The 61175-nt window shown below is 40.0% G+C and overlaps 4 protein-coding genes and 1 long non-coding RNA gene across 6 annotated transcripts; 2 read left to right on the forward strand and 3 right to left on the reverse strand.

Annotated features, from left to right (window-relative positions):
* Positions 1-13532: 13532 nt before the first annotated feature.
* LOC149393143 (uncharacterized) lies at positions 13533-14391 on the forward strand. Its single transcript, XM_089617398.1, has one exon. It carries the CDS (start codon positions 13867-13869, stop codon positions 14248-14250), a length of 384 nt encoding a protein of 127 aa, XP_089473524.1. The 5' UTR covers positions 13533-13866; the 3' UTR covers positions 14251-14391.
* Positions 14392-38220: 23829 nt separating this feature from the next.
* On the forward strand, positions 38221-39635 carry LOC149393144 (C-8 sterol isomerase). The gene is made up of 3 exons (XM_089617448.1): positions 38221-38956; positions 39055-39204; positions 39274-39635. Exons 1-3 carry the CDS (start codon positions 38342-38344, stop codon positions 39559-39561), a joined length of 1053 nt encoding a protein of 350 aa, XP_089473574.1. The 5' UTR covers positions 38221-38341; the 3' UTR covers positions 39562-39635.
* A 93-nt stretch (positions 39636-39728) lies between these two features.
* LOC149393145 (Pentatricopeptide repeat (PPR) superfamily protein) lies at positions 39729-42278 on the reverse strand. Its single transcript, XM_089618448.1, has 2 exons — positions 41723-42278; positions 39729-41430 (listed from the first exon to the last, which is right to left on the reverse strand). The coding sequence occupies exons 1-2, from the start codon at positions 42253-42255 to the stop codon at positions 39834-39836; spliced, it is 2130 nt and encodes a 709-aa protein (XP_089474574.1). The 5' UTR covers positions 42256-42278; the 3' UTR covers positions 39729-39833.
* A 5140-nt stretch (positions 42279-47418) lies between these two features.
* Positions 47419-49613, reverse strand: LOC149393146 (uncharacterized). 2 transcript variants are annotated; one of them, XR_016299681.1, is made up of 5 exons: positions 49306-49613; positions 48452-48649; positions 48305-48361; positions 48146-48221; positions 47419-47556 (listed from the first exon to the last, which is right to left on the reverse strand). It is a non-coding gene; the product is annotated as an uncharacterized LOC149393146 (long non-coding RNA). The 2 variants fall into 2 exon arrangements; XR_016299680.1 differs by having other exon boundaries at positions 47488-47556; positions 48028-48221.
* A 3416-nt stretch (positions 49614-53029) lies between these two features.
* On the reverse strand, positions 53030-56552 carry LOC149393147 (uncharacterized). Its single transcript, XM_089617920.1, has 6 exons — positions 55985-56552; positions 55817-55909; positions 55298-55711; positions 54186-55084; positions 53306-53420; positions 53030-53253 (listed from the first exon to the last, which is right to left on the reverse strand). The coding sequence occupies exons 1-6, from the start codon at positions 56550-56552 to the stop codon at positions 53030-53032; spliced, it is 2313 nt and encodes a 770-aa protein (XP_089474046.1).
* Between the last annotated feature and the right edge of the window lie 4623 nt (positions 56553-61175).

Consider the following 61175-nt stretch of genomic DNA (forward strand, 5'->3'; position numbering starts at 1 on the left):
TGGCCCTGACCCAAGCCCAACGAAGCCCGGTTCAGAACCGTCCAACTCTACTGCTGAGGACAAGGAAAAGAAATGGGATAAGAGGCGGGGAAATGAGAAGGGATCGGAGAGGCGAGATGAGAACGACGCTCACCGGACTAAGAATAGTGGTCCGGCTCCAATGGAGACTGAGCCGAGTGGGCCCCGGGGTAGGGCGCCGAATGGAAGTGCTCCGGCGACGAATATCTCGGCAGAGAAGGCTGGGGTAGTAGGGCCAGCTGAGAAGTCGAGCGAGGACGACGAGGACGCGAACCAAACGGCGGAATCGACTCTCTCGGAAGAGACGAACCAGAAGAGGATGATGACCGAGCCAGAGGTAGCGATTCCGATGGCGGGGGAAGCGAACCAATCGGCTGAATCGATTCTCCCAGAAGAGGCGGACCGGAAGAGGACGACGACCCAGGCGGAGACGCTGACAACGAACCATACGGAGGCGGCCGCGGCGCTGAGGCAGATTCAACCGGAGGAGGCGCTGGCGAGTGGGACCACAACCGTGCCTCTGAATTTTAGACCGTTGGGATGGGACTCTCCTTCCCCGATTTGGCGGAGCAAGGTTTCTGCGGCTCCGGGTCCTGAGGACAGTATGGCTTCTGTGGGAGTTCTAAGAGTTGCAGAGAGTGGTTTTGCTTTTCAGAATAAAATTAAACAAAGAAATGGCAAAAGTAACGTGGGTGTGGGGCGCGAGGATAAGGGAGAAAAAGGGGCTTCACTGCTAGGTCACCCTGATGCGGCGGGGCCCACGCCCACTACCTCTACAAAGCCTAATATGGGCCATGGGAAAAAATGGGCTTGGCTTACAGGGAGGGATTCCCAATTTTGGGCCTAGCCGTAACCAACCTAGAGCGAATTTGGGCCCAGTTTCCTTCAGCCAAGCTAAGGCCAACTTAAAGGCTGAAGGAATTGTTGCGACTGGACCTATTTTCACTGATGGGAGTGGGACGGCCGTCTCAGCAAGATATTGAGGCAGTGATCGAGGGTATCCAACCTAGGATCTCGGAGGAGATGAACCATGAGCTTGAGTGTCCGTTTGAGGCTTCGGAGGTGAGGAGTGTGCTCTCCTCGATGGACCCCATCAAAGCCCCGGGAAATGATGGATTCTCGGCGATCTTCTATCAGAAATATTGGAATGTGGTTGGGGAGTCGGTTACGGAGACCTGCCTTGGTATCCTCAACGAAGGGAAGGAAGTGGGGAGCATCAATGAAACCATCATCACGCTTATCCCTAAAATTGAGGAACCTAGGAGAGTTAGTGAGTTTCGGCCCATCAGTCTGTGTAACGTCGTCTACAAGATCGTTGCTAAGTGTCTTGTGAACCGACTAAAAGGCACTATGCATTCGGCCATTTCAGAAAATCAGAGCGCGTTCGTGGGCGGTAGGCTTATCTTTGACAATGTTATGGTGGGCTTTGAGGCGCTTCACACGATGAAAAGAGGCAGGTTTGGGAATGGGAGGTGGGCGTCCCTTAAGCTTGACATGGCGAAGGCTTATGATCGGGTTGAGTGGAACTACCTGGAGGCGGTGACGCTGAGGCTCGGGTACTCGGCCCGGTGGGTGGAAAAAGTTATGAGTTGTGTCTCTTCGGTTCGGTTTGCCTTCAACATTAATGGGACCAATCGGGGCCATGTGGTTCCTCAGAGAGGTCTCCGCCAAGGCGACCCGCTATCTCCGTTCCTCTTCCTTTTCTGCTCTGAAGGCCTTTCGAATCTCTTCAGAGCGGGAGAGCGAACGGGAGCTATTAGTGGGGTCCGCTTTGGAAACCTTCGTGTGTCCCACCTCTTGTTTGCCGATGATAGTCTGATGTTCTTCAAGGCGTGCCCTGAGGAGTGCGCGGCTGTGGCGGAGATCCTCCGGGTTTACTCTACGGCCTCGGGGCAGCTGGTCAATTTTCAGAAATCCGATGTCTGTTTTGGTAAAGACGTCGGGACGGAGGCCGAGGAGGAAGCCTTTGCCCAGACCCTTGGAGTCCGAAGGACGGAATGCCATAAACGTTATCTAGGCCTCCATGCGTTCACAGGACGGAGAAAGAAAGAGCTCTTCGAATACATGAGAGAAAGCATCTGGGAGAAGATTAAGGGTTGGAAGGGCCTTTTCTTCTCGCAGGCCGGTAGAGAGATGCTTATTAAGTCCATCCTTCAGGCTATCCCGTGCTATGTAGCCTCTTGCCTCAAGCTTCCGAAGACCCTGATCTCGGAGATTCACTCGGCTATAGCCAAGTTTTGGTGGGGGAGTTGCAACGGGGCTAATAAGACGCACTGGGTTGCTTGGGAGGTCCTCGTGCGGAACAAGTTGAAGGGTGGTCTGGGCTTCAGAGACTTGGAAAAATTCAACCAAGCTCTGATTGCTAAGAACGTGTGGAGATTCCTCAGACGACCTGACAGCTTAGTGGGAAAGGTTTTCAGCGATAGTTACTATCCAGATGGGGACATCTTGAGTGGTCATTGCGGGTCGAACAGCTCCTTCATGTGGCGCAGTTTGGTTTGGGGGAGGGAGATCATCCTAGCTGGCACGAGATGGAACATTGGGGATGACGAGTTGGTCATGGTTATGGGAGATAAGTGGATTCCTAGACCGAGATCTTTCTCGTGGGTTGACCCCCATCTGATCCCCCCGGATATGAGAGTTGCGGAGCTGATGAGGTTGGACGGGGAGTTGGACGTTTTGCTCATTCGGGCCATGTTTGTAGAGGAAAACGCCAGAGCTATTCTGAGTATCCCGTGCGGCGGTGAAGGGGTCCCTGATCGGCGCCACTGGCACTACACAGAGGATGGAGAGTACACGGTCAAGAGTGGGTACCGGGTGGCTACGGAGCCCATCTTTGAAGCCAGTTCATCCGACCAGTCACTGATAGAGGAATGGTGGAGAAAATTCTGGAAACTACGAGTTCCTCCTAAGGTGAAGCTCTTTATTTGGAGAGTCTGCAAGGGACGGATCCCGACTCGCTCCGTTTTGGTTAAGAGGAAGGTTATCAGTGATGATCGCTGCCCTATCTGTGCCGGAATGGCTGAGATGGTTCACCATGCGCTCTGGGGCTGCAAATGGAGTAGGAAGGTCTGGAAGGAGGCAGGTTTTGGCGGGATTTTCTCGGCGCACGGGGAGGGCGAGGCTTTTGACAACATTCTCAGAGCGGCGGACTCTCTCCAGGTGAGTAATTTTGAATTCTATATCACTATCACCTGGGAATTGTGGAACCACGTGAACAATGTCGTCTCGGAGAAGAAAGCTTGGAATCAGTCAGAGCTAGTTCAGTGGACTGGGAGTTTCCTTGAAGAGTTCAGAGACGCGAACAAGACTACTGTTCGGGGAGAGGATAAGAGAACGACCAAGCCTAGGTGGATCCCTCCGACGCAAGGAACAAGCTCGGTGACTGTGGATGCTGCGCTAGATCGGGACCAGGGAGGGTTCGGTGTGGGGTGCATTGCCCATTACCACACCGGAAGGGTGTTAGCCTCGCAAATGTTTTCCCAAGCTAGGGGATTTCCCCCCAGCTTGCGGAGGCGTTTGCGGTTCTCCAAGGCGTAGTTTTGGCTAGTAGCATCGGCGGGTCGAGATTGGAGCTTCATTCGGATTGCTCGGGGGTAGTCAAGGCGGTGGCCGGGGGGGGGGGGGGGGGGGGGGGGGCAGATTCCCGCGACTGAGCTCGGGACGATTTTACATCACATCAAGAGAGAGGTAAGTAAGTTGATTGAGTTTAAAATTATGCATATTCATCGTCTCTATAATATCGCGGCACATAATTTAGCCCGTTTTGTTGTTACTCAAAGCTCTAACTCGAGATGGTTGGGGCTTGTCCCTCCTTGCTTGGAAGAGGCTATTAGAGCCGATGACAGAGAGATTCAAACCCACATGTCGGGATAGGATTTTAGTGTTTGGTTTCTTGAGTTGGTTGCGTGGCTGTGTGTTTGTTTATTATCTCTTGTAACCACGGTTTTCCTCCGTCATACGTGAGGGCTTTTATGAAATCTCTGTGGCAGCGTCCACGTTTCTTCAAAATATATATATATGAGATTTTTTTTTTAATGAGTATAGCATTGAGGTATCGGATCGGCTAGGGGTAAATTACAAAAGCAAAGCTAATGAATTATGTTTACCAGTATTTACAGGTTACATAAATTACTTTAGGACATTAAATAAGAACAAATTTTACTGAATTATCAAACGCCCTTGATTAGTGATTCTAGCCATCAATAACACGTCATGAAAAATAATGCATACGGGGCTGGAAAATAACTTTGTGATTGGACAAAATTCTTAAACATGTTCTCATTTTCTTTTTCCCGTGATGGAGACAAAACGTAATATACGAAATGTGCAAAAAAATCACATCAAGATTCGTTCTCTGTGGAAAAATTTGGTCTCCTTCTCCTATTTTATTACTATACAGAAAAGTTGTTTGCATTATTGAAGTGAAACACGGTTTTGTGATCAAGTTGACCATAGTCTTCTTGTCTATTTATTGCTATCTAGATGATGTCATCACATGTACTATTTGTAAATTGTTCATGAACAAAATAAATATTTGCAAATTGTACATTTATATTCTTCAAACGAAGACTCACTCGTTTGCTGTTATGTAGCTGACACTTGGTTAAAATTAGGATACAAATAAAATCAGGGAAATGATTGTTTTCCTAATCAACATTATTGAAGTGAATTCACAAACCAAAATTGAAAAATAACGATGTATTTTCGGTGTTAACAAATTCATTAAACTTGTTTTCGTATAGTTTCTCACGATATAATTCTCTTCGTTAATTCAATAATAATTGTTAATGCCGAAAAATAGATCAACACTTTAATCGGTCCGCGCGGTGGTCGAAGGGGGAAGTTGTCTCAACACTTATCACCTCTGTCGTGCTGGAAAGAGGTTTTCGGGGGGTTTTTCACCTGAAAAATAGAGAAATGTGAGCTAAAGAGGTGCGGATGGATTTCGTCCGGTGGGCACTCCGACGTTCAACATTAGTCCAAGTGACATGCTTCAGATTCTAGAGAGAGAGAGAGTCTCAGATAAGAGAGAAGCAGATGTTTTTTTTTAAGTTACGAGAAACTTACCTCCAAATGAGGAGATTGGAAGTATTTATAGAGATGTGATAAGTCTGGGTAAAATCGTCATTCGCTCGGGTCCTCCCTTCAAATATGGGGTAGAGGTCAACCCATGTTACCATGAGGACAGAGGTCGACCCTTGTCACCGAGACAGAATAATGGTAAAGGTCGACCATTGTCGTCGAGACGGAATGAGGGTAGAAGTCGATCCCTATCGTTGAGGCAGGATGATGGTAGAGATCGACCCATGTTGCCCTGATGGGTTGAGGGTGGAGGTTAATTCCCTGTCGCCGAGACGGGACGAGGGTAGAGGTCGACTACCCCTGTTGCACATATGGACTGAGGGTGGAGGTCGACCCCTATCGTTGAGACGGGACGAGGGTAGAGGTCGGCCCCTGTTGCACAGATGGATTGAGGGTGGATGTCGACCCATGTCGCCGAAACGAGACGGGGGTAGAGGTAGACCCCTCTGTCGCCCAGATGGAACGAGGGTAAATGTCGACCCCCTATTTTCTAGATGGAAGAACAAGGGTGGAGGTCGACCCCTGTCGTCCAGATGGAACGAGGGTGGAGGTCGACCCATGTCGTCCAAATGGAATGAGGGTAGAGGTCGACCCTTGTCGCCAAGGTGGAACGGGGGTAGAGATCGACCCCTGTCGCCGTGGTGGAATAAGGGTAGAGGTCGACCCCGGTCGTCTAGATGGAATGGGGGTAGAGATCGACCCTTGTCTCCGAGAGATAGAATAGGGGTAGAGGTCGACCCATGTTGCCTAGATGGAATACAGATATAGGTCAACCTCTGTCACCAAGAAGGAATGATGGTAGAGGTCGATCCTTGTCGCCAAGAAGGAAGGAATGAGGGTGAAGGCGAGCCTAGTTTGTTGAGGTGGAAAAAGCATTGCCTTTTGCAGGCTGAAGGCGAGCCTTGCACCCTCCTCCAACCCTTCGGTAAGTCTTTAAGCTTTGCACTTTGTTTCTTGGGCTGAGCTTACCATCCAAGGCATTCCAGTCGAGAAGGGTGCCGTCGTCGGGCGATTATGTCGAATGAATGACCCAGTCGGGGGAGAGACATTGTCGCTGGGCGGTCTTGCCGAATGGGCGACCTAATCGAGGGTGGCTGATGTTCCCGGGCAGTTTTGTTGAATGGACGACTTCGTCGGGGGGAAGCACTGTCGTCGAGTGATCGTGTCGAAGGGACGACCGAATCTGAGGAGAGGCTTCGTCATCGGGCGGTCCTGTCGAATGAACAACCCCGTCAGGGGAGAAGCTTCGTCTCTAGGTGGTCTTGCCAAAGGGGCGACCTAATCGAGGGGGGCCGACATCGTCGGGTAGCCCTGTCAAATGGACGGCCCCTTCGGGGGGAAGGGGGAGGCATCGTCGCCAGGCGGTCTTGCCAAAGGTAAAACCCTGTCGATGAGGGGGCGTCGTCATCGGTCGGTCGATGAATGGATGACCTCGTCAAGGGGAGGGGCGTTGTTTGCCAAGCGGTCTTGCTGAATGGACGATCCCATCGAGGAGGGAGACGTCGTGCGGTTTTGTCGAATGGAAGACTCTGTCGAGGGGGGACGACATCGCCGGGTGGTCCTGTCGAAGGGATGACCTCGATGAGGGAGGGCGACGTCGTCGGATGATCATGTCGAAGGCACGGCCTGTTGGAATAGATCTAGGATTAAGAAAAGTTTAACGCTTCTTCAAGCGGCGGAATTTAAAAATTTCTTTAAACAAGTAAAAACAATTTTTACTAACCTAGACAAAGAACAAGCACATGTTATTTTAAATTAAAACTATCTAAGAGCAATTACTCGTTTACTAACCTTTACGTAGCTTAATCGTTGAGAAGCTTGTGGAGGTTGAATCATTCTTCTCCCCACGCAGCTCGCCTTTCTTCGTTCTTCGGGAATTCGAGTAATCACGAAAGTTTCTATCATATGAATCACTTGAGGTAAGACGGATTTAGTGTGTGGGCACTTTTAAACAAAACGACTCAAGAACAAGTCTTAGAGTCGAAGAGCTAAAATAAAACGCTAGGTCAAATGTGGACCTAGGTGCCAAAAACAAAAGAACAAGAAGGGTTAGAGAGAAAGAGAGAGAGGGGCAGCCACAAAGTCTAGAGAGAGAAGCTCTCAATCTCTAAAATTGTGTGTTGTGAGTTGTGAATGAGGTGGGGTATTTATAAGAGGAGAATTACCTTCAAAAGGTAGTTTCCTCTTTTCTATAGAATATCACATATTCATGAGCAAATCTTCATTTCCTCTTCCTTACCTCATGGACGGCCAACTCTTCCTTCTAGAAGGAAATTTGTTTCCTCTTTTGCTTACTCTCTTGCCTTGGCCGAAATCCTATTTCCTTGTAGAGGAAATTTGTTTCCTCTCTTTCTTTTGATAAGTATCTTCATACATCAATGCACAAAATAAACTCTCTTATTCTCTCTTATTTGGACGAGCAAGGGCCTTCTAGAAGGAGCTTCTAGATGTTTCTTCATTTATTCATGACAATATAAGAAAAGCCCATTTAGAATTTTCAAGTAAAATTCCATAAAATGAAATTAATCCTCAAGGCCCAATTATTCATCATGGCCGAGTGAACTAAATTCCTTGTCATCATATGACAATGTAAAAAAAATATATTTATTGACATTCATTTCATCCTATGTCCAAAAAGACAAAATTACCCTTTTGACAATTTTCGTAAAACTTGTCTAGTTCTTGTTTTGACTTAGCTTATAGTTTAACTAATCCTACTCGAAATGACTTGTGACAGTGACCTCATGGATCCAAATGAACAAAGATTGAGCTAATAATCTTGGACTCAAAAGTTCACAAACCTTTTCCAAGTTTAGCTTAATGTCAAATGACTCCACTAAATAGTTGACACTGAAAATCTCTCGGTTCAAATGAATTTATTTTCTACTCAAGAATTCAACCTAATTATGATGAGCGGATCCACTGAATATTATCTATGTTTACCCTTCATGAATGTCATCAGCTGGTCGGGATTTACTAAATTACCATTTTACCCTTCTAGATGTTATTTCCTCAACTCCTTTGTCGCTTGTGAATAAGTTAGAAACAATGTATTGACGAGGAGCTAACAAGTCACATTGTTTCATCCAAAAGAGTCAGGACTCAATTTGGACACTGGCCAGTTCATTTATTCACACTCCAAGGAACAAAGCATGAGGTGACATACATTGCATTTCAGCAATCTTGTACATGAATTCCATATCTATGAGATCTTCACAAAGTTACTCATGACATCTTCACGACTTAGTACTTCACCAATGGGTCCTGTTCAGAATCACATAGTGAGTCTGAACTCTGACTTTCTCAAATGAGAATACGTAAGCATGATGCAATTCATACGTAATGACTTCGAGACATAAGAGGTTAAATGGTTTGCTCTTATTCTGTCTCTAGAAGTGCACTGGTCAATTCAGTGCCTTCAGAAGATACCTAGAAGAACTATAGAGTCTCCAACTCTCTATGCCCCATAACCAGACATCATAGATTCTCCTAACAATCGTACTGAGATCAATAGTCCTTTGATCCTTAGATTGCGAATATATTGTTTTAAGCAAATCATGAAGAGTTTGTTCATGAAAATCTACATTTGTCTCTTCATATGTTGTTAGGTTTGTTTAAGGACTAAAGACTATAGTTTATCATAAAGCTTCAAACAGACAAGGAAGAATGAATGAACGTTTCAACTTTTATTAATAATTCAGCAGTTACAAGCAAGAGTCTTCGTGAGACTTTATTACATCAAATGTACATAAGTAAAGACTACTACTTTTCTTGTGGGCACCATTGACAACACGACCAGTTGGGAGGGGGAACTCTATCGTCGAGCAGTCCTGTTGGTGAATAGTCACGACGAGGGTAGGTCATGTCCTCATTCTCTCTCCGAATTTTCCTTCGGACATGCTCCCTTAAGATGTCTGAACTCTTACTAGTCCGGGCTCAATGATCTTTTTTTTTTTTTCGGTTGGGCCTTCACTTTTTTGGGTAAGAAAAAAATCCATCATCATAATAATAATTATAATAATAATAATAATAAATATATAGTCATATTTACATGTGTGGTTTACTATTTAGTCAACTTTTAGTAAATATTGTAAATAGTGATAAAACAATATTTACCAAATGTTATTTACGAAATCAGAATGGCAAACCTGAGAACCGTAAATCAATTATATGTTATCACGTAATCATTTGTGACTATTTACAAAATATTTACTAAAAATTAGCTATATTACAATTTAAAAGTATAAAGATGACTAATAACAAAAGCATCCATCAATCATAAAAAATAAAAAAAAATCATGTGATCCCATCATTTACTCTTACCTGAAAAGTAAAAAAAAAAGGAAATGATAAATTAAAATGAAATCTAAAAAGAATTTAAGAAAAGTAGTTACAATTCCTTAAAATAGTCAATTAAAACGTTTGAAATTGTTATATAATCAACGTTTCGTAAATTTTAGGTTAATAGCCATAAAAATGATGTGGCCTAATAAATGGAAGTGACTATTTACTTAAGATTTACGTCTGTAAATATATGAAAATGGCTATTTAGCATTGTCAAACTGTAAATGTGTCTATTTACCTAATGAATCCTTCTATTATAAACTATAAATTAAGGGGCAATTAATCCAATAGTCCAATAGCTCACCCTCCTAATAAAAAATAGCTCAAGTTTCATTTTATTAAGAAAATAGTTCATCACACCGAAGTAAATTTATTAACTGGTTAGGTTAATTTAGTTTACTTTGAAATGTAGTCATTCAGGCCAAAATAAATTAATTAACTTGGTTAACTTAATTAATTTACTTCGACCTGATGGATTATTTTCTTAATAAAATGAAATTTGGGCTAAATCTTTAAAATGAGGTAGATGATTAATTAGTTGCAACAAATACTTGAAAAATTAATAGCTAATTGTTTTTTTTTTCTTGGAACAAAAATGTTAACGTCGAGTACTTACATATTAAAAAACACATATCAAAACAAAAATTTCTTAAACTTCATACATATGCGTTTGTTACTACATATCATTTTTTGCTATTATGATAAAATAAATAAATAAATGTTCAATAGCAAAATTAGGCATTTGTGCATGTATTTCTCTCCCGTACATGATTATATGTTTTTTGTTTTGGTGGAAAATTAATGGTTTTTTTTTTAATTATATAAAACGGTTCAAAACGGTTCAAACGGTCCAAAACGGTCTAGAACGGTCCGGTCTAAACGGTTCAAACTGTTCAAAATGTTTTAAGCCGGACCGGACCGTTCAAAACGGTCCAATCCGGTCCGCTTTTTAACGTTTTTTGGTCCGATCCGATTTGGATTTTTTTGGATCGTTTTGAGTGGTCCGGACCGTGCACAGCTCTCTTGGATGTGCAATGAGCAGTGTGTGTGTATATATATATATATATATACATCCTCTTGGATGCGCTATGAGCAGCTGCAGAATGAAGTATGAACCCAAAATCTAGCTACCAATAATAATAATAGAATTTCCAAATAAAAATGCCCATTTGGATAAATCATTGGCTGTTCAACTACCCAATGCAGATTCCAGAGGGGGAAATAAAACTACCCAATGCATACAGATATAGGTCAATAAAGCAAGGTTTGTGACGTTGACCATAATATAATAGTAAACTCTAATATTCATAAAAGTCAAGTGGTCAATAAGTTCATGGAACTATGATAACCAAACAAGAAGCCGATTATATTTTATTCGCAATAAAAAAAAAGCCTATTTTATATTAAATAATCCAAGCCATCGCATAAGATTTGAGTTATAAGCCACTCATAGCCAAGCCAAATGATCAATTTTATTCGCCAAGCCGTTAGCCAGAGCAAGATAGATTTGTTAATATTTACACTTACAATTCAACCGAAAGTAACTGCTATACAAACCATGATGTCACAAAATAAAAAGAATCATGTTAATTTTTCCAATATATTGACTCCGTTTCGCTTTGCTGTATTTTTTTTTTTTTAAAGTTGTTATATACTATTGAAAAAAAAGGCTTTGTTTTCAAAATCAGATAAGTGTTTAGTAATGTGTTATAAATTTGTTATAGTTGTTAGCAGTAATAAATTTAATGGTTAATAAAATATGTATTAATATATGTAATTAATAATTATTTATATAAAATTTAATAAATAAAAAATATATGGGTGTTTATAGATTGTAAAAAATTACGTATGATTTTTGTGACTTCAAAAAAATTATTTAATAAAAGAATATAAAGATAATTAAAATAAAAAGTTAAAGTAAGTTAATAAAAGAGTTTAAGAAAGAAAAAATATAAGTCAAAAGCAAATGCTACATACAAAAAGTTTTAAATTATAGCTTTTAGGTTTGATGATGTGCGCATGAGCTATGCTATGTGTTCATGTGAAGTGATAGGTGATGTATGGATAACATGTTTTGATGTATAATGTTATGTATAATGTTATAGTATAATGTTATGTGTTATGGTTATTTATGTCACATGTCATTTTTATATGTCACCAAAATAATAAAGTGAGAATAAAAGTAAGAGAGTCGTACCGTCTCAAACTACGGAGGTCTTCAGGAAAAATTTTCGAGCCAACTTACGGTCCCAAATGGAAAAATTTCTCATATGTTATAAGTTTAAAAGATGGAGCGAAGCACGGGACATTCCAACCCCATATCCTCGTCTCCAATGTTCGCACTGAAAATTGGTACGACTACTTTAGGGGAGCCTCGGATAAAATACGATTAGAGTTAGGATACGAAAGACTATGACACCGTTATTACTAAAACACTAATAATCGGTTCATGCATTGCATTACTCATCTTGTTTTGTGAGTTTTATGTTGTTCTCGTTGAGCGTTAGCTCATTTTCACGAAAATGTTATGGCTGTAGGTAAACTTATAGCTTAGTGATGAGAGTGAACCAGCAGTGTCGATAGCAAGAAGGTTGAATTTCGGTTGTCACTACGTAAGAAAAGACTTCCGTTGCGCATAAGATAATTAATTTTAATATGTTTTTAAAATGAATATTTTTATCGAATTTAATTTAGTATGATAAATTTATGTTATTATCAAGATTAGGTTTGATTAGTTTTGAATATGATTTTTTAACTTAACTTCGTAATAACTTGTTTCCTTTTTAGTTATTATGAAAATATAGTTTTTATGTTAATGTCAAAATAACTTTAAGATAAATTTCAAAAATGTTTTGATCAAATATATTTGATAAGTATTAGTACGTATTATTTATTTTTATTATGGTAATCAAGATGTTTTTTGTTTTCAAAAGTATTAGTTATTGTTAAGGTAGATCTTTCTAAATTATAGTTTCTTTAATCATTATATAATGTGTTTTTTAAAAAAATGATAGTAAGAATCATAACTAAGATAAGATAAGATAAGATAAGATAAGTACGATGGTACGGAAAGTCGGATCGTTACAAGAGAAAAGAAAGATAAATGAACAATAATTTTTTAAAAAAATAACCAACTTTAAATTCATTTTAATATATATGGGTAATTTAGCAAAATAGTCAACTTAAACGTTGAGAATTGCTAAATAGCCAAGGTTTAGTAAATATTAGGTAAATAACCAATTTTGTATATTTACAAACGTAAATATTAAGTAAATAATCACTGTCATATTAAGCCATATCATCGTTTATGGCTATTTACCTAATATTTATCAAACCATGGCTATTTAGCAATATCAAACGTTTCTAATTTTTTGTTTTAATGTTCGTACGCCATATATGAGAGTGTAATCCCCCGAAGTAGTAATTTGTCTTTATTTTTTGAAGTTTTAAAAAAAATTAGCCTGAGATTAAATGTTTCATGTAATATGGTATATACTGTATCTGAATGCGTGAATGAATAATAGTTTTAAAAAAACAACTTGTCAATTATAGGATTTGAATGATAGATTAATTTGAACTATAGGATGAATTGGAACGAATTGGATTGATTTTGTGGTGTATCTTTTCAAATGAAGAATGCCTCCGAGTTCTTTAATTGACTCAGATGTCAAATACCATCGTTCATCTCTCCCTTCAAATTAAACTTGACATAAAAAAAGGAAGAAATAAAAACCCACAAAAATAGAAAAGAAGACAAGAAAAATAAGACCAAACAAAGGATGTATAACATAATGACCTGAGATAAAGGGAACTTACCAAACGGCGAGCAAACATAATTTTATGAAAAAAAAAATAAAAAATGGACTCAAAACTTCTTTTTTAGGAGCGTTTCTAGGCGGTTGCAAAGAAAACAGAAACAATTTCAGCAATGTTTAGAAGCATTAGGTTTGCAATAACATTTTCACAAAAATGGTATAATAAGGGCCAGCCTTGTGGCCCCTCATGACCAACCTTCGTCTCATTTTCCAGTGCCCCATGTCCCTTATAACATGGAGGAAATTATGGCAGTTTTCCTCTCTCTCTTTCTCTCTCTCTCTCTCTCTCTCTCTCAAAATACATATATGATATATCTCACAATTATTATACAACCAATAATCCCCAAGGATAAAGAAAAATAACCCAACACCTCCTATTTTTATCAAAATAAATAATCACCAAACCATCAACACCATATATAAAGTGAGAAAAACCACATAGGAGTAGTGGAAACAAAGAAAAGAAAAAGTACCCACACAAAAAAAAAAACCCCCATCATTGCTAATCAAATCCAACACACGAGAGGAAGGAAAAAAAAAATCAAGAGCTATAATTCTCAAATCTTCTCCACAAAAACACTTAATCCAATCCAAACCACAAAGCATGGATAGTATAATTGAGCTGGTGAAGTGTGAGTGTTGTGGGCTGAAAGAGGAGTGCACTGAGGATTACATCACCGCCGTGAAGGCCAAGTTTGAGGGCAAATGGCTTTGCGGGCTTTGCTCGGAGGCGGTGAGGGACGAGGTCGGAAAAGGTAAAAAGCCCTTCGGACTACAAGACGCCGTGAAAGCCCACATGTCCTTTTGCCGCAAGTTTAAGTCTAACCCGGCCGTGAGAGTCGCCGACGGAATGAGACAGATGCTCCGCCGGAGATCCGGTGACTTGTCGACGTCGACGTCCTCGTCGTCTTCTCCCGCGAAGAAGTACTCGAGATCATCCACTAGCACGTCACAAGTTGGCAAAGCCTCTTCTTACTCATTTTACTAGTTTTTTTTTAGTAACAAAAAAAAAAAAAAATCCTTTCTTGATAAGGTTTTTGTTATAATAATGATGATAATGGTATGTCTCATATATATATATGCTATTGTACAGAATAATTTATTTCAGTTGAGACTTTTTTTCTTAGCAGTTCGGATTCTAGTAGTGTTTTGCATTTATCTTTTTTATTTTATTTTTGAAACCAAGTCATAGTCTTTTGGGTGTAAATATATCGTCTGATTGTGGCACGCTTCATATCAATATTTCTTTTCCAACTGTTATTAAATGTTTTATTTACAAAATTGGTAAAAAAAAAAAAAACATAAAACTCATTTTTACCCATTTAAAAGTTTGATTTTTTTTTCAGATTTATCCTACTAATTTATTCAATATGGTTTATATATTTAAATTAATTATTTTTATTTCTTATTTATAGATATAGTCTTGGTTAAATTATAAGCACTGTCTGAAGTATTTTATTTCTTATTGATATACATAGTCTTGGTGAAATTATAAGCACTGTCTTAAAAGTTTGATTTTCCATTCTCTTGTTTTTGCAGATTTTTTTTTCCCAAGTCTTTTTTATTTTTTATGAAAATGGCAAAAATTATTTTACAAATCAGTAACTAGTGAACAGGGTTTTGCGTTTATAAAGTATTACTACATGTATTATTATCTTTCTTGATGCAAAAGATATTTCCCCAGTACATGTCTTAACTTTGCTGATTAAAAAGAAACAAAGTGGACAACATACATTAGGCATCTCCAATGAAGACCTTTATTTTGAGAGGCCCTATCTTCAAAATGAGGGTTTAAGGGTCCTCTAATCCAATAAAAGCCTTACATATTAATCCTCAATGTTTAATAATACTATTATTATTATACTTCCATACATAATATTAACACATACCCTACATAAAATCAAATTTTAATTAAACGTAAATTATAGTTTGTGCTTAAACCCTCATTAATTTATAGTTTTATCTTTATGTACCAAAAACTAACAGATTTTACTAAATTTTGTAAAATGATGGCATTTTTAACAAGTTATATAAAGAATATGACTAATAAATAATTTAGCAATGTCACCCCCCGGGAAAGTAGGGTGTGATTATTGAATAAAATTAAACACTAACAAATTTTACATAACTATCCCACGGTGCATACTCAGTTATTTACTTTACAAGTCCAAAGATAAAAGAAAGAAAACGAAAATAAAACAAACCTTCAACACTTGGTAGTCTATCCAGTGAAAACCTTCAAACTCTCGACCACACTTAACCCCGAGGTCTTTCTAACCCTTCTCTTTTTCACTTCCTGATTATAAGAAAAATTTGAAGAAATAGGGATGAGCCTGAGGCCCAGTAGGTGCTATAGTAATGGTTTGATTTTAAAAAAAAAATCGAAAATAATACTTACTATATAATAATAATATTCTTGTCACGTGTAAATCACCATACACGTACAATATACCTTGCAAAAATGTAAATTGCAGAAATTTAAATTGTGTCTCTAGATACATCTAAACGTGTACTATCTCCTGAGCCGCCTGTCAACTTAACCCGTGACAGTCCTCTGATCAGAGCAAGGTGCACTCTCCGCACCATAAACATGTGTGTGTGAAACCGGCTTATCCAGGATATACGAAACTTTCTTTCGTAAATACGGGGTATATGTATAATATCGAAAATATTCTCAACTTCAAAATCGAATATCCCGAGTTGAAGTTCCGTCACATTTTGAAAACGATTCTAGGTTTCGTGGCACGTTCACAAACATTTTCATTTCGAAAATAATATATACTTGAGGCCAAACCATAAAATCAGGAGAGAAGGGTTAGAATAACCTACCTCGAGAATAAGCGTCTATGTTGCTCATCCACGAGACGTTCGCTCATCCTGTGAACTCGAACGTTCACTAAAACCGAGAATCCAAACGTTCACTTACTCTGTGAACCCTTTAAACGACTTTCAGCCTTGAGTCCTATCACGATAATCAAACCGACTCTGAATCAGAACTCTACGAGTAATTCACGATACTCAAACTCAAACGTACGATTTAATAATCGTAGGACCCAAAGACATTTCTAAATATAAATTCCAAAACTCGCATTCCTTGAACGAGTCTAATTTCATTTTCATAATGAAATTTGAAAATAATTCTAGCGAAACAAGTATCATTCTTTTCTTTTCCAAATTCAGAACCGTCAATAACTTATCTCAAGTATCTCAAATCATCCTTTTATAAAAAAAAAACCGAGAATACTCTATTTACTCATTAAGTCCTCCGGTTTTATCACCGACTCATTCCGACCCCCAAGCTCCAAGTTTCTTTCAAACGAGCCCAGAAAACATTACAACCACGTCCTTGTCACAAAATTTTGTGACTAAAACCGTAACCGATCAAACTTTTAATTAAACGATTCGAACCGAGAATTTTCTCGTCCTTTTGATGAACTTAATTTACAACATTAATCTTAAAATTTCGAGTCGCTACAAGCAATAACTTTTTAGGATCCAAATAGTGCACCCTCAAATATGAGGGTGCACTTTAAAAATCCCATAATGAGAGTTTAGAGTTCCCCATTGGAGGTCCAAAAACCCTCAAAATGAGGGTTTAAGGGCCTCCATTGGAGATGCTCTAAATGCCTTACATTCCAATGGAGACCCTTATTTTGAGGATTCTCAAACTCAAAAATTTATTTATATTATATATTAGTCCTGAATATTCATTAATATTGTACATTATTATACCTTCATAAATAATGATAAAACATTCACAATATATAGTTACATTTTAATAAAAATATAGATGAAAACATAAAATTACACATAAATTTAGAGTTACATTTTAACAAAAATAGATGAAAATATAAAATTACACACAAGCAATAAAAAAAATATACTTTAATAAAATTACTCAAATAAAATAAAATATACATTACTCGACCGGATTATTTCCGTAATGCTCTCATATATGGCAAATTGATGCTTTTTGAAGTGATATAGGAGTCCATTTATCTTTGATTTGAGGATTTCGAGCAAGAAATTGTCAGTTAGTTTTAGTGACATTGAAAGTTCGGGGTCGGATTTATAAGAACATCAGTTAGCTTTTTTTTTTTTTTTAAGTGAAGTTGTATTTTGTATGTTTGAGTATGTATGTAATTTTATTTTGTTATTTTTGTTATTGATGCATTTACTCTTTATTTTGTATTAATTTTAAATTTAATATTAATTGCATTTTTATGTTTTTATTTATTCATCCACTAGTAAATACATCAAATTATTAAATTATAAGGATTTAATTGCAATTTATTTGTTTTTATATACCAAAAAAATAAAATATTTGATGCAATTTTAGAAAATGAGGTATGTTTTAACAATTTATACAAAATAAAATACTAAAATATAATTACACAACAATTTTTTAGGGTATGAATTGTGGACTTTCAAATTTAAAGGTCAAATGTTCAAACCCTCAAAATGATAGTTTAAGGGTTACCATTGGAGTATCAAAAACCCTAAATGCCCTATTTAAGAAGCTCTATGTCTTTCATCAGTATTTAAATAAATCAGGACTAGTACACTTGCACTACCTGGTCAACTTTTCTTACTCCACCAAAAAAGGGAGTAATTACGCATGATGTACCATTAGCCTCAATAATTCACCTAAAATGTGACTTTTGTTTCCCACCATAGTTAGTGGTTGAAGAATGACCTTGAATTAATTACCTTACTTACGGTTTACATAAAATATATAGAGAAAATGGTGGCATAAATGCCCAAAATTTGAACATATTTGCATTTTCTTACCAATTGTTTAAAACCTGCGGGTAAAATACCTAAGGTTATATTTCATCAACTCCGTTACTACCTGTGGCGTTATGTTGGATGGGAATTACAGATGTCATCATCTGGGATTTATTTGAAAATTAAGTAATGAGAATTGAATGAAAAAACAAATTAAATAATAATGTAATCCGAATAAAAGAGCATGTGTTGGTCGAAATCCCCAAATTAATGACCTAGGTTTTTTCTTCTTCTTCTTTTCTTCGACATCTTCATCGAGTCTTCAACTCCATCGCCATCTTTTGGTCTCATCTCATCATCGAAACTCCAGCAACCTAGCGATGTCGTCATCTTCATCGTATAATGGCTATCGAGGTGTGCGTAGGAGTTCGTCGGTGAAGCACGATGGATTTCGTCCAACTGAGACTTGTTATTGTGGTGTTCAATGGACTTAGGTTTCTCCGTCTTCGCCATGTAATCTTCGTCTTCGCCAGGATTCTTCGACGATTCAGGGTCCTCCATCGCAGCTGTCGTTCGAACGGGAAATTAGGTTTCGTTTGTTTTTCTTTTTCTTTTTTTATTCGTTCGTTTTTAATCAAATGTATTTAATTTGTTTTTATTTTTTTTAATTAGTTCTATTAATGTTTTTTCATTCAATTCTCATTACTTAATTTTCAAATAAATCCCAGATGATGACATCTGTAATTCTCATCCAACATAACGCCACATGTAGTGACGGAGTTGATGAAATATAACCTTAAGTATTTTGCCCGCAGGTTTTAAACAATTGGTAAGAAAATGCAAATATGTTCAAACTTTGGGTATTTATGCCACCATTTTCTCAAATATATATATAATCTAGTTCCTTGACCTTGGACGTTCTTGTTTTGTGCTGTTTAAGGAGATTGTTGTTATGTTATGTGCTTTTGCTTATTTTTTACTGCAAGTTGTTAAAGAAATATGTCGGTCACCATGCTTCAAGATAAGTAGAGACATATTTCTCTTTGTGCGCAGACAGTATTTCTGGCAAGTTTCTTGTTTTGTCGAATCGTATCGCTGAAGACTTTCCTTGATGATCTTCACGCGTTTATGGGTAAGGAAACCCTAGATTGACTTCTAGATTTGTATGACTGCTATAAAAGCTGAGTGCTACCCCTTTAGCAGTTCCTGACGCTTTATCAAAATATTTGGGTTCTAGACGTGCACGATTGGCGGACTGAGAGACTATTTGTTTTGTTAAGAGCGGTGTAATTCTATAAACACTCTTCCAAAAGTCTGAGTGTTTGTGAGATTGGATCTTGTGATTGCGTGATTGAAGTCTTCGCGTGCGTTTTGACATTGAAGTTGATCAAGCATCGGAGCGTGCTTGAAAAGTGGAATTGAGAGGAGTCTCAAATTCAGGGGGAGTCCCTGTTTTGGTAATCACTTGTAGTAATAGCTTCTAGGGCATTGATATTTGTGTTGTTCATCTAAGTCCTTGTTTGTACTATTGACTACTTGATAGTAAAATCCTTTCTATTGACTGTGAGCCCCCAGACGTAGGTGATGTTGCACCGAACTGGGTAACCATATTGTATGTCTTTACTTTTACGCACTGCTTTGTTCATTATCCATTATATGTGTTAAAGCAAGTTGCCGGACATATTGCTGCTACATTGTGTGCGACATCTTGCATTTCACTCTAAACAGAATATCAGTCGCATTTTCCATCATATATTGGAAAAGAAGAAGTCCATCAACTGCTATATATAAGACTTTTAACAGCATTCAAAATGAACATCGTAAATTGTTTAAAATTCTCTAAATTTAATTTCATAACCTAAATGAACATTTAAATTTCACAACCTAAATGTATAATTTTAAATTCACAGACAAAACTTAGCAAACATCTAAATTAAAACTAGATCCAAACTCAAAACAATGACCCAGAACATATTAATAATCAAGACCTAAAAATTAAAATAATATCAAGATCTTAAAAATACATGAAATTGGACTTTTGGCCATTTTTTGGACAAAAATGCTCCTGCATGTAAAAAAAAAACATATTTTACCTTTTTTTCTCTCCCGTTCATCCTCACTATTTCTCTCTCGCCGAAGATAATATGGTGTTTAAATTACTTTCTAGGGTATTTTTGTCCAAAACAGACAAAAATCCAGTTTAATATATTTTTTACATAAGAGGTTCGACCAGGATATTTTGCTAGTTTTGAGGTCTAGAAAATGAAATATCACCATATTTTCTAATATTGAGAATTTTCAAAATCAAAACAAATAAAAAGCAAAGAAAAACTCATTGTAATGCTCAAAGGAGAAACTCGAGTGAAAAATAGTTGGAGGAGGCGATTTAACCCAAAATAATCCAAGCTAACACTTTAACAACGCGACAAAACAACAATATATTTACTATATAAAGAAAACAAAAAATAAACAATTTTTTTTAAGTTAGATAGGAAAAAAAAGTGAAACCCTAACCAAGAGCGTTGGGCGCTGCAAGTTTGACATCTGGCGACCAACTCAGAGAACTCTATGACTAGGAGAAACGATGAACAACAGCGAGACGACAAGTTTAAATGGAAGAGTTCGCGAGAGGATATAGAAGAGAAGAAGACGGAAGAACGAAGAAGAGGAAAGTGCTATGGACTCAAGTGCGAGCAAGGATGGAGCTACGTAAGCTGAGGGGAGGCTCAAGCCACTTCGACGTTTTTAAATAGAGCACCGTGTACACATGACGCTTTAATTTTACTCAAATGTGAAAATATTTCCATTAGGACAATATGGAGCTTAAGAATCTCTAAAAAAAAGACAATATGGAGCTTTAGACGTGACAAAAATCGTGTCTAAAGCTCCCAAAGTCGCGTCTATTTAAGTAACAGACGCTTCATCAGACACGACTACTGTCGCGTCTATATGTTCGTGTCTGTTGGCAAATAGACGTGAGAAGTCACGTCTAATATTAGACACGACGTACAGACGCAATAAATCGTGTCTATATCTCTATATTATGTTCCCTAAAAAACTTCCCGCCTTTTTGCGGGAGATATACAGACGCGACTTCTCGGGTCTGTAGATTTTTGTGAAATTCGACAGACACGACAAGTCGCGTCTAAAAGTGTTCCCGCCAGAAAGCGGGAATTGTTTTAGACGCAAGTAATTGCGTCAAAATCACTATTTTTATTTTTAAATAATTTGTATATATTAATTTTTTGAATTAATTTAAACTATTCAAAAATACATATAAATTAATAAATATGATATCATAAAAGTCGTAAATATCTCATAAAAACTAATATAAACGTCATACATATATCATGCGATATTCATTTGATATACATAACAAAATAATACAAAATATCATAGTCTATAAGATGCGCATCTACGTCTCGGATCCTCCCGGTCGCCTCCTCCAAGTCCCGCTCCTTTCCGTGCTCCTGATCCTTTGCCCTTCGAGCTCCCTTTTGTTGTTGTTTTCCCTTTACCCTTCTGAGCGGACGTGTCACTGATGGTGGATCAGGAGTAGTCTGAGTCGGACGTGTCACTGATGGCTCAGGAATCGTCTGAGAATATGTCTACGGTGAATGCATCCTTGCCTGCGTAGGAGTCTACTCTGAGGCAGCGCTACTCCCTGGTTGAGTCGACGAACAGAACTAAGATACCATATGCACTACGTCGGGAGGTAAGACTGGAATCCGCACACCAGAAATGCTTGCAGCTTGAAGGTTTTCAAGGAGCTCTCTTAAGAAACTCGACATCGATATCAATACTCTTGACGGTCCTTGTGAAGCAGAAGAAGAAGCTTGACTATCGTCGATTCGTTACGCATTGATAGCCGCTCCTCTTGGGACAACCGAGCCAATCCCCGAAAGATGATCAAACCTGGTCCCGAGAACCTCATGCATGGCATATCTCTCCCACGCCTCCAAGTCTTTTGGTAAACCTTGGTCAGTGGCCTACCGCCTTTGTTCGTCAACGAGCGCTTGCATCCTACCCCGTTAAAAATATAAAATTAAATTGTGAAATAATGTTATTGTGGGGGTATAAAAACTCAAATATTAAAATATCATTTCAAATGGGCTTAGGCTCAATTGAAGCCCACGATCCATTTGAAGAACGGCCCGCGATATCAATTATGGACCTGGGTCGCTCTCGACAGATCGACACAAGCCCAACAAGCATTTCCCGGCTCGATGAAGGACTCCAGTTCGACCACGTCTTCCTGATCAGAAGGATCAGTCAAAGAGTAGACCGCGCCGCGAAGACCGGATCTCGGACGACTACGACCTCGGCGGCGAGGAGTGTGGATCGAGGAACACGTGTCTTCGGCCACAAGGTTCCATCTCGCCTATAAATAGAAGGGGAGAGGACGATTTTCGCACATTCAAGCTCCATATCTCATTTTCCACTGAATTCAATTTTGTACTCTTTTATTTACAGTCTTGAGCTCGACCTGTTGAGTTCGCCACCTCGTCTATTTGTAATCTTCTCCCAAATAATAAAAGTAATTAATATTCGTATATTATTATATAATTCTTTATTATTAACTTGTTTCTTATACGACGTCTTTCTAAACCCTTCTTAAATACTTGTCGTTTCATTCTTTATTTGTGATTATTGATCGATCTGAAAATCGACATCAACAATTTGGCGCCGTCTGTGGGAAAATTCAGAAAGACCAATCTCGGAAGGAGCAGTTCGTAAAAAAAAATTATCATGTCTTCCACTCCGACTCATTACGAATCCGGAGAGGAGATCCCCTCGGGGATCAGGGCAATCCTGGATATGCTGACCAAAAAAGATAGATGAGCAAGCCGAGACCAACCGCGCTCTTAATGACGGGTTGAATACTCTATCGCTCCTTGAAACATCTCAGATCCTCAAGTGGGATCCGGAGATATGACCGCCTCTGAGTCAGCTCGCCAAGCAACCTCGGTTGCGCAAACAAGCCGAGCTATCCCTCCCGGAGTCCGTCTGGATTTCTCTGGGATACAGGTCGCCCGAGGAGCAGACCAGTCTCCCATCACAAGCTTTCAGCTTGGGGGAACTGCTGGCGAGGTCGCGACAGAAGTCACGATCGATCCTTTCGGACTCCATCCGCCTCCGCTCGGGGGAGCACCGTCCGGGTCTTTCCCGACTGATGCGGGACCTCGCCCTCAAGCGATCTATCAAACATTCACTCTCCAGCATTTTGGCGAGGTGAATCAGACCTGTCAGGGCCCGGCAAGTGTAACTGCGGCCAGTCCGGCACAATCGAGACCTCGCCTCTTTCGTGGTGGCGAACCCAGTATGACCGAACTGGATAGGTTCAAGGAATCTATAACGGCCGAGCTGAGAGCTGTTCGTTCAGAATTTCATTCTGCGACCAGTTCGGCTCCCGAGATAGATCGTCTCGTAGAAGAAACGAGGCGAACTCCTTTCGCCAGAAACATCACTGAAGTGCAACAGGGAGATACCGGAAACGTTTGCCTCCCACGGTACAACGACACCTCAAGTCCGAAGGCTTTCATATTGTCCTTCAGAGTCGCAATGGGACGGGTTATGCTCTTTGAGAGAGAATTAGAGGCAGGATACTGCCAACTATTCGCCGAGAGCTTGTTTGGACCCGCCTTGGAATGGTTCTCCAAACTCGAACCAAACTCCATTGATGGTTTCGATAAGCTATCGGCTGCATTCCTGAAACATTATTCGATGTTCGTGGAGGACGACCTGACCATAGCAGACTTATGGGGGATCCAACAGAGAGAGAGCGAATCTTTGAAGGATTTCATGATCCGTTACAAGGACGTACTCTCAAAAATCTCTAACGTATGCCACGAGTCTGTCATAACCTCTCTGAGGAAGGGGTTAAGGCACGATTCAAAGCTGAAACTGGAGATGACTGTTAACCGCCCCCTCACGCTAGAGGATGCAATTCATAAGGCCGCGAATTATGCAAAGGCCGAAGAAGAATTTGCTTCCTACGAGAGGCAAAGCGCGGCCGAAAAGAAACCACACTCCAACACTTGGGTGAGGCCCGTAAACGCTGGGAATAACCCTCGCAGGACTAATCCCCACGACGCCGTACCTCACGCAAAAAAGCAACACGCCCCTCCTAATTATATGCTCAATGTCAGTGATGACATTAAGGAGGGAGGCCCCCAGGCTAAGAAATGGACACGGGACCCCAATGCGTATTGCAGTTTCCACAAGGCTAACGGCCACGACACCAATGCATTGATCTAGGACCCCCGCCAAAGAAGAAAATCTTCAATAGCAACAACAGGGGAAGGGGCAACCCCTCCCCCAAGAGAGCAAGACCCGAGGAGGAAGGGGAACCAAACTCCCCACCGACTGTCGCAAAACACAGAGTTGACTTCATAATGGGCGGCTCAAAGTTTTGCAACGAAACAGTTAACTCCGTCAAAACACATCAAAGACGATTGAGTAACCAAGCAACCAAAATCAGATTAGAACAAGATGTTCAAATCTCGTTCTCCGAAAAAGAAGCAATTGGGACAACCGAACCACACGACGACGCGCTCGTGATCACGATCGACGTGTCTAATTGTGAGGTTGCGAGAGTTCTAATCGATGGAGGCAGCTCTGTAGATCTTATTTTCAAGGATACCCTGGCAAGGATGGGAATCGATGAAGACGAGATTGAAAGAGAACGAACCCATTTAACAGGTTTCAATGGGTCCACTACTCCATCCTTGGGAACAATCAGGTTGCCCGTAAAAACACATTGAATCAACAAAATAGTAGAGTTTCAAGTACTAGACTGTCTCTCCCCCTACAACATTATCTTGGGAAGACCATGGATACATATAATGAGGGTTGTGCCTTCAACCTTTCATCAATGTATTCGTTTCCCTACGCCTAAGGGAATAGGAGAGATCCGAGGTAATCAGGCAACCTCCCGCAGTTGCTATCTCACTAGCCACAAACATTGTGCCAAGACAATTAAAGAAGAGCAATAGCAATTAATGAACGTGGAGTCAGCCAAGAACGTTTCCGCACTAGAGGACCCCGACTCCCTTGATGCGCCAAGCACTGAGTTAACGGTCCAAGTACAGCTCGATGGCTCCGATCCTTCCAAGTGTGTATGAATCGGAACTAAGCTTAAAGGTGGCATCAGGCGAGAACTCATCTGTTTCTTAAAGCGAAACAAATCCACCTTCGCCTGGTCAACCGAAGCTATGCCACAAATAAGCATCGATGTCACGTTTCACCAACTTAACGTCGATCCCAGTTTTAAACCGATAAAACAAAAAAGACGAAAGCTCGGTCCCGACAGGGCACGGGTAGTCAACGACGAAGTCGAAAGACTGCTCAGTGCAGATTCAATCCGCGAAGTGAAATACCCGGATTGGCTGGCAAACACTGTCGTCGTAAAGAAAAAAAATGGGAAATGGAGAGTATGCGTCGATTTCACCGATCTGAATAAAGCATGCCCCAAAGACAGCTTCCCGTTGCCGCACATCAACCAGCTAGTCGAAGCGACCGCGGGGCATACAATACTCTCATTCATGGACGCATTCTCAGGATATAACCAAATCCTGATGCATCCGGATGACCAAGAAAAAACAGCTTTCATCACCGACCGTGGCACGTATTGCTATAAGGTCATGCCCTTTGGACTAAAGAACGCTGGCGCCACCTATCAAAGGTTAGTCAACGAAATGTTCAAGGAAAAGATAGGGAAGACGATGGAAGTGTATATCGACGATATGCTAGTAAAATCCCTAAGGGAGAACGACCACGTAGGGCATTTGGAGGAATGTTTCGAGGTATTGAATAAATATAAAATGAAACTCAATCCCACCAAATGTTCGTTCGGAGTATCATCCGGCAAGTTCCTGGGGTATTTAGTTACCCAACGAGGAATTGAGGCTAATCCGGATCAATTACACGCCTTACGAGAGATGCCTTCGTCCCGTAATAGGCGTGAAGTTCAAAGGTTGACGGGACGCATCGCTGCCCTCAATCGCTTCATCTCTCGGTCAACAGATAAATGTCTCCCTTTCTATCGGCTCCTTAAAGGAAATAAGAAGCTTGAATGGGACGAAAAATACGAAGAGGCGTTCAAAAAATTGAAAGAGTATCTATCGACACCCCCAATCCTGGCAAAACCCGTTGCGGGGGAGCCACTCTATCTATACGTCACAGTATCTCAAGCAGCAGTTAGTGGAGTACTCGTCAGGGGACCAACGACCAATCTTTTATACAAGCAAGTCGTTAGTCGATGCTGAAACTCGATACCCTATTATGGTAAAACTGGCCTTGGCCGTCGTTTCCGCTGCGCGAAAACTTCGACCATACTTCCAATCTCACACCATAATAGTAATGACATCACATCCGCTCAGAAGTTTCCTACATAGCCCTAACCAATCGGGAAGGTTAACCAAGTGGGCCGTGGAGCTGAGCGAATACGATATCGAGTACCGAGTGAAGAAATCCGCAAAATCGCAAGTTTTAGCGGATTTCATCATCGAACTCCCGAGGAAAAGTCCCACCGTGACCGAAGTCGAAGACACCTGGACACTTAAAGTGGACGGGGCATCATCGAAGCAAGGGGCTGGAGTAGGAATACACCTAACCTCCCCCCACGGTGAGACTATAGAACAGTCATTTAGGCTCGACTTCGTCGCATCAAACAACGAAGCCGAGTACGAAGCACTAGTCACCGGACTTAGGTTGGCCACTGCAGTTGGATCAAAGAAAGTGGAAGCTTTCTGCGACTCCCAACTCGTAGCAAACCAATACTCCGGGGAATACGAGACTAGGGATGAGCGGATGGAAGCTTACCTAAAAGTCGTAAAAGAACTAACAAAAAACTTCGAAGAATTCTCCCTGGCAAGGATCCCTCGAGGCGAGAATACTTCGGCCGACGCATTGGCTGCCCTGGCATCCACCTCGGATCCGGGCCTCAAAAGGGTTATACCAGTCGAAACAATCAAACAACCTTCTATTGCCACGACCGTCGCCGCGGTCATAACAATAGAAGGGGGGATTGGAGAGATGAAATACTACATTACATCACGACTGGTACAGTCCCATCCGATAAGATGGCAAAACGCAAGCTCGTGCTACGAAGCGCGAGATTTTGCATCATAGATGGAAGCCTGTTTAAAAGAAGCTTCGCAGGACCCTACCTCAAGTGCATCGGGACAGAGGAGTCTAAACGAATCCTGGAAGACGTACACGAAGGGGAATGCGGAAATCACGCAGGCGGACGAGCGCTTGCCATCAAAATAAAGAGGCAAGGTTACTTTTGGCCGACCATGCTGGCAGACTGCGAGGCGCACTCGCGCCGCTGCGATCAATGTCAACGCCATGCCCCCAACATAAAAAGACCCGCGGAAGAATTGTCATCTATCTCGACGCCATACCCATTCATGAAATGGTCTATGGACATTGTTGGACCAATGCCGGTCGCCCCTGGCGGGTTGAGATTTCTGTTAATCTTAACAGATTATTTTTCTAAGTGGGTGGAAGCTGGCGCCTTCGTCTTGATAAAAAGACGTCGACGTCACAGCATTCATCTGGAAAAATATAATCTGTCGGCATGGAACTCCCCACGAGATCATAACAGACAACGGATCACAATTCATATCGAAAAAGTTTAGAAAGTTTTGCTTCCATAACAACATTGAGGTAAGAATATCAACACCACGATATCCTCAAGGAAATGGGCACGCGGAAGCAACAAATAAGACCATAGTCGACTCCATAAGGAAAAGGCTCGATGCCAAGAAGGGGCGGTGGGCAGAAGAACTGCCAGGCGTGCTGTGGGCATACCGAACCAGCCCGCGAAGGCCGACGGGGGAAACTCCGTTTTCCCTCGTCCATGGAGTCGAATCTGTCATCCCAATCGAGCATCAGGTGCAAACCCTTAGGGTAAAATACGCACCTGAGGATGAGCCAAAAAATAACGAGGCTCTATGCGATGCCTTAGACCTAGTGGAGGAAAAGCGAGATTCAGCCCTATCACGGTTATCCCGATATAGGCAATCCATCGCTAGATTCTACAACAAAGACGTCAACACAAGAAGATTCGATGTAGGGGACTTGGTCCTCTGAAAAATCTTTAAACGCCGGAAAACTCGGGGCAAAATGGGAAGGCCCCTATAGGGTCACCGGAGTAACCTATCCCAGCGTTTATGAACTTGAAACACTCAACGGAATCCCAATTTTAAGATCATGGAACATCTCGAACCTCAAAAAATATTACTGTTAAAGCCAGTAAAAATTGAACTACGTCCGACTTGATCCCTACATAAGGGTACGTAGGCAGCCTCTTACTACAAAGGCACAGTCCCCCTACCCTCTTGAGCCACGGAGCTCGCACCTCGGATTTGGCTAGCAGTGCAAACGCCTCGACTCTGGCGAGAACCGACATCTCGCAGCGTCATCGGAGATCGTACCCACGAAGGTCGATCTCGTCCGAAAATATTAAGGGAAACTTTTTAGGTCCCCGACGATCTAAAAGACTTAAAATTTCACCAAATTTAATTACGGACTTCGGCTTTAAATCTAAAGGGAAACGCTTCGGACCAGCAATATTCCGGACAACTAAACAGATTTTGAATGACGAACCAATTCCAAACCTCAAGGGAAACCTTTTAGTTCCATGACGATCTAAATAACTTAGCGAAATCATCTGATATCTTTAAGGGAAACGTTTTGGGCCAAATACAGGCGACTAAAAGACTTAACAGATTATACTGATCCGAGCTGCCTCAGGAGCAAACAAAATAATGACACCCAGATCGGCCGGACGGACTGAATAAAAGAATAAACATCCATGCATTCACAATAGATTTTGGCGAGCTAAAAAAACTTGGCAAAATTAAAACCGGGAATTGCATGAAATAATAACAATGATTCAAATATAAAATAGAGGTACCGAATCCCCCTATGATTGTATCAAAAACGATAAAAACTTCGCCCAAAACATACAGGCCCCAAAAATAAAATAAACATCCTTATTAAAAAGGGTAATTTAGCAAAATAGCCAAATCAAACCTTTAACATTGCTAAATAGCCAAGGTTTGGTAAATACTAAGTAAATAGCCAGATATCATTTAAGACACTTCTACATTTACTAAAAAGCCCAGGCATTTCCCGCCCATAAGCACACGGTTTACATAATAAAAATAATAAAAAAAGAAAAAAAAAGAGGTAACATGTAAACTAGAATCAAGGAAGTAATAAATGCAAATTACTTACCGATTATCTCTCCACCAATATTCAATCTGCCATTAAGAAAAAATCTCTGTTAATGTATCTTGATGCGTAGTAAAATGTAATCATGTTTCAGTGTTAATGTATGGGAAAAACCATTGTGAATGCGTTTAGAATTTTGGGTGTTTGGATGTTAGAATGAAAAAATAGGTGTTGACATATTTTGCAGTAAATCTGAGTAAATATTGGGCAGTTTAAATTTGTGTCGTGTGTAAATCTTTATTTACAGATATTTACACCGAGTATGTCAATCCTTGGATTTTACAACAATGTATGGTTGTTAATATCTGTAGTAAATGTGTGTAAATATTAAGTACTATTATATTTGATTATCTGGAAGTGTTTATTTACGCATATTTACTGCATAAGTTGTCATAACCTTAACTTATTTACATATATTTAAATAATAAACAATACAATATATTTCTGGCCGAAAATATCAAAAATAATCTATAAAAAGAAACAAATAAATTACAACTTCCACGTCCATTTAGTTCCTAAAATAAAGGGAATCATAAATTGACTAAATCATGTTCACACTTATATCAGGAAAACAATTCAAAAAATTTCGGGAAAAAATTTAAACCGAAAATTCAAATATGTAATTCAAAATTCAAACGCACTTGGGCAATTTTCGGAAATAAAAAAACCTATTACTGGACCACGTCATCGGCATGGCTATTTACTTAGTATTTATAAAACCTTGGCTAAATAGCAAATCATAAGGTTTGATTTGGCTATTTTGCTAATTTTTTGAAATAAAAATAAAACAAAATGAAAGCTGGAGAAGACTTAAGCTTGATCGCGGGGCTCGACTTCGACATCTCGGCGCTGCGGAGTGGGCGTGAACGCCGCCACCTCTTCGTTCCCCTCCGGAATGGAGTTGAGGACCTCCTCAGTACGATCGAGCATCTAGCCATGCTCGTTGATGGCGGCAGTCTCGACTTCGGTCACGGAGACGTCAGCAGGAGATCGGTCCGAAGATGGGGTGAACGGGATGTCTTCGACCTCAGGAACGGCGACGGCCGCGTAGTCGGCCTCATACTGGGCAATGTCATCCTCAATATCTTTCATCTCGGCCGCCCAATCTGAGACCTCGCCCTTCAAGACCTCCGAGATCAACTCCTTATTCCCCCGGCATTGCTCGAGTTTCTTTAAGATTAGGGTGGCCTCATCCATCTTCACTTTTTGCGGGCGATGTTTGAGTATCTACTCTCGATACTTAAGCGAAGTCGCCTTCTTTGCCGCATGAACGGCCCGATCCCGCTCCGCCTTCGCCGCCCTCTTCGACCTAGCGAGCTCATCAAGAGCGTCTTTCAGCTCTTTGTCCCGAGCCGCCAGGTCGACCGCCAACCTCTTGCTTTCTTTTTCGAAGTCATTGGAACGGACCGCCCATCCCTTGATCTTCTCCTTCTTATCATCGACGTCGACGGATAAGAACTGAACTTTGCCACGAAGGCGTTCAATCTTACCGTTCGACCTCTCCAAGAGAGCATCCTTGGCCAGAAGGTCGTCCTGGAGGGTAGCGATCTTGTCATTCATCCCCTGGAGCTCGGCCTGTAGAGACTCCGTCCACTTCTGAACCTCGGCGAGCTTCTCCTGCTCGACCTTGGTGTCATGAAGGCGCTTTTCATAGCGAAAAACACCTCGGTTCAGTTGGGTGGACAACTGAAATCAACCCAACTCTCATTAGTTCGACCATAAAAGAAAATAGTCATTTTTCACAAGTATAACATATCGGCTATATAAAAAAAAAACTTACCCCAGTTATGGCCGAGGCCATCATCCTGTACCAGTCCGCCTCAGCGAGGTCAGGAACCTTTGGGAGCTCCATCCCGGAACACGTCACTTGACGAAGAAGCCCCGCCGAGGAGTAAATGTCGTCACACAACAGGTGATCCCGAGCGTAGTGGAAGTTGACGGCGTGTTTCTTCTTCCGGGACGCGGATGGGGCGGAGTCACCTTGGCCCCCAGACTTCGACTTCGAGGAAGACTTACTTCCTTCAGCGGCGGCTTTGCCTTTGTCCGCCCTAGTCGCTACGGACACGGGTGCCTCAGGGGTGGGTTCTTCCCCATCCCGGCCGACGAGGTCAGGAGTCGGCTCTTTCCTCTTCTTCTTCCTTTCTACAGGAACGCCCCCCTCAGGGACTCGGTTCACCGGCGTCTTCCTTTTTTTGGCCGCGCCAGCGACCTCGGCCCTCTCGGGGACCCGAACTCTCTCGCCCCCCTCAGGGGAGTCATCCTCAATCCCGGGGGCTTGATCTTCCTCGGCCTCAGGAACCCCGGTTTCCTGAACGCCTGTTGGAGCGTCCTCGGCCATCTCGGTTACCTCGTCGGAAGGCACCAAGACGACCGGGATGTCGGATACGAGACGAACCCCGGTCACTTCGACCTCGGGAGTATCCGCCTGAAGAGGAATCGGGGCCGAAGTCGAGGCAGCACCCCCATTCCTCTGTTTCCTCGCATCCCGGGCACTGATCAGAGTGTTCATATTGTCTCCAACGACTAAAAGAATAATAAATAATAATAATCAAAATCAATAACAGAAAAGATAATGTCGAAATCGTCGAACTAACCTTCCTGGTGCTCTGAGAAATTTGGTGGGAATGGCCAAACTTTGGCCGAGATAAATCTGAAAGGAGTGAAGCTCGACCACTCTACTTCGCCCAACTGCAGTAACGATAATTTCTCAGCGAACTCCACTCCTTGAGATGGCGCCTTGATTTTCTCTAAAAAAAAACAGAACCGATAAATGTTAGTTTACCTCGCCTACCTACAAAATATAAGTAGAAAGAAATAGAATAAATTTTATGCATACTCGGCGAGCTCGCCCACTTCGAGGAGAAAAAAAGAGCTCGGTCCCCGAGCGAATACTCGTTTATAGCGAAGTAAAATTATCGCCCTTCCCCAAAACTTATCCTTCGAAGGCAGGCCCGAGATTATTCCCTTGCCTGCAGCCCTCGAAAGGTAGAAACACTTCGGATCGTGTTTCGAATTTGCTTTAACTACACAAAGACGGACTAAATCCATTAAAGAGAGTTCGACTTTTTCCTCATGGGCCACAACTATCAGACCCATTACCATCCTAACAAAATTCGGACACATCTGGGGAAGGGTCAACCCTAGAGTCTGGGCGAAGTCGAATAGGAGAGGATGGATGGGAATCTTAAACCACATTTCTCTAGCCATATTTCATATATACAACAATAACCCTCCACTACGGTGTCAGCTGTAGCCCCAGGAGGAGGAAGAAGGATGTTAATTTCAGGGGAGATCTGGTATTTTTCACGAATCCTCCTAAGGTCGGTCGAAGTCACGGCTGAGGGCAATAAGATATCCTCATTCCCGAAAGGTTGAGACCCCGACGGAAGAAGTTCTGAGTTCGACATCTAGTTCTAAGGTGTTCTACGTACGGAGTGTTTAAATCTATGAACTCGCTTGAGTTCGCTAGTCGAACTGAGAGTCGATAATAGCCGAAGTGCAAGTAACCTAAAGAACTTAGAGAGAGAACTCGAAATCAGAAAGAGCGAGAAAGTAAGAAAGAGAGAATTACCTTTTAACTGCGGACGATGAGAATATAAATGAAAAAAGCGACTCTTCGGTCTACATATTTATATGTTTCATTATTAACCAAAATCCCGAAAAAATCTAATGATTTCGGAAAATGAATCGAATCAAATAAAAAATATTTCCTCGATATCTGCAAAGATAACAGATTCTCCGACTCTTCGACTTCGACCCACGAAATACGGTTACGTCACGACACGTGAGAAGAGGACGCGCTCTCATACGATGCCACGTGGTTCCAAATCTTCGATCTCCTCCCTCTTATTCGGAATAATTCGAATTCCCCGCGTTAAATATTTTCAAAATATTCGAAATATTTTCAAAATATTTGGGGGCTAATTGTGGGGGTATAAAAACTCAAATATTAAAATATCATTTCAAATGGGCTTAGGCCCAATTGAAGCCCACGATCCATTTGAAGAACGGCCCGCGATATCAATTATGGACTTGGGTCGCTCTCGACAGATCGGCACAAGCCCAACAAGCATTTCCCGGCTCGATGAAGGACAGTTCGACCACGTCTTCCTGATCAGAAGGATCAGTCAAAGAGTAGACCGCGCCGCGAAGACCAGATCGAGGAACACGTGTCTTCGGCCAGAAGGTTCCATCTCGCCTATAAATAGAAGGGGAGAGGACGATTTTCGCACATTCAAGCTCCATATCTCATTTTCCACTGAATTCAATTTTGTACTCTTTTATTTACAGTCTTGAGCTCAACCTGTTGAGTTCGCCACCTCGTCTATTTGTAATCTTCTCCCAAATAATAAAAGTAATTAATATTCGTAAATTATTATATAATTCTTTATTATTAACTTGTTTCTTATACGACGTCTTTCTAAACCCTTCTTAAATACTTGTCGTTTCATTCTTTATTTGTGATTGTTGATCGATCTGAAAATCGACATCAACAGTTATTAAGTAAACAAGTTATTTTAAAACTTACATATGCCATTTCGCTCTCCACGAGGTCCACGCACCTTTCTTGGTATAGACCTTTTGATAGTTTCCAAGCAAGGTGTCCGGATTGCCGTCCTATACCTATACTACTCTTCTTTTTTTGTTTGTAGTTGCACACAAGTAATAAATAAATAAATACATAATTTAATCAATTTTTCTTAATAGCCTAACTTGTGTTCCAATCCGAGAAATTGAACTTGTAACTATCCTCATCAGCAAACCCAACACTGGACAAAGTGAGTGAGAGAGACTCACCAGAGTGGTGGAACAGTGGAGGATTTCTGGGCGACGAAACGATTGGCGGATTTCTCAAGCGGCGGAACGATTGGCGGACCCTTTGGTGAACCTGAGAATTCTGGGAATCGTGCACTCAGTCATTCTGAGACAAAGTGAGGGAGTGAGCGACGCAGATAGAAGGAGAGAGATCGACTCACCTCAACGAGCAGCGGAGCGGCGGCCAGAATCACGCGGACCTGGGTTAGGAATGAAACCTGGGTTCAGAATGAGGGCGTGAGAGATTGACAGAGTTTGAGAAAACGAACGTGAGAGACACTCACCAAGGCGTAGCGGAGATGCCGTCAATTTCTGGGGAAATTCATCGCACGGTTCAAGCGGAAGAGGGAGGTTAAAATTTGGGTTTTGAGTTTGTATTTTTATAAAGCCTAAACTCATTCTTTTTATTCTCGAATTAGCCGAAAATTCATTAATCAGTTGTGTCTATTTCTTTTTACACCTACAGACACGACTATACCCTACAGACGCGATAGCTCATGTCTAAATCTTTAGTGCAAAAAAATATGCAGTCAAATATTTACCTTTCATTTTCCCAATTCTATTTAGACGCAACTTTTTTTGTTTCTGACGCGAGAAGTCGCGTCTGTAACCAAACAAAATTAATAAAAAGTGGGATAAGTGTCGCAGACAAAAAATTGGTGAAATTTTGTATTAGATGCGACTTCTCGCGACTGAAATGATAAAAGTAGCGTCTATATAGACGCAGCGTGTCGCGTCTGAAACATTTCGTGTCTGAAGCTTCAGTTTGTAGTAATGAATTCGGCCTTATTTATTTAAAAAACAAGTTTTACGCTCTTAACGGCTCATTTTGCAGTGTTGTTAGTATTGCATATTTTAGTATTGCATATTTTAGTATAATTGAATACTACGTAATTACATTATTAATAAAGTGGCCCACTCTTATAAAAAAAAATTGCATAGCAACGAATGTGACAAATGTTGAAAACCTGAAATATGTAATGTCTACACCGTTATTATGAGGATACTTAACTTATCTTCGTGTATTATTCGTCCATTTCACTTGGCATATTAAAGATTCAACACGTTCTAATCTGAATACAGAATATCTATTATTATTGGCATAGGGAATCCAATTCTGTTTATTCTTAAGCCATGCAAATTCCCAGGGAAAAAAGAAAGGACAGTCATGTTTGCATGGATAATAAAAGAAGTAAAAAAAACAATACAAATAATATTAATACCACATGTTTCAGCCACAGCCATCAACTTCTTAATTGCCCCGCCATTGAGGGTATTCTTTCACAGCTTGAAACGCGTCCCATTAATAATATGTCTGAGACCCAAAAAACACCAAATGAATCAAATAAGTTTGCAATTGCAAATCTATGGACGGGACACAAAAAGGAGTCCACATCTCCAAGGCAGTATCATGTTTTTTTTATTTCCTGTATACCTTGGGAATGATTGACTTCTAAACAATTTACATCTTAAATTATAAGCGAGTTAACTGTGTATATATATATATATATATATATATATATATATATATATATATATATGTGTGTGTGACGTGTGTGTGTGTGTGACTACCTTCTACCTTCTGCATGCATGCATGATTTCTTTTTAGCTGAGGGTATCAATTTAATCCCCAAAAATGATAAATGTCTTCAATATTAAAATTTAAAAGATTTTTTTCATAACATAAATTTAAATGTTCAATATAATCAATTATATGTGTGTGTGTGTGAAATTTGTTGTAACTAGCCAAGTTTGTCACTCTTATTGGGACGAATAGCCCAAATTTCATTTTATTAAGTAAATTAGCCCATATTTTCGACTCAGACCATAACGCCCTTGGTAAATTCGCGAATAGGTTAATTTAATTAACTTACTGGAGTGAGTTAGGTTAATTAATTAACTTATTGGTTGAATATTAGTTTAGGTTCTGATTTTTTTGTGAGTAAAGTTAATTTACTAAATGATTGAATTCGGAATTAGGTTAATTAATTGAATGCTTTGAATATCAATTGACTTAAGTTATGATTTTTGTAAATTTTTTGTGAATTTCAAATCCTTCACGAATCAGTTAATTAATTAACCTAACTCACTCCAGTAGGTTAATTAAATTAATCGATTCGCGAATTTACAAAATGCCTCTCCTCAATCCCCTCTCCGCCGCCGATTCCTCTCCCCCCGCCGATTTTCGAGTCAATCTGAGCTGTTGATTCTCCGAGCATCGCCGCCGCCGGAGCTCGACGGAATCGACGCCGTCTATTGCGGATCTTGACGGCGTCTATGGCGGATCTCGCCGGCGACGTTAGGGATCAACAACGAGGATGGACGACGATTGGCGACGACGCGGCGGCGTGAAGTGGATCGGTGGCGTGAAAAGGACGAAGATGAGAACGAGTTTAGGTTTAGGTTTTGAGAAAATTGAGTTGTGCTCTTATATATGAGGGTAATTTAGGTAGTTAAATATTAATAGGACTATTCACTTAATTTATTCAAACTTGAGTTATTCTCCTAATACTTGGTAAGTCTTATTCCCCTAAATAAGTGGATAGGTTGGAATCACCGTAAAAAAAAATTATATATAATATATATAAATATATATATATATATATATATATATATATATGTATATATATAATATTGTCAACGGGCAAATTACACTGGCAATGCTACAAGAATCTTACTTGACCTATAATTTTAGACATTATAAAAAAAAAAAAAAAATAATCAGATAGTAAAAAAAAAATATTGAAATTTTGCACTTCTACATTTTGGCTATTTCAGGCTAGTTTACAAATTTTATAATTTCAGTTGGTTATTTAGGTAGTAAGGGATTTTGATTTATTTTAATATTATGGTACAAGAAGTCTATTTTTAATACAGTTTACATCAAGGATTAAAATTTCGAGGTATTGTGGGGAATTTTCGTCGAAATTGCACTATATTTAGGATTCCGGCACAAAAATGACATTTTGATCGTTTCGCCACTTTATGTCGTCGTTTTGTCGTGAAAATTTTGTCGCAATTTCCATGTCATTTCGCTCTGAATGTCGTTTGAAAATCTTATCTTTGCAAATCTGCGACTTATCCTCGTCATTTCAACCGTGCCCACATTATTTCGACGCCGTCTGTGCAAAATCAACAATATTTCCCTCATTTCTTAGTAATTTCGGCGACATTCCCGTGTTATTCCCACTATTTTATGCCGACAGTTTGAGTTTGTGATGAAATCGAATTGTTTTGATTTTTTGGAAAAATCTTGCTGAATGAAATATGTGAATTTATGTTGTGTGGTTCGTATATGTTTCTCTCAATTTTTTAAAATAGAATCCAAATTTATTTGATGTTTCAGACTTTAGATTTCAAAATTAGAATTTATTGTTGTTTTTGATAGAACACGAATTTATTTCATGTTTAAGATATAGATTTCAAAGTTAGAATTTCTTGTTGTTTTGATATAATCCGAATTTATTTTAATGGGCTGACTATTGTGATCTGCAAACACGAATCAGAGGTTACTATCAACCCCACCGCCACCAGCCTACTATTGAGTCTGTTTATCTATGTTGAACTTAGTATGTGTTTTAAACTTATCTTTGTTTTTGAACCTATTAAGTGTTTTGGACTTTTTGTTTATGTTTTTTTTTATGATGTGTGAACTTATTACGTGTGTTGGAGACTTGAATTTGGAGTTTAAACTTATTATGTGTGTTTGAAACTAATTTTGTTACCTGTCTGAAGTATGGATTTTATTTGTTATATTAAAAATTATTCAACATTATTTCCGTCGGTATTTCCGTGTTTGATCGAAATTTCCGTCAGTACCGCAATTTCTATCGGCACAATTTTTTCAAATTTCCACATTTTTTCCGTCGCAATTCCCATTGACCACTGCAATTTCCAGTTCTTTTTTTATCATCGGCACGAAATCGACCATCGGCATTTCAATCCTTGGTTTACACAGTGAATCTCTTAATAAATTTAGACCAAGTAAGATGTCCTAGTCATGAAATTTCAACATATATGTAAATATTGACGATATTGACGATATAATCTCAAGACAAATATACGGGTGCGTCCACAAAGAGAAAGCCAAGGCTATTTGAGTCATTTCCTTCGCTATCCCTCCACCCTTTACTCCAAATACGACCGTTATATTCAAATTTCAAAACCCTTCCAAAACGCAAACCGTATAACAAAACAAAACAAATCCTAATCCCTCTCAAGAGTCTTTAAAGTTTCAGCCAACCGAAAAACCAGCACAACGACTCTCACTCCAATCCCAACACTAATCAGCTATGAGAAACACCACCGGCGGCGCCGCCGGAACAAAATCTCCGGCGGTGGAGGGGGATCTGGAGAGCACGAGCAGCTACTACCCCGGTTGCCAAAAAGACGCGAACTGCTCGTGTAAGATTTGCATCGAAAGCTTCAACGCCACAATCGATCTCAGACTCTTCAGCGTTCAGAAGAGCTCTCTCACCAGACTCTCTTCCACCGCCGAAGTCACTCCGGTCTCTTTCGGCTCTCTCTCCACCCCGACCTCTCGATCCACCCGGATTCCCGCTCCTCCTCCGACTCCGCCGCCGTCTCCTCCGCCGGAGATCGATCCCAGTTCTCCGCTTTCCGACCAATCACCGACGATCAAGGCGGCTCCGGCGAGGTCCGGGGTTCTTCTGGTCTTTTTAGCGATCCTCTTTGCGGCGGAGTTTGGGGGCTTCTTGACCGCCGGGGTTTCGAAGCCGGTTTTCTCGAGAGGCTCGGTGAGGAGAGTCGGAGAGAGGGCTTGGAATGTGAAGGGGTTGGATGGGAAGTTGAGGTTCTTGGAGAGATCTTTGGAGGGTCTTAACCCGTTTGATGGGAATAGGGTTTCTAATTGTAGCCTGGCTCGTTCCAGATGGGAAATCAATCAGGTTTTTCGCTCTTCTTCTTTTTTGTAAAATGCCTATTTGTTTGTTTGAGATTAGGGGCTTGAATTTGAGCTAAAGATAGAAACTTTATGCATTTTTAGGATGGTCTGCTTTTGAATTCTCACTGCAAATTGTACGAGTCTTTGACGGAGGAGATCAGAATTTGGGGATGGCCTTTACAGACGGCCGGTCTGCTTTTGACCGGGTTTTCTTCGCGGTCCTTCACAGTCATATCTGGCAGAGTCACCGAGGTAAAATTAAATTAAATAAAATCGAACCCCAAAACTCATTTGATGTTCTTTTTGCTGGTTTTGGGACAGTGGTCTGATGGCAAGATTGGGTTTGTAACCCGGAAGTCAAACTCTTCGTGGACACACCCGAAATGGGGTTCCTCGGCTGTCCAATTAGACCCCGACACGTGGATATTGGAGTACCGACGGAGCCCGATTCTCGAGAGTCCGAGACTGGTGTCGGCGACCGCGGGAGTCTTGAAACGACGGGTGTCGAGAGTTCTAGGGAAAATGACACGAGATTTTTTTGTCTTTTTTTCTTTGGAGAATGCTCAGTATAGTGTTGGCGCAGAGAGTTCTGTACAGGTTCCAACATAAAAAAAGTAATCTTTTTTTGATCTCTCAAGCAAATTATCCAATTCTCATTTCTTGTGAGAAACAGGGTTTTTTTTTTTTTTTTTTCATGTTGAAACTTGAGACTTGGAAATCATGTTTATGCAGAAATCATTACATATTGCGTATGATCTTTTCATTTCACATTATGTCTTATTCGATTAGTGTATCAAATTGTATGTTTATGCTAGTAAGGAACTGATAAGAGTTTACAATTGAGCAGAATCTACATAGAATATGAGAATTACAATGTACAATCACCAATAGTCTTTACAAGAACACAAACCGTGTTTGAAATGGTGAAACCTAGTCCTATCCCTGACAACAATCTCTTTCCCATACACCTCTGAACACATTTTCATGAAAGTGTGACAGTCTTCACAGATTCTAAGGTTCTTCACTATCCGAACGCACCGATCTCCGCTCCGACTAATCAAACCGAACGAGAGCGCCAACTTCTCGCTGTGCCACAGAACCATCTCCTCCTTCTCTTCCTCGTCGAGATCCACCAAAACCCGTCGAGTGTCTGGAATGTAACCCATGAGCTTAAGCTCCGAGACCATCGTCTCCAAATTCTCGTAAATCTCGTCGCTCCGTTCGTGCCTCCGATCGGCCATCAAGAACTCGTCCGACCCGATCCTGCTGAAGCCCTTCTCCTTCGAAACCCCGCTCCTCTTCATCGCGCTCCTGATCTCCGCCACGCTTTCCCATCTCCGCTCTTTCGCGTACGCGTTCGAAAGAGCCACGAGAGCTCCGTCGTGGCTCGGCTCGAGCTCGAGAACCCTTTTGGCAGCGAGCTCTCCGAGCTCGGCCTCTCCGTGGACAGAGCAAGCTGACATCAGCGAGCCCCAAACGACTGCGTTCGGAGCCACTTGCATCGTCTCGATCACCATGAGAGCCTCTTTTAAAAGACCGGCCCGACAGAAGAGGTCGACCATACAGCCATAGTGCTTGTGCCTCGGTGCTATTCCATGCTCGGCGGTCATCGAGGCGAAGATTTTCCGACCCTTTTCGACAAGACCCGCGTGACTACAGGCGTAGAGAAGTCCCACGAAAGTGACGCCGTTGGGCTTGACTCTCTCGGTTCTCATCCGATCGAACAGACTCAGAGCCTCCACGGCCTCCGCGTGGACAGCACAGGCGTTGATCATGCTCGTCCACGATATCACGTTCCTCCTCTTCGAGCCCATCTTCTCGAAAACCTCTCGCGCTCTCTCCAAGCTCCCGCATTTCGCGTACATGTCGATCATCGCGTTGTTGACCGCCACGTTGTGACCGAACCCGTTTCGATCGACGTAAACGCGGATCGATTCCGCCTCTTCCAAGGACCCGAGATGAGCGCACGCCGAGAGGACGCTCAGCATCGTGATTGCGTCCGGTTTCATCCCCGAAGACCTCATCTCGTCGAACAACCCGAGGGACTCTCGGGGCCGATCGCTCTCGGCGTAGCCAGAGACCATCGCGCTCCACAAGATCAAGTCCTTCTCGGCCATCCGGTCGAAGATCTCCCGAGCCTCGTCGAGCCGGCCGAGCTTCGAGTATCCGGTGATCATGGCGGTCGAGACGATCGGGTTCTCCCGTGGAATCTTGTCGAAGAGCTCCCGAGCCTCGTCCATGGCACCACAGCTCGCGTACATTCTGACGAGAGCACTCGACAAGCGGGAATTGTGGGAGAGACTACCGGCGCCAGCAGCGACGATGTTTCTGTGGATCGCTCTCCCGAAATTCAGATTCCTGGCCCGGCCACAGGCGGTGAGGACTGTCGAAAGAATCACCTCATCAGGCTTTGCGTCAGAGTTCTTCATCTCTCCGTAGAGTCGAAAAACATCATCGAAGCGCCCACAACGTGAGTACCTATTTATACAGTCAGCGCACATGTTACCAAGAGATTTCTTTATGTTGTTTACTTGTAAAGCTTTTTTTTTTTTTTTTTTTTTTTTACCTGATAAAATTATTACTTATTTCATTATTTACCTAATAAATTTAGAAGCTGATCGCTCTAAATACCTCTGTATAACAGAAACATACTAAAATTCTATACAAAAGAAATACTTTCAACTCATTTTAAGTTTAAATTTTTTGCCCCCTCCTTAATTTATGATCATATTCAAAGCTGTGATCAGAAAACATAAGGTCAGAGGCAAACCCATCAATCATAATCCCCCAAGAGACAACATCTCGGTCAGTCATTTTATCGAACACCAAGCGGGCATCAGCGATCCTCCCGCACCCACCGTACATCCTAGCCAACCCGGCGGCCACAAACGAGTCCTCAACGAATCCCATCTTCACAGCCAATCCGTGGACTTCCTTTCCCTCGGTCAACGCCCCGAGCTTGGCCGCGGCGCCTAGGACCGCGGGGAAACTGAACACGGCCACAGACGATCCTTCCCTTCTCATCCCGGCGTAAACTCTGAGGGCTCGATCGGCCTCGCCGCGGCGAGAGAGGCCGCGGAGGAGGTCGTTGGAGAGGGCCGGATCGGGCGGGCCCGGGAGGGACTCAAAGACGGCGAGGGCGTGGGCTGGGGATGGAGAACGGAGGGCGAGGCGGAGGAGGAGCTCCGGCGCGGCGGAGGGGTCGCCGGTGCGGAGGATTCTGGCGTGGAGTTGCCGGAGATTGGAGGTGGTGGGAGAGGGAATAGGTGGGAAGGTGTTGGGCTGAGAGAGAAGGGTTGTCATGGTTTTTTGTCTGTTTGTTTGGAGGGGTCAGCGATTCGGAGGGAAAGTGAGATATTTATATATATCTTTGAATATTTAGAAAGAGTTGTATCTAATAGCAATATTACAGATCACATGAAGATCAATAAATAAAAAATGTGGGTTGAACTTATTTAAAAAAAAAAAAAAAAGGATAATTTACAAGAATCCCCCTGAATTCGTACTCGATTATCAAAGTGCACCCTCAATTACGATTTTTCACAAAAATTACCCTGAACTCTTGTTCTGTTAACGCGTTGCCCCTTCTGTTACTTTTTTTCCGTTAACATCCAATTTTTGAGCACGTGATCTCACATAATTACTAGTTTGAGGGCACACTAGTAATCTTATTAAATGAATATATTTAAAACAAATGAAAAAAAAAATTAAAAATAATTTTTTTTTAACAAATGAAAAATATAAATTAAATTTTTTTTTTTTTTACTCTGTCTTCTTCTTCTAAATGTCTTGCAAATGGTCGGGGATTTCCTGAAGTCGTTCGTCAACCCGCTTCCGCCGCCGTGTACCCGATTAGGACGAAAAAGATGCCATGCCTACAAATGGTCGGGAATCTCTTGCGCAACATCTCCGGCAGTGCCGATCCCCGCGACGTCGGGATCACCGTGGCCAGAGAAACCTCCGCGGCTACATCTCGTCAGTGATCCACGAGGAGCGCCCAGATTCATTGTTTCATTTTTATTTATATATAATAAATTTGAAAAAAGAATTAAAAGAAACGGTTCTTTTTTTTTCCTTCTACTCTACTGAACCCCCCACCAGATCTCTACAAAAAAAAAAAAAAAAACTTCTTCTTTCTTCTACCTTGCCGAAGACTCCGGGGCCTTTCACTGGACTTGCGGCGACCTCAAGGGATTGATATTCAGATTCAAGGCGAAGCTTGACCACTCGGAGGAGATCAATGAAAAATTAATTTCTCCAAACGATCTTGATTGGGTCTTCTCCCAAACGAGTCTGCAAATCCTCATCTCCGGCCGGTATATTTTGGTGGTTTAGGGTGTAATAAATATTGATGAGGCCTCATACTCATCCTCCATGGATTTCTATGTTTGGAGAAACAATTACCTTTTCTGTAATTATTTTTCTATTATTTAGCTATGGTTTTTTTCAGATCGATGAGAACCCTCGGAACTTTTCTTTCTTCTTCTTCTTCTAATTCCAACACTCCTCAGTTCATTGATTTCCAACGCAAAAAGAAAGACTATGTGGAGATTCATACGCATAACCCCAAATCGACTTCTTGTTCTTCTTCTTCCTCCAATTCCAAGGCATGGCATCACCAATTATGTCTCTGCTCACAGCTTTTGCTCATCGAAAACTCTCGACCATGTTCAGCGAATCACCGGTATCGTCAACCACAATAGTAATTGGTTGTCTCTTATGGAGTCCTCGGACATTCCGAGCATCCTCAACCCAGGTGTCGTGTGGTCCGTAATCAGCCATTACTGCGCTTCCAAGCCCAAAAAGCTCATCAACTTCTTCCTCTGGTCCCAAACCAAAATGGGTAACAATCTCAAAGACCTCGACTTGTTTTCCTTTCTCGTCGTTTCTCTTTGCAATTCGGGCTCTCTGACTGACGCTCGCAGTGTCATTCTAGTTTACATAAAATTATATTTTCTTTTTAGTTTTTTTTTATTTTATTTTTTTATATATAAAATTGTTTATATAATCATTTTGATAAGATTACTAATTTGTCCTCAAACTAGTCAATATATGAGAGTCATATGCAAAAAAAATTGGATGTTAACGGAAAAAAAGTAACAGAAGGGGCAACGCGTTAACAGAACAAGAGTTCAGGGTAATTTTTTGTGGAAAATCGTAGTTGAGGGTGCACTTTGATAATCGAGTACGAGTTCAGGGGGGATTCTTGTAAATTATCCTAAAAAAAATGCTTGACCTAAAATATTAGATATGCATTTACTCGTATTATTATTATATTGGAAATTTAGTCTTCTATCTTTTTTATTATTAGTAGTAGCTCAGGTACGATTTTTTTTTCCTTCATAAAAATGATTCTTAAATAAATTATTTATTTTCGTTTGCAATAAAAGAAATTAAATTAAGATAGCATAGAGAGTTAAGTAATTATATTTTTGTAACCAATAAATTGCTTCTCTAACCAAGTCCTAAGTGTGGAAATAAAACTTTATTCGATAATGAAAAACCTGGTATGAAATGGTCATAATTTGAAATGATCACAAAAAAATAAAGAAGTAGTTACTGTTGAAATATTTCAGTTATGCTCTTCTAGCTTCATTAACCAATTCGTTTGCAACTCGTACGAATTTCGGTGTAAATATCGGTGTAAACCACGTTCTCAGTTAAATTTCAGGTTCATGTTTAATCATACTGAGAAACTCAATTACCCAAAATAAGTTGGCACTTGCCACAAGTTTTCTTTCCTACGGGAACTTGAAATTAGTGATCTCATTCACATCACATTATTTTGGTGTTTCTCATTTTATGATCTCTTGCATTTTCTTATTCAAAAAATTGGCTGCGTAAGCCACGTAACGTCTAGCAATTTAAAATTGGCCAACGTTTTGTTAATAATCCATAAATAGCCTAGATGATTACGTGGCAGCTCATTTAAGAAGGTTTTTTTTACTTATTTGCCCTTGTCTGACCGATTTTGTTAATTTTATTTTAGGCAGTTTTTTTGTTTGAATTTTGAAAAAAATTTCGGCAAGTTTTAATTATTCAATATTCAAAATGGCGAAATTTTTGAAGACGTGGATGCAGTTATTTCGATCGTGGATGAAGCAGTTATTATGAACGCATAATTTTGATAACGTGGATGCAGTTATTATGAACGCATCATTTTAGGTAATTTGTTTCTAATTTTGTAACAAAAAATATACTGGATATCTGTTAATAGTAATTATATTTATTGAAAATATATTCAGTTATTATTTGTGAACGCTTATTCAAAAAATTTGGCCGCCAATACTCGTTCAACTTTTTATTTTCCAGGTTTCAACGTTTGAAAAAAAATTTGTCCCTGAAAATAAATCGTCCCAAAACATGGATGAATGGTCGTCTTTTTCTCTAATTGATTCAGGTATGTGTCTTTGATATTTTTATGCAGTTTTGGTAATTGATTTCTCATGCAAGTTTACCCTTTTTTCAGTGAATTTATTTGAGCAACAATGCCATGAATCGTCGAAAGCTTTATTGCCTATTTCTAGTCATGAAGAACCTCCGGTAGAAATTATTTTGTATGATGAACCGGATTTGAGGAATTTTCCTATGAATTTTGAAATTAATGTTAATAACGTTTTTAGACGCAAAGATGTACTTCAAATGGCTATTGGCATGACTGCAGTGCGCAACAATTTTGAATTCAAGGTGTTGAGATCCAGTAAAACGCGTTATAGTATTGGTTGTTCGGATATGCAGTGTGCCTGGAAGTTAAATGCGTCAGTTTGCAAGAATTCTGGATTATGGGTCATAAGGTCATATGTTAAAGATCATACCTGTTATGGTAAATCTATTGTGCACAAGAATAAACATGCATCGTCTTTTCTTATTAGCAAATGCGTCAAAGATGATTTTCGCGGGTCATTGGCAAATCAAATTACGCCTTCCGGCGTGGCTAAAATTATGAGGACTCGATTTAATGTGAAGGTAACATATTTTCGTGCATGGAAGGGTCGTAAAGAAGCTTTGAGGGATCTTCGTGGTGATTTTGAAGAGTCATATAGTCATTTACCACTAGTTGGTGAAATGATCAAAGAGAAAAATCCAGGTTTTTATTTACAGCTTATTTACTATAAATGTTGTCTGTAAATACTATATACATTTACAATATGGATTCGACTTTTTCTGGTTATTTAATGAACTTGCTGTAAATCAATGACTTATTTACAGACTTTGAAATGTTACGTATTGTAGGGTCTTATACTGTGACCGAGATTGAACCTGATGGGACGTTTAGGTATTTCTTTTTGGCATTTGGTGCTTCTGTTCAAGGATTTCAATTTTGCCGCCCAGTAATATCTGTAGATGGTACTTTCTTGAAAGGCAAATCCTATGGTACATTACTTTTGGCCACTGCTCTAGATGGTGATAATCATTTGTTTCCATTAGCCTTTAGTATTGTGGATTATGAAAATGACAAATCTTGGTCTTGGTTTATGAATCATCTTCGAAATGTGTATGGTGTTCGAAAAGACTTGGTTTTTGTTTCGGATAGGCACAAGTCAATTTACAAGGCAGTTGACAATGTTTTCCCGGAGGCGAAATTCGCTATATGCATGCAACATCTTTGGTGTAATGTGAAGGCAAATTTTGGTAAAACATACATTCAGCCACTTTTCTATAGATGTGCTAAAGCCTACTCTGTAAGAGAGTTTGAATATTGGCTTAATATACTCTCCAACAACAAAGTAAAAATGAAAAAGTATCTTCTCAAAGCCGATCCAGAGCTGTGGGCTAGGAGCAAGTTTCCGGGGAAGAGGTTTGATGTTATGACCACAAACATCTCTGAGTGTTTGAATCACTAGTACAAAAAAGACCTTTGGGTGCGACTTTTTTCGCACCCAAAAGTCAATTTCCGCACCCAAAGATACCTTTGGGCAGACTTTGGGTGCGACTTTTCCGCACCTGAAAGTTTGCACCTAAAGGCCTTGGGTGCGAGAAGTCGCACCCAAAAGTCATGACTTTCGGGTGCGACTTTAGGGTCGCACCCAAAAGTCATGACTTTCGGGTGCGACTTTTCGCACCTAAAGTCGCACCTAAATTGTCATAAAAATCCATTGAAAAGGCGGGTAAAAGAGCATTGGGTGCGACAAAGTCGCACCCGATAGTCAAAAGTCGCACCCGATAGTCAGTTTTGGGGAAAAAAATAGTACTTTAGACGTCGCTCTATTATAAAGTGACTTTAAATCTTTGAAAAATGTAATTGTTAACTGTGATTTAGTTGTCATCTGATTTGAAAGTGACTTTGATTCTTAATTTATTTATAAAATAAAAAGCAATTAAATGACATTACTTGATTTAATTTAATGAAACCTATTATAAGCAATTAAAAATAAAAGGCTGAATGAAACTTGTTATATTGAATTGCTTAATTGAAAAATAAAAATTATACCTAAATGGTCCATAATACACATAATACACAGAATAAAAAAATTGTTATAGCAATTCACAAGTTCAAGCGATTGGTCTCAATAAACGGATTTTGACAGTTGGCTCCTCAATCCCTTCCAGCTCCAGAGACCCTCCTGCCGTCGCCACCAGGTACGGCCTTATTTCTTCTAGTACCTGAAATCATTATCACCGCCACCAACAAAACTTATCAACTTATTACCGTGTCTTTTTTTTTATATATACAATTATTTGATCTGGGCTTCGCAATTCTGATCCCACGTGCCTGTCTTTGCAGAAGCTGAATTCCAAATAAATTAAGTTGTGCTTGCATTGTTGTATTGGTTAGAAACGGAAGAAACAAACAACGAATTCGGCTGAATGATAATCAAGTACAGTTTTATGCCATATTAACACGAGTGTATAGGTGTCCAAAGTTTGTCATATCAAAACTATCAAGACTTGGATTTCATAGCAAATGAATAAGCCTCTGCCTAGGAGAATTACAGCGAATGGCTTCACACTGAATCCTATATTCCCTAGATCCTAACTACCTCACACCACCAAATAGCCCAGTCATATTTTTCGTTTCAGTTACAATCCTAAACAAGCAATCAGGATAAAGAAGTTGCGAGTGTGAAACGTTACCTTCTCTATGTTCTCTTCGTAAAGCTCCAATCCCGTCTTTTCGTCTGCGATGGGCTCCACGGCAACTATTTCTGGGATTTTTTCCATCAGACAGGCCCGATTGAATCCGCTCGATCACCTGAGAGAAGTATAGTGAAGCTATGAAGACTGAGTAGAACTCCGGCGACGCACTCAAGTGGAATCCTCGTCACAATCTTAACAGCCAAAAACAAAGTTCAGCCGAGATTTGAGAAAAATAAAATAAAAATCGAAAAAAAATTGAAACCCATGAACCAACCCAAATCCGAGGATGAGCGAGGAAGTGGTGAAACTTGCGAGATTCAGACGCCACAATCTTGACATACAAAAATAAATTTCAGTCGATATAAGCAAAAAAAAAAAACAAAATCAGAAAAATTAAGACCCAAATTCGAGGGAGACCAACCTGCAGAGCGGAGGTAGCGACGGAGGGATCGGCGACGGTCTTTGAAGGTAGGGATGCGACGGAGGGATCTGTCGGACCGTCCACGACTTCCTCACACTCCACGCCTACAACCACATCGTCCAACACCACCCCAACTCCTCCAAGCTCTGATCACTCACTTCTCTTTCTACTTTAATACTCCATCCACTGCTTCTCTTGCTGCTTCATTTCATTTCCACAATAATAAGTTTCTCGTTTGTTTTTCTACAGTTTTGCTTATTCCTTATTCCTTGCATATCACACTATATATATATATATATATATATATTATAATCCCTAAGAGGAGTATCATTACCAAAACAGGAACTAAAGTAACAACGATCAACATGTAAAGAAACAACCTTAATACTGTGAATGACAAATAATTCTTGCAAAAAAAAATATATATTTGATACTTTACAAAGACTAGTATCAAAGACGAAAATATTGAGTTAAACAAATTAGGATAGCAAAACAATATTTAATTCTTTTTTTATTATTAAGAATGAATACCAATACTCATTATGTTAACACGTACAAAACTATTTTCACTCTTTCTACATGAGGCATAGAATTCAGAATCGAGTTAAAGAGTGCAAGAATAAAAGCACACTCACAACATCGAAGTACCACTCTTGTTAACCGAAGGAGGGTAAGACAATCGCCGATGGCTTGAACACTTCACATATATGATTGTGGAGGGTATATATCACAATCAAGCTCAATCAATCATCAAAACTCAATCAATTCCAGAAATCATCCAAGAAATTCAAAAATCCCAAAACAAACTAAGAACCCTAATCTCGGATTCAAATTTGGGGGAAACAAATCCTCACCTTTATGGCTGTGAATCAACCCTCCGGTGCTCTCAGCCTCGTTTTCCGGCGTCTCCTCTCGGTCCGGCGTCCTCGGCGGCTCACGGCGTCCTCGTCTTCTCGGCTTAGACGCGCGCGCTCGAGATGGTTTCGGGTCTCGGTGGCTTGCTGTTGGTCGAGCTTCCTCCTCCTCCGTGAGCTCACCCCCGTCGCTCACTCCCTCGCTCTCTTCCTCTCTCTCCTTCTCTCGGCTCTCTCTCTCCTTCTCTCGGTCTCTCTCTTTCCCTTTCTCTCTTCTTTCTTTTCTTTATTTCTTTTCTTTTCGCAAGATTTAGAAGTGAAATTTTAGAAGTGAAATAAGAGAGGGAACAAAATCCCGCTAATTTTTTAGACGAAATGTTTTGGACTTTTGGGTGCGACTTTGTCGCACCCAAAGATATGATGAACTTTTGGGTGCGACTTTTCGCACCCAAATGTAAAAAAAATTAGCGAAATTTTTTGGTTACTTCAGTGACTTTTGGGTGCGAAAAGTCGCACCCGAAAGTAATTTTGGTGCGACTTTTAGGTACGAAAAGTCGCACCCAAAAGTTATCCGCACCGAAACACTGTATTTGTAGTAGTGAATGCTGTTTTGCGAGAAGCAAGAGGCTGGCCGGTTGCATGTCTTGTTTTGAGTTATAGAAGTTTAATTCAAAATTGGATCCACAAGAAGAGGGAGCTAATTCCAAAGATGCAATCAGGACTTACAGGAACTGGGTTCAAGATACTTTTTGATTCGCATTGTGACGACCCGACTTTTCGGACTGTCGTACTAAGCTTAATTCTCTTACTTTAAAAAAGCAGTGGATAATTTTTTTTTTAAAGCATCGTTTCATAAATTTATAAAGTTTAGATTTTAAAATAAAAACAACTTTGAAAATAACCAACATTTGAAATCTTACGAAAACATTATTTGAAAATATGAGAAACATTTAATTCGGAATTCCAAACTAAAGTAGGTGGTTGGAATATTCAACGGAAATAAAACCATAAAAATTCAACTTCAGTTTTGCACAACTAAATAAACTTGGAAAGTATCTTAAGCATAAAAATCTCAAACTGAGTGTTTATAAAATTTCGTAGCGGAAGTCTTTTAAATAAGCGAGCGGAACCACAACCCAACCCCTTAGCCATCGAACGCCGCTGATCCACCCTCCTCACTTATTTATTTGTTGCTTACCTACAATACGGACGAATACACATAATATGAGCTAACGCATAGCGAGAATAACAATAACTCACAAAAAGATGAGTAATGCAATGCATGATCCGGTTATTAGTGTTTTAAATTCTAATAGTGTCATGGTCTTTCGTATCATAAGTCTTATCATATTTTATTCGGGGTGCCCCTAGAGTAGTCGTACCAATTTCAGTGTACACTTTGGAAACGAACTACGGGGCTGCGACCTCCCATAGTTCGCACCATCTAATAACATATCATATGAGAAAACTCCCTTTATGAGCCCGTAGGTCGGCTCGAGAGAATTCTCTTAATACCTCCGTAGCTCGAGGCGGTACGACTCTCTTACTTATCTTATCACTTGGTTATTTGCGTTACATACAAAGATGACATATGACATAAACATAAATGAAACATGCTAATAAATAGAACATGTTATGCCAAAATTGTACTAAACTCATACATAAACTCATCATAACGAGTCACAACATAATAATCACAATTCACTCAATAACATATACATGCACATAAGAGATATCACACAATCAATCATATAACACATATAAACCAATTCAGATCACACACTCATCGTAATTTAGTTATAAACTAATCCGTATTGTAGTGAGATTATTCTCACTTTGTTTCGAGAACGTGCGACTTTAAACTATCGGACGATCGGAAAACGTATTTGGCTCGGGACCTAAACGAAAGAAAAAAATGAATAAAGCTTATCACTAACTATCTCTAGTACTCTTAAAAAAAACATACAAGGCTGCTGGAAAGAGAATTCCAGAACTGAAAATTGGACATGAAAAGACCAAAATACCCTTAATCCTAAAGTATCGGGGAAAAACGTTTTCTGGAAAAAAATTCTGAAAACATTACAGAAGCTAGAGAATAAAAAACTGAACGTTTTCATCTTCAGTGGTGTTACCAAAATCGGATCCCAAACAACAGAACTAAATTAAAAGTATAAAATGTAAAAAGACGCTTTAAAAAAACTTCTGGAACCTATCTGCGCACTGGTCCAAAATTTCGGTTTAGAAATAGTTTTACTAATTAAAAACTCATAAAAATTTTATCATATAATATAAACACATAAAATTATCTTGTATAAAAATTTCATTCAAAAATACATCTTCTAGGTATTTTTAAAAAAACAAGACATTGCTGATTGAATCAATGTGAAACTATATGCGCACCGATGGTAAATGTTTTTTATAAAATAAACCATTCAACTAAAAATCATAAAATTTTAAACACATAGCGAAGACATCTATACTATTCAGGTATAAAAATATCAAATAAAAATTCGTTTTGTAGCTATTTCATTTTGAATCAAAACCTTGCTGTTTGAAACAGAAAACAAAATTATGCGCGCTGATCATAATTGAATTTTAGAAAAAACACTGTTTGTCCAAAAATTATGAAATTTAATATACATATTATAAACATCTTGATTATTGCAGTATAATAATTATTGCAGTATAAAAAAAACTTACAAATTTGGGTCAAAAACATAATTATTAGTAAAATTTAGGGGTAAAATTATAAAAAAATATAAAAATTTGGGTCTAAAAAATAATTTTCAAAAATTGAGGGGGGGCACTGGCCCACCCTGGCCCCCACCTGGCTCCGCCTTTGTATATATATGTATGTATCTTTATAATAAACACTTCACATCTTTTACATAAACACTCATAAATATTCTACGTCATAGCATAAAATGTTTTATATAACTTTGCCATCACAAACTACTGTAGAGAATAACTTATATCGAATATATATATATATATATATATATATATATATATATATTTATGTATATAAGAAGTTTTACTTATGTAGCGCATAGAAAAAAAAACTTATATATACAGTTACTATACACATATTATTTAAATAAAGCTATGTTTAATACAACTAAAACATCTATTACTATATACATATACATAACACAAGAAAAACAAATAAAAACTAATTTAAAATTCTAATTCTTTGGTGGCGAGGTTTTGGGGTTTCACAGTCTCCCCTACTCATTGAAATTTTCGTCCCGAAAATTAAAATAAAGGTTGAGACAGAACATAAGAATTCTTACTTGTCAACACTAAACTTCTAGGAATAAGTCCGGATATCGCGATCTCATATCATCCTCGCGCTCCCAAGTGGCTTCTTTGATTTTATGATTCCATCAAAGCACCTTGACTAATGGAATCACCTTGTTCCTTAGGATCTTTTCTTCACGATCAAGAATTTGAACTGGTCTTTCTTCATACGTCAAGTCTTCGTGTACTTCGATAGGTTCTTGTATTAACTCATGATTTGGATCGGGCAGGTACTTTTTGAGCATTGAGACGTGAAATACATTGTGCACCGATGCTAACTCGGGATTCAGAGCTAGACAGTAGGCTACTTTTCCAATTCTGTCTGTGATCTCGAAAGGACCAATGTACCTCGGGCTCAATTTTCCCTTCTTGCCGAATCTCATCACATCCTTGAGAGGTGCTACCTTCAAGAATATGAAGTCTCCTACTTGAAATTCCAGTGGTCGTCTTCTTTTGTCAGCGTAGCTCTTCTGTCGGCTTTGAGCAGTTCCCATTCGATCTCGTATAATCTTGATGGCTTTAGTGGTGTCACGAATAAAATCTGTCTTCTCGAGGCTATTTTCTCCGGATTCGAACCAGTGAATCGGAGATCGACACTTTCTACCATAAAGAGCTTCATATGGGGCGACGCCGATTGAAGCTTGGTAGCTATTGTTGTATGAAAATTCAATAAGTGGTAGCCTTTTATTCCAACTCCCACCAAAATCCATGACACATGCTCGTAGCATATCCTCTAAGGTCTGAATAGTCCTTTCGGATTGGCCATCCGTTTGGGGGTGAAAGGCAGTACTGAACTTCAATTGTGATCCCATAGACTTTTGCACACACCTTCAGAAGTTAGAAGTGAAACGACCGTCACGATCTGAGATGATGGACAAAGGAACGCCATGCAATCTCACTACGTTATTAACGTATAGTTCAGCCAACTTCTCCACGGAGTACGTGACTTTCATCGGTATGAATCTAGCAGATTTGGTCAAACGGTCCACCACTACCCATATAGCATCATAACCCTCAATTGTCTTAGGTAAACCAACCACAAAATCCATTGTGATTTGTTCCCACTTCCATTCAGGAACCTCGATTGGTTGTAATTCTCCAGCTGGTCGTTTATGTTCGGCCTTCACTTTTTGGCATGTAAGACATTTACTGACGAACTTTGCAACATCGCCCTTCATTCCGTTCCACCAGAAGTGTTCTCGGAGGCCTTGATACATCTTCGTGGAACCTGGGTGGACTGAATATGGAGTCTCATGTGCTCCGGTCAGAATCTGTCTTCGTAACTCATTTTTGTTGGGTACACAGATCCTTCCATCGAAAAAGAGTACATCATTCTCTGCAAGAGAAAATTTTGACTCTTGACCTTCTAGTGCATTGTCCTTAAGCCTCGATATATCAGGATCACATCTTTGCGCTTCTTTGATTCTCTTGAACAAATCTGATTTTAAGGTCATGTTGGCTAATCCCCAGGTGACAATTTCAACTTCCATGTTGTTGATTTGGCCAACAAGTTGAGGAGATAATGCCTGCATCATCGATAGTCGAGCCTCATCTTTCCTACTTAACGCATCAGCTACCACGTTCGCCTTTCCGGGATGGTAATGGATACCACAATCGTAATCCTTAACCAATTCTAGCCACCTTCTTTGTCTCATGTTCAACTCTTTCTGAGTGAAAATGTACTTTAAGCTCTTATGATCGGTAAATATCTCACACCGAACACCATACAAGTAGTGTCTCCAAATCTTGAGGGCAAACACCATTGCGGCTAACTCCAAATCATGAGTAGGATAATTCCTCTCGTGGTTTTTGAGTTGCCGTGACGCATAAGCCACGACTTTGCCGCTTTGCATTAACACAGCACCGAGACCTGTCTTTGATGCATCGCTGTAGATAGACAAAGGTTCTCCACTTTCAGGGACTATAAGGATTGGAGCGGTGGTGAGTCTTCTCTTCAACTCGCGAAAACTCTGTTCACACTTCTCGGTCCACTCATACTTCTTATCTTTCTTTGTGAGGGCGGTGAGTAGAGCAGCTAATGTAGAAAATCCTTCCACAAATCTTCTGTAGTAACCTGCTAGACCGAGAAAACTCCTTATCTCTGTCACACTTCGAGGTGGCTTCCAATCATTCACGGATTCTATCTTGACAGGATCGACGGAGATTCCGTCTTTAGAAACCACGTGTCCGAGAAAATGCACTTTATCCAACCAAAATTCACACTTCGAGAATTTGGCATACAGTTGATGTTGTCTCAGCGTCTGGAGTGCAACTCGTAAGTGTCTCTCGTGGTCTTCGGCGCTCTTAGAGTAAATCAGTATGTCATCGATGAAGACGATAACAAACTTATCAAAGACGTCGCTAAAGATCCTGTTCATCATGTCCATGAATGCTGCTGGAGCGTTAGTGAGTCCAAAAGACATGACAGTGAATTCGTAATGACCATAGCGGGTGCGAAAAGCTGTCTTCGGGATATCGTCTTCCTTGACCCGTAATTGATGGTAGCCGGATCGCAAGTCTATCTTCGAGAATACCTTCGCCCCCTTGAGTTGGTCAAACAAGTCATCAATCCTTGGAAGAGGATACTTGTTCTTGACCGTCACTTTATTTAGCTCTCGGTAGTCAATACACATGCGAAATGACCCATCCTTCTTTTTGACAAATAGAACGGGTGCTCCCCAAGGTGAATGACTAGGGCGAATAAATCCCTTATCTAACAATTCTTGAAGTTGAGATTGTAACTCTTTGAGCTCAGCAGGGGCCATACGATATGGTGCTTTGGAAATTGGACCTGTTCCAGGTAGCAACTCGATTGTGAAAGAAATCTCACGTTCGGGCGCTACACCAGGGAGATCTTCAGGAAAAACGTCAACATATTCCCTCACCACTAGCACATCTTGTGGTTTTGTTTCGACTTCCTTCGTCTTGTCCACCACCGACGCTAGGTATCCATGACACCCTTTACTCATTAATCTCTTAGCTTGCAATGCTGACACCATCATCTTTGGTTTCTTGAGTGGTCTTCCTACAAAGGTGAACCTCTTCCCCGTCACCGGTTTGAAGGTTACTCTTTTTCGCCGACAATCGATCACTGCATTATTCTCCACTAAGAAGTCCATACCCAAGATGGCATCAAAGTCTTTCATTTCTAAGACAATGAAGTCACTCTTTAGCTCTTGTCCACTTATAATTATCGATACCGCTTTGAGACAATATTCCGATAATAACATATCGCCATACGGTAATGCCGTCCTGAAAACCTTTTTAGTTTTCACTACACTATCGCCTAATCTCCTAGCCAGTTCTAATGAAATAAAGCAATGTGTAGCACCAGAGTCAAACAATACTAAGGCATCAAGATGAGCTATAGGAAGCTGACCTGCTACTACATTCGAAGAGCTGGCTAAGGCATCGGCTTTGGTGTAGGCGTAGATACGAGCTTGAGCTGGTGGTGGCATTTGGGTGGATGCAGGTGCTTCCAAACGACCCAAAGAGATTTGTGGCCCTTCTAGTGCGGTCGGCATGTAGTTGAGTCGCCCGTTCTGATTCTGAGGCTGGTACTGTCCACTCTGAACAAAATTCGGCTTCGGGCAGTCCTTGAGGAAGTGACCCGGCTGACCACACTTGAAGCAGGTCATGGTCCCTCTCCGGCACCCTCCAGGATGCATCTTTCCACAAGTCTCGCATACTGGAAAATTTGTCCCCTCTACCTTGACCTTGTTGTTGGCATTACCTCCATTACCGGGATGAGTCCTTTTCTTCCCATTCTCATTTCCATGGGATTGCGCCCTGAAGCCTTGATTGTTGGGGTTGAGGTGATGGTTACTTGGTTGGTTTGGCTTCTTATTGGTGTCGGGACCCTTGTTTTGAGCCCTATCTTCTTTCCGAGCCTTATAAAATTGGGCTCGTTCCTCCTTCACTTGGATCAAGTGATACTCAGCTCGCATGGCACGTTCGAGACAATCGGCAACCGTGGTAGGTGGCTGACTTCCACTATCAATGGCTAAAGCCAACTCTGGTCGAAACTGCCTCAGTCACGGTCATCGAGCCTTGTTTCAGCTCCGTAAACTCCTTCTGTTGAACATTCATTGCCCTCATGTTGAAATACTTCTTGGTGAACTCTTCCAAAAAGTCATCCCAAGTCATAGTTCGCACATCCCTCCTTGTTGCCACTGTTTCCCACGAGTAACGCGCGTCTCTCTTCATGACAAATGAAGAACATATGACCTTCTCATGTTCGGTTATGTTCATGAAGTTGAAGATCGTCTTGATCTCCGATATCCATTCGTCAGCTACTAACGGGTCGGTCGATCCTTCGAATTCGGGGGCTCTTATCCTCATGAACCTCTCGAATAGGTCTACAAGATCATTGACTTGACGAATTGGAGGTACACCCTGAGGAATAGCTTATGCCGCCGCATGCATTGGAACATGGGCTGGCGGTGGCGGTTGTTCCCCTTCTTCAACCTCTTCATTTTCCTGACGAAGCTAGTTCCTCAACTCGTGTATTTCGGCTTCTTGAGTTTCGATACGATGTAGTAAGGTGGTAACTAGAACTACGTACTAGCTCAGGTTGGCCAGCTGGCTGAGCAGCAGGGGCAGGGTCGTGTGGATGTTCTGTTTCTTCTTGTTCGGGAAAAGGGGCAGCCTGAGGGGCATCTTGATTAGGAACCTCAGTGGCAACTCTGCCTCTTCCTCTTCCTCGGCCTCGTGAAATTCAAAAACGCATATCCATGTTATTACACCACTCTCGTGTGCCAATAATGTTTGTCACCTCGCTACTTAGAACTGGAGATTTCGTCTCTAGGAATTTGATCAGGAGGTTGCTATCGTCATTGCAGCCTCGGGTTTCCGCAATCACGTGCTTTGTTACTTCATCATCCATCTAATAAGAGAGGTAAGAATAAAAAAACAAACTAAAGGTACAAAAAAACCAAAACTAACTTACTTGAGTAGGGGATGCAGCCGTGCGATCGAATAGCGAGGGTGGTCGTAGGTTCATTGCTCTGATACCAACTGTGACGACCCGACTTTTCGGACCGTCGTACTAAGCTTAATTCTCTTACTTTAAAAAAACAGTGGTTAATTTTTTTTTTAAACATCGTTTCATAAATTTATAAAGTTTAGATTTTAAAATAAAAACAACTTTGAAAATAACCAACATTTGAAATCTTACGAAAACATTATTTGAAAATATGAGAAACACTTAATTCGGAATTCCAAACTAAAGTAGGTGGTTGGAATATTCAACGGAAATAAAACCATAAAAATTCAACTTCAGTTTTGCACAACTAAATAAACTTGAAAAGTATCTTAAGCATAAAAATCTCAAACCGAGTGTTTATAAAATTTCGTAGCGGAAGTCTTTTAAATAAGCGAGCGGAACCACAACCCAACCCCTTAGCCATCGAACGCCGCTGATCCACCCTCCTCACTTATTTATTTGTTGCTTACCTACAATACGGACGAATACACATAATATGAGCTAACGCTCAGCGAGAATAACAATAACTCACAAAAAGATGAGTAATGCGATGCATGATCCGGTTATTAGTGTTTTAAATTCTAATAGTGTCATGGTCTTTCGTATCATAAGTCTTATCATATTTTATTCGGGGTGCCCCTAGAGTAGTCGTACCAATTTCAGTGTACACTTTGGAAACGAACTACGGGGCTGCGACCTCCCATAGTTCGCACCATCTAATAACATATCATATGAGAAAACTCCCTTTATGAGCCCGTAGGTCGGCTCGAGAGAATTCTCTTAATACCTCCGTAGCTCGAGGCGGTACGACTCTCTTACTTATCTTATCACTTGGTTATTTGCGTTACATACAAAGATGACATATGACATAAACATAAATGAAACATGCTAATAAATAGAACATGTTATGCCAAAATTGTACTAAACTCATACATAAACTCATCATAACGAGTCATAACATAATAATCACAATTCACTCAATAACATATACATGCACATAAGAGATATCACACAATCAATCATATAACACATATAAACCAATTCAGATCACACACTCATCGTAATTTAGTTTTAAACTAATCCGTATTATAGTGAGATTATTCTCACTTTGTTTCGAGAACGTGCGACTTTAAACTATCGGACGATCGGAAAACGTATTTGGCTCGGGACCTAGACGAAAGAAAAAAAATGAATAAAGCTTATCACTAACTATCTCTAGTACTCTTAAAAAAAACATACAAGGCTGCTGGAAAGAGAATTCCAGAACTGAAAATTGGACATGAAAATACCAAAATACCCTTAATCCTAAAGTATCGGGGAAAAACGTTTTCTGGAAAAAAATTCTGAAAAAATTACAGAAGCTAGAGAATAAAAAACTGAATGTTTTCATCTTCAGTGGTGTTACCAAAATCGGATCCTAAACAACAGAACTAAATTAAAAGTATAAAATGTAAAAAGACGCTTTAAAAAAACTTCTGGAACCTATCTGCGCACTGGTCCAAAATTTCGGTTTAGAAATAGTTTTACTAATTAAAAACTCATAAAAATTTTATCATATAATATAAACACATAAAATTATCTTGTATAAAAATTTCATTCAAAAATACATCTTCTAGGTATTTTTAAAAAAACAAGACATTGCTGATTGAATCAATGTGAAACTATATGCGCACCGATGGTAAATGTTTTTTATAAAATAAACCATTCAACTAAAAATCATAAAATTTTAAACACATAGCGAAGTCATCTATACTATTCAGGTATAAAAATATCAAAGAAAAATTCGTTTTGTAGCTATTTCATTTTGAATCAAAACCTTGCTGTTTGAAACAGAAAACAAAATTATGCGCGCTGATCATAATTGAATTTTAGAAAAAACACTGTTTGTCCAAAAATTATGAAATTTAATATACATATTATAAACATCTTGATTATTTCAGTATAAAAAAATCAGACTAAAATAATGTTTTTGACTAATTAATACAAAAACGTTTTCTTACTGCCTATAATCTTGATAGAATTGAACATGCTTAAATCTATCTTTTCCACAAACAAAACTTATATATGAAAAAAAAAACAAATGGCTGAACACCAAAAGAGAGATGAACAAAAAGAATACCTTGAGAGATTAAAATTGGGCTGGTATACCTTTGAGCCTCTCAATAGAAACTACGTGGAATTCTATGTTGGTGGCTAAGGGTTACTATTTTTTTTTTTTTTTTGTATGGAGATGAGAGGAAAAAAGAGAGAGTAGTGAAAGATAGTCTGAACGTGTGAGATGAGGAATTCAGAAAGAAAAACTAAGGGGAAAAGAGTCTATGATGTATTGGATGAAACTTGCCCTATTCTTTTTGAAATCAGTTTTCAAAAGATTGGTTAGTTAATTCATTCATAAATTTGATATAAAAAATTGGTCAACTTATGAATTATCACGATATGTATATACATATATACTCATTACCATAACTTACGCCTAAACAGTTGCTATATATATTTGTATATATATAATGCGTTACTGGAACAAATTACCAAGATTCACAAATCCACTCCCCACAATTATTATATATACCTATATACATATATATATATATATATATATATGTATGTATCTTTATAATAAACACTTCACATCTTTTACATAAACACTCATAAATATTCTACGTCATAGCATAAAATGTTTTATATAACCTTGCCATCACAAACTACTGTAGAGAATAACTTATCGAATATATATATATATATATATATATATATATATATATATATATATTTATGTATATAAGAAGTTTTACTTATGTAGCGCATAGAAAAAAAAACTTATATATACAGTTACTATACACATATTATTTAAATAAGACTATGTTTAATACAACTAAAACATCTATTACTATATACATATACATAACACAAGAAAAATAAATAAAAACTAATTTAAAATTCTAATTCTTTGGTGGCGAGGTTTTGGGGTTTCACACGCATGAGGCGGCTCGATCTATGAATGTGAGTTACATCTTTTACAGTTTCTGTTAATTGTATTATTATTTACAACCTATTAACAGCATTTTATTATTTACAAGCTATTAACAGCATATCATTGACAATATTTATTTACACGCAACTGCTGGTTAATGCCATTAACAACAATGAATTTGAAGTTGTTGATGGGGCAATTCGCCGAGTTGTTGATGTTTCTCTTAGAACTTGCACATGTTGTTATTGGCAGCTTGAAGACTTTCCATGTTCTCATGCGTGTGCGGCTTTATATAGGAAAAATTTACGGCTGATTGATTTTGTGCCAGCATATTATAGTCAAGAATACTTCGCTGCTACGTATGAGAAAGATGTTTTCCCTATTTCTCATGAAGGCGACTGGGAGCTGCCTATTGACGCTCAAGTTATTAAGCCTCCCATTCATAAACGTCAAGTTGGGCGACCAAAAGAGAAGAGGTATCGGTCGAAGCATGAAAAATTCCACCCGTACAATCAAAGATGTGGCAAATGTGGCCAGAATGGTCATAACAAAATGGGTTGCCTAAGATAGTTGGTTAATTAGATGAAGTTTGTGTTGAAGTTTGTGTTGTTTACA

Source organism: Urtica dioica, chromosome 6, assembly GCF_054948205.1.
Source record: "Urtica dioica subsp. dioica isolate 48M chromosome 6, U.dioica_male_clone48M_v1_H2, whole genome shotgun sequence".
Classification (NCBI taxonomy): Eukaryota; Viridiplantae; Streptophyta; class Magnoliopsida; order Rosales; family Urticaceae; genus Urtica; species Urtica dioica.

Excerpts from the sequence above, each read along its gene's own strand:
- LOC149393143 (XM_089617398.1), top strand. The coding sequence starts at position 13,867 with ATGGATAGTATAATTGAGCTGGTGAAGTGTGAGTGTTGTGGGCTGAAA.
- LOC149393144 (XM_089617448.1), top strand. The coding sequence starts at position 38,342 with ATGAGAAACACCACCGGCGGCGCCGCCGGAACAAAATCTCCGGCGGTG. Across the intron at positions 38,957-39,054 it reads CCAGATGGGAAATCAATCAG|GATGGTCTGCTTTTGAATTC; the intron begins GTTTTTCGCTCT and ends ATGCATTTTTAG. Across the intron at positions 39,205-39,273 it reads TATCTGGCAGAGTCACCGAG|TGGTCTGATGGCAAGATTGG; the intron begins GTAAAATTAAAT and ends GTTTTGGGACAG.
- LOC149393145 (XM_089618448.1), bottom strand. The coding sequence starts at position 42,255 with ATGACAACCCTTCTCTCTCAGCCCAACACCTTCCCACCTATTCCCTCT. Across the intron at positions 41,431-41,722 it reads TGGGGGATTATGATTGATGG|GTACTCACGTTGTGGGCGCT; the intron begins GTTTGCCTCTGA and ends CTGTATAAATAG.
- LOC149393147 (XM_089617920.1), bottom strand. The coding sequence starts at position 56,552 with ATGCGAGCTGAGTATCACTTGATCCAAGTGAAGGAGGAACGAGCCCAA. Across the intron at positions 55,910-55,984 it reads CTCTTCGAATGTAGTAGCAG|AACTGGCTAGGAGATTAGGC; the intron begins GTCAGCTTCCTA and ends TTATTTCATTAG. Across the intron at positions 55,712-55,816 it reads TATGTTATTATCGGAATATT|TGGAGAATAATGCAGTGATC; the intron begins GTCTCAAAGCGG and ends TGGACTTCTTAG.